The sequence below is a fragment of the Durio zibethinus genome, chromosome 16, assembly GCF_047325235.1.
Source record: "Durio zibethinus cultivar Kanyao isolate XHJ-2024 chromosome 16, ASM4732523v1, whole genome shotgun sequence".
Lineage (NCBI taxonomy): Eukaryota > Viridiplantae > Streptophyta > Magnoliopsida > Malvales > Malvaceae > Durio > Durio zibethinus.
This window is the reverse complement of record NC_143177.1, coordinates 18590236-18662324: the sequence shown is the minus strand read 5'-3', so window position 1 is coordinate 18662324 and position 72089 is coordinate 18590236. Positions and strand designations below refer to the sequence as shown.

The 72089-nt window shown below is 28.9% G+C and overlaps 5 protein-coding genes, 1 long non-coding RNA gene and 1 pseudogene across 8 annotated transcripts; 3 read left to right on the top strand and 4 right to left on the bottom strand.

Annotated features, from left to right (window-relative positions):
- Positions 1-16343: 16343 nt before the first annotated feature.
- Positions 16344-21038, top strand: LOC111293716 (protein ULTRAPETALA 1-like). Of its 2 annotated transcripts, none has more exons than XM_022886600.2 (3): positions 16344-17135; positions 18542-18866; positions 20650-21038. In XM_022886600.2, the coding sequence occupies exons 1-3, from the start codon at positions 16925-16927 to the stop codon at positions 20822-20824; spliced, it is 711 nt and encodes a 236-aa protein (XP_022742335.1). In that variant the 5' UTR covers positions 16344-16924; the 3' UTR covers positions 20825-21038. The 2 variants fall into 2 exon arrangements, with proteins under 2 accessions (XP_022742335.1, XP_022742345.2); XM_022886610.2 differs by lacking the exon at positions 16344-17135 and adding an exon at positions 18001-18190.
- A 452-nt stretch (positions 21039-21490) lies between these two features.
- On the bottom strand, positions 21491-25019 carry LOC111293708 (uncharacterized). The gene is made up of 3 exons (XM_022886588.2): positions 23983-25019; positions 23037-23114; positions 21491-22809 (listed from the first exon to the last, which is right to left on the bottom strand). The coding sequence occupies exons 1-3, from the start codon at positions 24811-24813 to the stop codon at positions 21637-21639; spliced, it is 2082 nt and encodes a 693-aa protein (XP_022742323.1). The 5' UTR covers positions 24814-25019; the 3' UTR covers positions 21491-21636.
- Positions 25020-29924: 4905 nt separating this feature from the next.
- Positions 29925-34432, bottom strand: LOC111298314 (secretory carrier-associated membrane protein 1-like; annotated as a pseudogene).
- Positions 34061-41799, bottom strand: LOC111293692 (protein STRUBBELIG-RECEPTOR FAMILY 3-like). Of its 2 annotated transcripts, XM_089745286.1 has the most exons (14): positions 41639-41799; positions 41002-41067; positions 40855-40926; positions 40687-40759; positions 40530-40601; positions 40396-40461; positions 40173-40238; positions 39365-39759; positions 38833-39251; positions 38137-38408; positions 37103-37241; positions 35566-35702; positions 35318-35474; positions 34061-34550 (listed from the first exon to the last, which is right to left on the bottom strand). In XM_089745286.1, exons 5-14 carry the CDS (start codon positions 40556-40558, stop codon positions 34452-34454), a joined length of 1779 nt encoding a protein of 592 aa, XP_089601412.1. In that variant the 5' UTR covers positions 40559-40601; positions 40687-40759; positions 40855-40926; positions 41002-41067; positions 41639-41799; the 3' UTR covers positions 34061-34451. The 2 variants fall into 2 exon arrangements, with proteins under 2 accessions (XP_089601412.1, XP_089601411.1); XM_089745285.1 differs by lacking the exons at positions 40687-40759; positions 40855-40926; positions 41002-41067; positions 41639-41799 and having other exon boundaries at positions 40530-40616.
- A 3-nt stretch (positions 41800-41802) lies between these two features.
- LOC149514393 (uncharacterized) lies at positions 41803-43179 on the bottom strand. The gene is made up of 3 exons (XR_016328631.1): positions 42839-43179; positions 42245-42438; positions 41803-41916 (listed from the first exon to the last, which is right to left on the bottom strand). It is a non-coding gene; the product is annotated as an uncharacterized LOC149514393 (long non-coding RNA).
- Positions 43180-52252: 9073 nt separating this feature from the next.
- LOC111293686 (lipoyl synthase, mitochondrial) lies at positions 52253-55243 on the top strand. The gene is made up of 4 exons (XM_022886556.2): positions 52253-52739; positions 52816-53027; positions 53361-53740; positions 54757-55243. Exons 1-4 carry the CDS (start codon positions 52309-52311, stop codon positions 54862-54864), a joined length of 1131 nt encoding a protein of 376 aa, XP_022742291.2. The 5' UTR covers positions 52253-52308; the 3' UTR covers positions 54865-55243.
- Positions 55244-56762: 1519 nt separating this feature from the next.
- Positions 56763-58283, top strand: LOC149514392 (uncharacterized). The gene has a single exon (XM_089745007.1). It carries the CDS (start codon positions 57395-57397, stop codon positions 57839-57841), a length of 447 nt encoding a protein of 148 aa, XP_089601133.1. The 5' UTR covers positions 56763-57394; the 3' UTR covers positions 57842-58283.
- The last annotated feature ends 13806 nt before the right edge of the window (positions 58284-72089 follow it).

The following is a 72089-nucleotide window of genomic DNA, read 5'->3' as shown; positions in this document are numbered from 1 at the left end:
AAAGTTGTAATGTGGCAAGTCCAATGCTTGCCATGTGTTATTTTTGTTATTTTTAATTTTCTTTCAAATATTTTTAACAGTTAATATGTTAACATGTAACAAACTTTTTATTTACCATATGGAATTTTTTAAAATAAAAAAATTCAAAAAAATTATATACTTAATTATAATTATAAAAAAAAAAAACATAATAGGAGTTGATATAGAAATGCCCTCAAATTATTTTGTAAAGTGAAAAACAAACACCTAGATAAAAAAAATTTATAAAAATATATTTAACTTATCAAAGAAAAAATCAACCTTCAAAATCTTAAAACTAACATATTAAATTTCAATCACTTATTAAGACAAAAAAAATGTAACTAAAAATAATCAATTGAAAGAATAACTTACATGAAACTCAACTAAAAGATCTTACAAAAAATAATAAAATTTCTTTAAAAAATTATCATATCTAAAATTTAAATATTTTTTAAAAATGTCTTTTAAAAACTAAAAATATATAATTAAAAAACTAAAAATATTAAATTTGATTTTTTTAATAAATAAAAAAAATTAACAACAACCAATTAACACAAACAACCATATATAAAACTCTAGATATAAAATTTTCAAACTCTCTTTTTATTAATCTAAAAAATTTAAAAATTAAAAAAGATAAAACTTTTTAAATTATTTCTATAAAAGTTAAAAAAATCTTCATGCCAAGTAGAGGTAATATTCTAGTAAAGTTTTAAACAACTCCAATTTTGAAAATAAGATTATAAAGTACCTTATTCTAGAAAAAATAAACCATAAATGTTGCAAATGTTTCAAGTTTTTTATTATTATTATTATGTAAATAAATAATAAATATATTTAAAGTTAAAAAATTTCTATTATGCACGTTTACTTTGAACTCAACTTGCATATTTTTTTACCCAATGTAAAAAAACAAAATTCGAATGTCTATTACTTGTCACCATATAAAAAAATTCAAGGATCAATATACTAAGTAGTACTACTAGTTCTCTGTCTCTGCTTTTTCTTCATAGAGAAAAAGTGAAAAACAATTTGATAATATAAGATAGTCAAATGGCATCAATGTTATTGGTATCATGCCCATTTTGAAGAAAATCAATATATTTAAATTTATGTACTATTTCACTTTTTGTATTGATCCAAATCGATTCTTTTTTTCATCGACCATTTAGATTATATTGGTTGGTACAAGATTATGTTTTTTTTTTTTTTAGTTTTTTAAATCTTTTCACTTATTTTAATCCTTTAATTAATTTCTAATGCTTTCTCCCATTATCAATTTTATTTTTTATAATTTCATCTAAAAATAATATATGTTCATTAAATTAGGTTATTGAATAATAATTTATTATATTTTCTAATATTTTTATATTATTTCATTTATTTGAGATTTTAAATTTTAAATTTTTATGTTTTAAAAACCTATATTTATATATAATTTTATAAATATGATGAAGGTGTATTTGTGTATGTACATATATTTTATAAATAGAATCCATAAACTCACTGTACGTCAAAACAGGTCAATATCAATGCATCAATACCAAAAGAAAAATGGTACATTCACTAGTACGATACTGAACACTTTGACTTGTGTTGTACATACCTCTGAATCTCTCATCATGATGCATCTTGTTAAGTAGGTGAGATGTATAGGGTGGATTTTTATTTTTTCATTTTGGTTAAACAAGAATGAGTGGTTTAGGTTCTATAATCATCAAAATATGTCTACTAACAAAACAAGACAAATGTCCCAATTATAAATGCTTGAATTGATCAAAGATTCAAAGGACTAGGCATCGAGGCTTTAGCTTTTTTATAAGGAGAAGATATTAAAATTTTAAAATTAAGTTTCACGTGAATTTAATTATTTAATTAAATTATAATTTATTAATTGATTATTTAATTAATTATATGAATAAAATATTTAATTATAAATATAAATTCAAAAAAAAATTTAAAGAGCTACCTTTTGCTTTTAAAAGTTTTTTATGATTAAAATCTTCCAAATGTCGGCTGCCTCTTAAGTATTAAAATCTTTATTAAAAGAAGTGTAAAAAAAAATTATACGAAAATATGAGCACCAATTACACAATAATTTTATATATTATATATATATTTTTTGTTTTTTTTAATTTGAAGTTGTTAAAAATTTAATTCTAATTATTGAAATTAATACGTTAATACCTTACTAATAGATTACATTGGTTATTAATGTATACATTTTTTATATTTTATGAAGATAATTTGTGGGGATGATTTTTATTTTTTTCTATCATTTTCTTATCTATGTCTTAATATAAAAAATGTTCTCCGATTATCTTTTAAATGGCCACTTCAACAATGTCTTAAAAAAATTGAAGGTTAAATTTAAGGAAAAAATTAATTTACAATTGTCTCTTGTTTCTTTTGTTTAAGGGTTGGAAAACCTTTAGACTCTCTTTCTCTCCTTCTTTTTTTGAGGCACCTCTCTCCATTTTGTCATCTTCATCGTTCTTTTATTAGCGGCATTGTCATTGCCTGTTCTATAGTCATGGCTATCATTTGCCAACATTAGCCTTCCCATGATTTTTCTTTATCAATCTTTGCTTAGAAAACACATTTTAAAAACCTAGAGAATAATACTAAAAAATAACATTGAAATTGATTGTTTTTGTTGAAGTCTTCAAATATGCTAAAAGAGGGAAGGAGTTTGAAGGAAGGAGCCGAAGAGGTAAGATTGAAACACTCGGTAGGTGCAAAGTACCAGAGATTTTATCAAAGTTAAAACCAAGGTGAAAGACTACTGTTTGAGAGAGACAATCTTGATAATCAATAGGTTGTGTTCATAGTGCATTAATAAGGAGATGTGGGATTAGTTCATGCATGAATCTGACCTACCATTTATTTCTCATGAATTGTTAATATTATTGTTTTTATGTTGTCATTGAATTTTCTAGGTATCAATTTTGTGTTTGAATTGTTTTTTTATGTCATGCATGGTTTTTTTTGCTAAGTTTTGCTTTTTTTATTTGGGTTAATAATTATGGATTGTGAATTGATGGAAGCTAGTAGTTTTATATTTGATAGGTTTTTTTTTTAGCCCTAGGGTAATGAGATAGGCGAATAGGACAATTCTTCTAAAAAAACCTTAATAGCTAGAGTAAGATTCTAACCTCAATTTTGACTTTCTTTCTTTTTTTTCCAAGCCCAAGGTAAAATCAATTTGTAGGAATAATTATTTACTTACTATTAAAAAAAAGAAAAGAAAAATTCAAAATTAGTGTATTTATGGAATTCATTGTGTAAATGTAGGATTATTATAAGATATTGTAAGTGGATTATAATGCTATGGAATATGTTATTCTCTCAAATTATATCCAACTTGCACTAGTTACTTTTTTCTTTTTCTAAAAGTTAATTTGAGTTTTCTTTTTAAATTTTTTTAACTAAATAATATGAATTGGTTTTTGGCATCCAAATAAGTAAATAAACAATGGGAATAGCACCACTTCAAGATTTTAAGAGATAAATAAGGCCTACTAGGGCAATCATCTTACTCTTTTTCCTCTTCTTTTGGGTTTATGTGTTTGCTTGCTTTTAAGTAAGGTTATTATATTAGTTTTTCTCTTCGTTTCATTTTCATATCTGGCTTTTCATTTTGGTTTGCCAATTTCACCATTGTATATTTTTCATTGATTTTTTTTAAAGGGAAACCATTTCAATTATCCTTTATAGTTTCCATAATCTGCATATTATTTTTTGCTTGAAAGATTCTATCAACATGTACCTTTTTTATAGTTGATATGTTCATTATGATGGATTTTCTATGAGCCAACAGTTGTACAGGTAGTGAGTTTAAAATTAATAAGGTCCATATTCATGAAGTTAAACTCAACTGTAAGGAATTATTATCTATTTTTTACTATTTTCATAATATCAAATTAGGTTGGAATGACATGATTAAAAAGGGTGAATCTGTGGTTCGCTAATCTGCTAGAAAAGATGGACAAGGTTAAGTGTAAACCTTCTATTGCTTTACTAACAAGATCAACCCCATTGAAGCAATTACATCTTATTCGTAAAGTATGTATATAATCTAGTGCCTTTACATGGTATATAACCATTTTGAGTTTCACCAACCTTTTTAAGTTATAATATCTCCAAACTGAAAATATCTCATTTGCCATTGGAACCCATAGTTTAATAGTAGAAAAAGTGGAGTTTTCTTTTTTATGTATTGCTGTGGTAGATGAGCAGCATTATTTTGGCGTGATCCAGAGAGAAAAGTTTAACAGTAGGGTTGTCCACTTTTATTTGGCTAGAAATGATAAATCCTATGCAAATATTTGAGGAGATATATATGTCAATGGTGAATTTTATTAAATGTGAAATCTTCAGATAGTGTTTCAATCATCAATAAATTGAATAATAATAGTTTGGATAGTTAATCTTATGATTCTTTCCTCATCATCTCTTCTCACTGAAGTGTTCACATTATACATTATCCATGTGTGTCTCTCGGTCACATAAGTTTTAAGTTAACTTCTTGCTATAATAAAACTGAAAAGTTAATTATGCCTTTTAAATGATTAAAAATTTGCATAAAAAAGCTCTGATGATAAAGTTTCAATTGTTTGAGGTTATGTTTTATTTTATTGTGTTGTTATCCAAATTGTATGTGGGTCTATGAGTTTTTAAGTGCATGGTTGTAATATCTTTTTTAAGAGAAAAAAATATATCACAAGACAAATCTTTATTGTCAGTAGTTAAGATTGGTAAATGAGAAAATATTGAAAAAAACATTGGTATTTGATAAAAAAAAAAAAAAATCACTGAAACATAGCAATATAAGTTTTGCCTTTGGGTTAATAAATATGCCCTTTTTTGCTTTGTTAATGGTGAAGTATCCTATTCACCTATGAATTTGTATGTTTCATTGCATTGTTAACATTCTCATGAATTTTTTTTGGCCCAATTTTCATGAAATGTAATTTACACAGCAAATGTAGCTTTATGTCTGTGATTAATATTGTTTTCAATTAACATCTTAGTTAGGCTTTCTCAAATGTCACTTTTAACCTTGAATATTTAACATATTTTTCAATATATCTATTCTTTTAGTCCATTCTTGAATTATGATAGACACCTGCAAGTTAAATACCAATTGATATTAGAATGCTGACAATTACCATTTAATTATAAAGAAACATTTCTCTACCCCTATAGCCCTTGCCCCAAACATAAATGAAAAAAAAGGAATTTTTTTTATTTTAGAATCTAATTAATGATATATGTTAACCCTTAAGTTCTATTTGACATCAAGGTATCATTTCATCCTTATGTTCTTTACAGAAGTTATTCTTTTTATTATGTGCAAATGTTGTTATGATGAGTAAATAGAGAAACTTAACGTTATAGCTATATTATACTTCAACAAGCTCAAGAATACAAGTGGTTAACACAAATGTTTCCTCAGAACAGGACCTCTTTATGGCTCATCATGTTCTTGTCATGTTAACTACTTATATCCCAAAAACCCTTGCTCTTGCTTTGTATGATGATATGTCTTTGACACATGTATGTGCAATTTGCTATATTTTCAACTGCTTGAATTCTTTGTAGTTGTATTTCATATTTAAAGAAATTGAATCCTTGATTTAATGCTCTGTATTGAAGAAAGTTTGTTAATTTTTTTATTTAAATTTCTATCATGATTCTGCTCAATTTTTTTAATATATCTTTTAGATTACCAAAATGTATTCAACAAAATGAAAAAAAAAAAAAAAGTATAATACATGGATTGAGCTAGGAACGAAAGGATTATCTAAGTTTACACCACTTAAAACTCAAGAAACAATTGAGAAAATTTAAAAGAAAATCCAAAATGATATATTAAGGTTCTTTACCCTATCAAACTTAACTCACCTATCCTTAAGGATAGTTTGACAACTTAATGGTGCATTTTAGGGACTTATTTATAGTTATGTTGTTCATTGCTTGCTAAAGATTTTTGTTGGGTTTCTGTAACTATAAATTTTTTTCTTCTTGCTTTACAGGCATTTAGGCTAACTGAAACACAAAGAAAGAAGATAGAGCTAACTTTCACGATCAAGCCTATTGTTCATGTGACAAAAAAGAAAGAGATTTTGATATAAAATGACAAGCAAATTTACTTCAATAAAAATCTTTCTTTTTTATGTGAGTATTTGACAAAGATGATAGAAGAATAAATGGGTTTAAATTGTTTTTTCGTTATAAGCAAATTTGCTTCAATAAAAAAATTTTTTTTATGTGAGTATTTGACAAAGATGATAGAAGAATAAATGGGTTTAATATTGTTTTTTTTATATATAAGTATGTAATATTCAATGATTTGATAATAGGCCCATCTCATGGGTACCAAAAATCTAACTATTATTGTCAATCTTTGAACTACCTTCCTTTTTAATGGTTTAGAGAGGCTTGGTATTGTTTCTATTTCACTCTTTTAAATTTTTATTTTCATTTTTTATTTTTCTTAATTGTTTGATTTTCTTTAATTGGTAGATTAGAAAATAAAAAACAATATTGAGACTATTTCACTTTTTTATATATAAGAATTCATTTTCAGTTTTCAATTGCTTTAGTTATCAATTTTTATGTTGCAACAGTGTTTCATTTTCATTTTGGTGATGTTTTACTCTTTTTTTGCTATTTGGGTTTTTGTTGTTTTTATTTTAATTTTTAATTTGATTTTGATTGGTTGTTTTTTTATTATGCAAATGGTTTCATTTCATGACATCAAATGCGAAATTTTGCAAAAAATTATTTAAATTCCTTAATTTTCATATTGAATGTCGCCACTTTCTTTTACATTGAGTGTATGTGTATGTGTCTGTTTGTGATGATAATTTGATTATTTCATCGTAGGCATGTTAGTTTATATTTTGAGTTCAAAATAATAAAATGAATTAATCATTTTGTTTTTTTTTTTACTAAAAAGCAAATTTATAGATATATCAGTTACAAATTTTTGGTTAATGAAATTGATTGAGTTGTATCAACTTGAATTGAATATTTGTTTTCATTTCCTTTTGTTTTTATTTTTTTAAACCCCAACCAATAATGAAATAGCCAAATTTGAAACTAAAAGCTTAAATGTCCTAGTAAATTGGTTAGTTTAGTTTGACCCTTATTGTATCCTTTATTTTTGTCCTTTTTTGTGTTTAAATCTATTCTTTTGATGGAATATTAATGTTCATTCTTTCATTAGTGACTTAACTTTAAAATATAAGAACATTTGCATAAGCATAAAAAGAATACAATGCCATTATTTGCACATATTTTATGAACCACTTTTACCCAATTTCATCATTATAAAAAATTAAAGATTAATTTATCTTTAGGCACTTCCACTTTTTAGCCTGTTATAAAATAAGTAAGGTTATACTTATATTAAGAGTAGAGATAATAGTGATTGGCTAGAAATTTCTTTTTGTTGCTTGATACATAATATTTATTATCATTGTAGGTCTACATTATGCATGACATGAAGCTTTTCTTGTTCTTTTAACGCCACTTTCCTATGAAAGTGCTACCAATTTTTTTTCTTAAAAGCTCACTTTTCTTCATCAGTTCTTGAATACATTTGAATTATATTTACCAATTTACTATGCATTCATTTTCCTAAGAATCACTAAATGTTTAAACTACTTAATTATTTCACTTTTTTTAATTTTTTATGTAATTTTTTACATTACTTTTCTTTTAAAGCTTTTTGTATTAACTTTATTGAATTAAAAATTATTAATTAATTTATGTTAGATTTTGTAGCTATGATGATTTGATATATACTAGTGTTGGGAGCCCAACTTCGCTCAGTTTGTTATAATAATTTTTGATATTTTATTGAATTGATATTTATTTGAATAATAATTTGAATAAATTTGACATAAAAATTTTATTTTTTTATATTTCAAATATAATTTTAAAAATAAAAATTATCTTATAATTAAACACATATTTTCCCTGAGCTTGTCATTAACCCTATTTCCTTTTTAAGCTTGTCAGCTCCACCAAACAAAATTGGTTATTGGAACAAATAATTGGTCAATCAAAATAAAATAACATACAAACTTTGCAACAAATTCTAATCATTCTAAAAAGCTTATTTACTTTTTAAAAAAATTCATAGTTGAAATTTGATTCTTGATATGATAATTTGCAATTTTTGCTTCACGCCTACATATTTCTAAAGCACAGCATGCATCCCCTGAAATAGTTGTTACTTGAAATATGCATATGATATATTTTAACATCAAATGGATTGTAGTACAGCCTAATAAAAATGTAAGAATAAATCAATTTTTTTAGATAAAAATAAAGAATTAAACCTAACTTTCACATAAAAACAATAACTTATATAGCAAACATTCTAAATTAATACACAAAGACTAACTTAAGCTTGGATACAAACTTCAAATAAGCCAAAACAACTGTCAAAAGTAAATACTGAGCTAAGACAATAAAAAACCTATAATATTAAACATCCCAAATTAATCATAAGAAAAAACAACTTTGAGCTTGCATAACAAAACCTAAAAATCAAAAAGTTAAAATAATAATAATAATAATGCAGCTAAAATAATAACCCAAGTTAAACTTCTAAAAAAAACATAACTTTGAGCTTTAATAACAAATAGTCAAGATCTAGGAATGAAAAAATAAGACAAACTAATAATTAAATTACAGTAACAATTATCCAGATATCAAAACAAAAAAAAAATCATAAAAGGGTTTAAAAAACATATATTTAAACTTCAATACTAACTATTCAAAAGCCAAAAAAAAAAAATGGTGATTGATAAAAAAAAAATAGGTACCAGAAAAGGACATGAGGTTAAGTTGCTAAGGCTTAGGGATACAACTATCATGAACTTTCATGATGATGCTGCCACTTTTTCCTAAGATCCATATAAGATTATAAAATTAGCGACAAAGTTTAGATATTAAAGACCTTGTCTCCTTCACTGTTTTACTCTCTAAATAAGCTTGTGAAACACTCTCCATCTTTTAAGCTCTCGTTTATTGCTACTACTATAGGTATAACCATTGCAAAAGCAAAAGGCTTTCTTCATATTAACCAAAAAAGAAAAAGAAAGTTTTGCATGTCTTGTAGGATAGAATTTAGAAATAGACTAGTCTTTACAGTATATTATTAAAATTATATATCTTAAGCTTTTTTATATATAGACACACATATATACATATTGCACCTTACTTCACTTAGGTAAACAATTTTTTTGCATATTGCACCACAAGCAATATAATGGTTCTAGAACCTATTGTGCACCTAGCACCCTTGATAACACTGAAACCAAGTACCTTATTTAAAAGAAAAAAAAAAGTGAAAAATATGTTTGGCATGATAGCCATTTATTTTCTATTTGGTTAGGACTGTTATATCACAAACTTAATTTACTATATTTAATCTCACATCACAAACAAGTAAATATACATAAAAGGTCAACTAAAAGTATATATCCATCATCATATGACTTTTTATGATATACGAAAAATGCTTAAGACTTACCACCACATTATTCTGAGAGAAAATTAGACCATATGCTTCATTTGGTTTCATGGCATAGTGAATTCACTTAAGAAAACCATTTTATAATCTATCATTCAAGTAATCCCATTCAAAAGAAATCCATAAGCCAATAAGATGGCCAAACTCATTGAAAACCCTGACAAACCAGTCTAATGAATGTAGAGTCACTTAAATTCTTTACCATATCAACCTTTAAAAGCCCATCCAACCTAAAAGTCTCAAAACCTTTTTCATACTCAGCTCCAATTGCCTAAAGGGAAAAATAAACATGAACAAACAATCAAAATTTATCACAACACATACATACCAAAAAAAGACCATATTAAAATTGTTCATCTCTCTAAATTCACATAATTTACCAAGAAAAACAAATTATTTCTAAACAAATTAGAAAAAAAAACACATAAATCACAAACTCAAATATCAAAACTACAACTTTTAAAGAAATTGCCACATCAATTCATCAAAAAAAAAGAAAAAATATTCCTTGAAAAAACCCCCAAAAAATAGAAGAAAAAGGCTAGCATGAAAACTAAAATATATTATAGGCAAACTATCCCCTTTGCCATGAGAAATTTCAATAAAAAGATTCAAATATCAAAATTTCCTTTTTTTTACAAATAACAAAAAAGAAAAAAAATTCCCATAAAATATACTAACAAATAAAAGAGAAAATAATACCTCTTGCATGAAAAGCTTGCTAGGTTTAGCTGGGAAGCCATTAAAAAAATCGTTTTCATCAAAGCTAGTTGAGTTTTTATTGGTTTAACTGGGAAGTAGCTCACAATCTCTCTCTCTCTCTCTCTTCTCTATTCACTTAGACTTTCTTTATCTCTCTCTCTTATTTGTCCAAAAGCCAAGTGCTAGTTTTGAAGCAACGAATACTTGCATGAAATTCATGTAGTAGTTCATGCCTTGACCATATGTGAAAACCTACTTTAAAAAAAAAAACACCTGTCAACTTTAGGATCCTTAAAGGATTTTTTTTATATAGGGTAGTATAAATTACTTATTCTAACAATGGTTAACTTGAAATCTAATTGTCTTTGATGGTTTCTTATTTTCGAATTTAACAATTATTTAAAAAACAAGATCTTGTATAAAATCAAGGTGGGTTCTTTCCTTTTTTATGTTGTTTTGCCTTCTAATTATTTGGTATTTTTAGATTTGTAGGATTATTATTTTTTAGATTATTTCAACATATATAATTAGCATTTTTTGGTTCCTCTAATTTATCTATTTACTAACATATAGATTTTTGTTGTTATTAATAACAAATGGCATATATGTTCTTGGTTCAACACTATAAACTCAACAAAGCTTACAGATTTTTAATTTAAAAATTATAAAGTTTATATTTTTTGTCTATTTGAAATTTGTTATGTATCTACTCAAAAAATTGTAAATATTTGTACTTTATTGATATAATTTTTACTCTTTTTTTTTTCAACTATCCTAATGTCAAACTCATGAAATAATTTAAAACTTTTACTTTAATTTGATATGGTTTTCTTTACTCTTATCTTTCATTTCAATAACTAACAATTTTATTAATATAACTAAAACTAACCTGTAACATCATGTGGGCCTTCCCTCTAGTGTGTTTATATATATATATATATATATATATATATATATATGTATGTATATATATGTATATATATGTATATATATGTATGTCAATGTAATAGTATATTAGAATTATAAATCAAATCTTATAAGATTAAATCTTAGCTAACACTTAATTTTAAGCAAATGTAAATCCAAAAATAATTTTCAATATCACTTTTGAAATCACATGAGAAACATCTAATGCTACTCAAATTTTAAGAGCTAGGTTTGCAATTTAGACCTTCTTAATGCAATTTACTTGAGGTATGTGAATTTACTTTCTCTTTTATTATTCTTTTGGAATGGATGGGCAACAAATTGCTTTTCTTTTTGGCCCTCCGTTGCAGCACCAGGGGCATTGTACTACAACGAATTAAAATCAAAGCAAATCTGAAGATAAAAGCATGATGCCGATGATTCTTCAAACATTACCAAAAAGTTGAGAATACCGTACCATACGTTCAGATTCGCATAAAATCTTTCGACTTTGAGCAGAGTTATCAGAGCTTTTGCAGCCTGTGCCTTAACACAGTACAGTTCTTAAGTGTCCACCATTTTGTGCACACAATACTAAACTAGTCATAATCTTTTTTATATCCAACTGATCCATCCATTTGATTGATTTCATCTGGTTCTTGACTTTTCTTTGATCCCTTCGGGTTCCACCCAAAAAAAAAGAAGGAAGAAAAGTGAAAAGCCACCAGAATTCCAACTTTTGCCAACGAAGCACCCTCAAAACCCTAGCTGTGTTCTACAGGGTACAGATTTTTTTTTCTATTTTTTGGTCTGCCTAGTGACCAAACGACAATAAGATGTACCAATTATGTGAATATTCAAAGTGAGCTACTTATTGTCATATTGGTAACAAAAGAAGATCTACAAAAATTTTGGGTTTTGGACTATTAGGCCACTCTGCTTGAAATGATTAGGAAGAGGAGCCAGCTTGCTGGTATTTCATGATGTACTTGTGGTTCACTTACAACTTGAGATTTTTAATTTTTTTTGTTCTTTAATTTTGAGTGCAGATAAATGAAATTTTATATCCGTTAAATTTAAGATGTTTTGTAAAGTATTTTGTTTTTTTTTTTTTTTTTGGAGAGAAGATTTTTGTTATATCGATGTGCACAAAAGAATTTGATTTATCTCATGGTATCAGTGCGTGTATTGTCACTGATTATTGTTTCCTCTATTGAAATACCTTGTCTATGTTGCGATGTTTAAGCGATATGATAAGTCTGGTACATATACTCTGTGAAGTTCATGTTATGTGATAGGTTGGATATCTATACACGTAAAAGAAAGTGTTAGAATAGAGATAAATGAAATCTTACATATGTTAGCAAAATATTTTGGATACATAAATATAATAAAGTAATTTTCACTTATAAACAAGTAATTTTAACGTTAATAACCATCTTCAAATTTAACATTAACAATATTAATGTAATCCTTGGCAATCCGTCAGCAGGTTGGCATCATTTGGAGTCCTCACCCCTTGATGGGAGCTGCTTCAGGCGCCTTCAACGCCTTCAACGCCTTCAACGCCTTCAATATTCCAGCTTCTCATTGGATTCTTTGAAAAAGGAAGCTCACTGTAAAACACAGCTTATGAGTTGGTGGCGACCAAACATTTGCCAAAGTACCAATGAATGTCAAAGAATATGGCACTAGAGAACTAGTGTGTGGGTATTTCAAAATGATAGGCCAACTTTCGAAGATAAACTTGAAGTGGTCCTCCAGTGTCAGAATCCAACGTCAAGCCAAAGCTAGCTAGCTCCTGCAACGTAAGCAAGCAATTGCTGTAGCTGGGTCGACCACCGGGCACCCGCGACATCTCTCCATGTGCCAAAAGTGATTCACTTAATTTGCTAAAGCTTTGAATTTTCTTTCCTTTCTTTTTTTTTTTCCCAATGGCGCCGATTTCGTATGGCATGGTTGTTCTAAAATATAATAAAAAAAGTTAGCAATCATTGTAATCAGCAAGTCAGCAACATGATGTATTAAATTTGTAAAGTGATACGAACCTAATTTAAATGTCTGCATCATTTTAGACGCACCAATAATTGTATGCTGCACTTCTTGGGATAATAATTGTTTGACTGGGCAAAACCTTTCATTCAAAGTGTCGGGGAGTCTCTTCCTTTGTGACAAGATTTGGCATTTTTTTAGTACAAAAGAAATAGAAAATAAAAAAAAAAGAGATTATAGGAATAAAAATTCAAATTTCATATTTATTAATAATTAATTTTTAAAAATAATTATATGAATTAATATAGTTAAATTTTAAATTTAATTTTAGATCACTTTGATATATATATATATATATCTAACAATTCATTAATGGAATCGCGACAAGTGTATCACGAATGCTAGAAGATGAGACAATTGAGTCATGTCTCCTACTTTCATTTGAGATTATGATGGCATATCAATCTTATCGAGACCGCCGCATTAGCCATGCTACTACCAAAGATTTGTTTGGAAGCGGCATTACCAGACGGTCTAAGTTATGCAGCACTGGTTCAATGGATGCAGACTGTTTAAGCTTAATCCTTTATTTTCATAAATCGAATTTGACAATTACATTTTTCTGTGCAGTTATTTGTAATCAACCTAACTTTTTGACATGAAATGAACTTATATACAAGAACAGAAGCAGGAAGTCTGTACAGAATATCTGCCCCCTGCAAGGCCACAAGTTATTATGTGGAGATCATTTCAAGTGCCGCAAATTATGCACAGAAAGACACAACTTCTACCAACAGAAGATCTTATTAGATTTCAAAGCGGAAATATGGAATCAAAATCATTACTAAAGCTAAAGCAGATCCCGACTGACATGCCAATTACTAGAGGAATATAAGGCTAAATGCAGAATATGCACAAGCTGTAGATTCTTCTTAGTTTAACTGATCAATTCAAGGCATATTTCAAGCTATTAATGGATAAATGGGAGCCACGCCAAAAATTAAGGTGACAGCAGACAGTTGAAATGCTGTCATTCGGTGAAGAGCAGAGTTTCTTTCCGGACATGATCATTGGAAAAAGCACATCTCTGAATGTTGTGTAAAATGAAGTATGATGACTGCACAGCACAGTCGGTCCAAAATCGTAACTGAGCAATGTACCCTTTTGTTTGACTCAGAAAAGCACAACAAGCAGATAAAATCTGACGGATTGTTGTCAGGCCACAGCTGCATTTATAGCCAAATGGAAAATTACTACTTACCAGTACTGTATTATAGGCTCCATATTCGTAAAACTCAAGCAAAAGAAGAAATGATTTTCCATTGAAATATTTAATGATTCTACTTCTGCTTTCATCAGGAGTATAAGATTATCTTCCAGTACTGCTGGCAATGCAAACAAGTTACAAACTAGCATGAAGACGATTTCATGCGCGCTAGAGATCGTAACGATCATTCAGTTGATGGATGTTTAATACTCCTAGTAATACAATAAAGAATAGTCGACATGCCTACTTTGGTACTTCCCACTAACAGTAGTCAGAGCCATATGCTATAGCTTAGACATTTTATTATGTTAAACTAATTAAGAAAGAGTAGCAGTACCCAATTTGATCCTGTTATTTTTCCTCTCCTTGGAGACGTGGAATAATATCCATAAATGTTGGGCTGTTTTTGTTAGTTGTCATGGGAAATATGTAGTTTTTCATACGGTGGCTCCAAGGCTATCATTTGGAATATTTCCCAACCACAACTACATTGAAAATCAAAATACATTTATGTCGACCCTTCAAGCAAGAGACTGGTAACAAAATTTTAATCAAGTACAGTGTGATGATCATTTGATTATTGTCTATTGTCAGATCAAACAAAAATAATTGTTGTCTGTCGTCCTAACATATAAGCCCTACTTTAACATAAAGCAGTAGCTTTTGAGTGTAGCCTCGAAGGTTTTCAATAATATCCTCCACATATATTAAAAGCCTGCCTTTCTTCATCAACTAATAAACAAATTCGATTGTTCTGATAGATTTAAAGGAATCAGTGCATATATCAATCTGTATAACTTTTAAGCTTTCTGCGATCCGCACAATGCCAATAACATTGTTACAAAAAATAGATATATAGAAAATTATGGGTAAAGCCTGATGGCTTAAAAGATAAAAGCAAGATGATTTTTTTTTTTTTTTTTTTTTTTTTTTTTACATAAGAGATCGTAATGATCATAAAGCAAGATGATGTCTCTTTTACTACCTGTAGTCTTAGTAGGTGTCTGAACTTACTATATTATCTTATGTCAATAAAGAAAATTTTAAATGCAATATATATTATAAGGGAATATTATATTATTTTATTATAAGAAATTACCTGTTATTATATAAATATTATATATTATTAATCACAAGTTAGCATTATAAAATAATAATGATTACTAAATTATAATTAATTTTTTTGAAAATAAAAATAAAATAATAAAATATATTGATTTTTTAATTAAAAATTTATTTTTAATCGAAGGATAAAATAATAATTTTATTATTCATTAATGACAGAGAATGATTTAATTAATAATTATTTTTTATTAATATTAATCTTTATAATAAATTATAATTAATTTAATAAAAAATAAAATAATCTTTTAATTTTATTCCAACTAGATTTCTTAAACAAACTAAACATAGTTCCTATTATATTCCATTCAAATGAATCAAATATCGTAAAAACTTCCTTATTCTATTTTCCTTCTTTTCTAATCTCAAATATAATTAAATATTTGAACTAAAACTCGGATCCGCTGACAATATTTATGTGGCGACCACATTTTTCCCTTGTTAATTGAATCTAGTTCTGTTTACGGAATATAAATACAAAATGGAAGGATATATGCAGCAAAGGGTCAAAGGAAAAAATACCCTTGAATTCCTGTTTAGAAACAATACCTAAGTTGGAGTTTTCCACAGGAGCTGTACTTTGAGTTGTGGATATACAGTTGTTGTTGCTACACTACTAGACTGGTTAATAACTAATAAGTTTAGAAGTGTGATGCAGTGCAGAAATTCACAGTGAAATTGTAAAAGTTCTATCAATGAGAAATAGTGCTTCACCCACCTAAACAGGGAAAGGACTATAAACCAAGCATTGCATTTGCATTGGAGAAAAAAACACAAGAAAGGCAACTAAATATTTAATCCCTCCCCAACAGTAATTTCAATAAACCTCGTCTACTTCCCATGGGAGGGATTTTCCCATAAACCAAAAGGCCCTGAAGCCAAAGCCAAAGCCAAAGCCAAAGCCTCGCTCTCTCTCATGTCATGTCATGCAAGTAGCACCTAAGCTTTTAACACCTCTCACTCCCCTTCACCCCCACGACATTTGTTTCTCTCCGCCAGCTCATTTACATCCCCAAAAAACACACACCTCCAACACCGACCCCCCTCTATCTCTCATCTCTCCCGACGTATTCTCCACCAGATCTCCGGGAGTGACCCCCATAGAATGCTTGCTTTTTCAACCCTCTCTCCGGTTTAGACCTCTTATAAAGTCTCCTCAGGCAACCACCATCTCTTTTCAACTTTACCCATATTCTTCTTTTTTTCTTGTTGATTCGATTTTTCTCTTCCTTGAGGTTTCTGTTTTTTCTTTCTTTTAGAAAACCTAGTAAGGCATAGAGAGGGAGTGTGTGTGTGTGTGTGTGTGTGAGTTTTTTTTTTTCTGTGTCTGTGAGCGTCTGGGGGGTTTTGTTAGACAGAAAATGGAGAATGGGGTAGACAGAGAAAGTGGGTCGATGATATTTAGCGAAGACGAGTTGAGGGAGGTAAGTGGATTGAAGAAAGGAGGAGATTTTATAGAAGTGACATGTGGGTGTACCAGCCATAGATATGGTGATGCTGTTGGCAAGCTTAGGGTTTTCTCCAATGGTGACCTTGAAATCACTTGTGAATGCACCCCTGGTTGCAATGAAGGTCTCTCTCTTTTCAACCCTTTTTTCTTTCTTTCTCCATCCTTTTTCTTTTCCTTTGATGCTGTATGGGTTTTGATTTTTGTGAACGTTTAATGCGTGCTTTATTCAAGTTATGGTGCATTAGACGTTGGTGGGTGTCGCTTTCTCTTATTTAATCGAGTTTTGGATAGAGTGAGAAGTGGATGGTGGGGAAGCTTGAGTCCTTTCGTTTTGGTTTCTTTTTCACACAGTTTATGTGTATGTTGTTTTGTCTCTGTGATTTGGCTTTCCTTGGTTGTAACACAACAAGCCGATGCTCATACATTTTTTGGGACACTCCATGAGTGACCTTGTTGTTTGAAGATCTTATCTCTGAGTTTGCATCTTCAGAATAACACCTGCATTGTCTTTTACTTAAGGTCTTCGATTCAGTCTTTTCAGAATCTGGTTTTTCAAAGCTTCAGTTTTGTCTTGTCGCTGGACAGAGTAAAATTTTTGGAAGAAACATTTTTAGCCATATGGGTTCCGTGCATGTTTTAGTTTTTCCTGTTCTGATGGTATGTCATTGTAAAGTGTGGTTGAGCATATTTAAACTTGGTGCTAATAAGGACGGCAATGTTTCCTGGGGATGAACGTCTAATTTTATTCGTTCTTTTTGTGTGCATGTGTTTGTCCTTACATAATGCTGCCGTGTGAAAGTAGTACGAATATGGCTTGGAGTTTCGGTTCAAACAGTACTTCTACTAGCAAGTGTTCAATTATTTCAAGACTTTAGCACATACATACGAAGCATTGCGTCAAATTTTATTTATCATTGAAACAGTGTTATTGAGGAAATCAAGTTTGGTAAAATGAAAGCTTTAATTATTTGTCAACTTTTGCAGTTTGATCAATGATTAATGTTACAAATATCTCCCATCTAAAGGATGCTCAGTTAGGAGTAGATTGCATAACTATATATTGTTGGCATGGGAAGGAATCTTTGGCCCGTATGTAAGCTGTGTTTTGTTAATAAGAAAGAAAGAATACCCATGTCAAATGAAAAGAAAAAATGGTCATACACTTCAAACCTTGAAGGTAAACCTTCATCTCATGGATCCACCTCCACTTTGAGTTCAAAGTCAGATGATTATTTTCTTTATACCATTGGTCATTTTGGGGCTTTTGAAAGGAACACGGTGAGTTTGGTAGCGCAATTACACAGTCAAGGTCTATACAACTAAATCTGACTAAAACGGTCTTAAACTTTCTTTACTGTTAGCCTTTACTGTTTAATACGGCCTTCCGATGTCAGGTGCATATGATATCCTCTTTTCCCCCTAATTCTTATTGTTCTAGCTCCATTCCACTTTCCTAACAAATGTTGAAGGTTTCTTTTTTATTCATTTTTCTTTTTCTAAATGTGTGAATGATAATTTCAATGTCTAGACAAGTTGACTCCCGCTGCGTTTGAGAAGCATTCTGGAAGAGAGACAGCTAGAAAGTGGAAAAATAATGTTTGGGTGATGGTTAATGGGGAGAAGGTTTCATTATCAAAGACTGCATTGCTGAAATACTACAACCAAGCATCTAAAAATGCCAATGGTACTCACAGATCCCATAATGGAAGAGTTTGTCATCGTGATGAGTTTGTTTGCTGTAGCAGCTGTAACAAGGAGAGAAGATTTCGATTGCGGACAAAAGAGGAATGTCGGATTCACCATGATGCTTTAGCAGATGTAAACTGGAAATGTTCTGATCTTCCTTATGACAGGTTTGTCATCTCATTATTGGTTATGCTGTTGTTTGATAAATTGGGTTTGTCAGGTGCAAGCCTATTGCTATTGCATATTGAGGTATTAATCATTCTAGAACATGCTTTTTGACTCAATTCTTTTTTTTTTCCCTAAAAAATCCAATTGATAAAAATTAAAATGTAATTTGTAGATAATGCATGTAGTAACTTGACACTTGATCCCCAATTTGATATAAATTGAAGTATAACTTTTCTAATTCTAAAATATTCTTCCATGATCTGGCTTTTGTTGCTTCTCTATCATGAAACCATCTCGTGGGCTGTAGCTCCATATATGGCTACAGGAAAATAATGAGCAATTCTTTCTTTTCGTGTTAACTCCTTTTCAACTGTTCTTTTCTGAACTTATTTCTTGTGTGTCTGTATCATTTGGCCCTTTTATATGGAGTTATTTCTTCTGCTTAATATGCAGTTAAGTGAGTTAAAAATGGATAGTGTCTTTTACAGCTCATCAACACCCATGTGGTCACAGCTTCTGAAAATTTTTAGTATTCTTGGCTAATGTAATAACCACCAAAATTTCACATGATTTTCACTTAAAATCTGTTGACTGAATGTTGAGAAACATAACAAGTAATTTTGGGTGAAGACTGAAGAACCTAGTACTGCACATGAAGTATAGTTTTTATCCAACTGCTGTTCCTGATTTTTCACTTTTTAGGCAATTTGACAACTATGCTTCATTAGATCCCATGGCTTTGTGTAAAGATGGACGCCATAATGAGAAGTATCAAATCTTACTGTTTCATCTATTGGAACACGTTAATGGCATTCCTATGTGCTTGTATTTGAATCACTAGATAACGTTACAAGAAATGAATTGAGCTTGATTGAGTGTCCTTCAGATCGGAGGAAATTTTCAGTCAAAACACTTTAACTATTTGGGGTGTTACTCCATTATGGGAAATGGTGACAGGTTATTTTCCAAAGGTCATGGAAGATGCGTTGTGAGATAGATAGTTCTTTCTCAAAGAAGGGTTCTAGATTCCTATTTGACATATTAAGCAGTTCCATTCTTGTCCTGATATGCCTGATTTGTTTTCATTGGTAGCATCTTTAAAAAGCCGCCAGGTACTCTAACTTGGATGTCTTACATAAATTTTTGGCACCAAGAGATGTTTTACTTTCCTCTGAAACAAGAAGCCATAGTTCTCTAAGAGCAAGCTATGTTTTCCTTATGTGCTATTACCATACTTGCTTCCATGTCTGTTTGATTGTTGGTGTTTTGCTAAACCTATGCATTAACTTTCAGCACTTTTTGTGTCGGAAATGTTTTTAGTTGGCAAGTTCTTTAAAATTATAATCCATGAGAACATTCAGTTTTAGCTCTAAATTGGCTGACAAAGCTGAAATGTTCTGGCCTTGTTTTGAGCTGTGTTCTTGAATGCCACCATCTTTTCTTTTTTGAATTGAGTGGGGAGGGGGCACAGAGTTCTGACAATATAGATAGTTTTCCATTTTAAATCCAGGATGCTCAGATTTGAATAATTGCTATCGTTAGTAATGGTATGAGAGTAAAAGCTTAGAGAGATTTTTCTTCATATTGTTAGGATTTGATATGAACATGTTTAAGGTTTTGAACAGAAATTTAAGCCCAACTAATTCTTTCTAGTGTTTACAAGTGATGCTATGCAGAATTTGCTTACTTGCAAGTGTAGAATACTCTCGTCATCTGCTACATGTTGTGGCAAGTTGACAATATACTCTTTAGCTCATAACTAACATGTTTTCTGCATTTCAGAATAACATGTGATGATGATGAAGAGCGAGCAAGTCGTAGGGTGTACAGGGGCTGCACCCGTTCTCCAACATGCAAGGGTTGTACTTCCTGTGTGTGCTTTGGGTGTGAAATATGTCGGTTCTCTGACTGCAGTTGCCAAACTTGCATCGACTTCACTAGAAACGCCAAAGCTTGACTCTCTTCAGTGCTTTCCTTTTAGGGTTGGTTCTTTATTTGTTGCTTTAGTTGAGCCCATCCCCACGGAAGAAGCCTTCAAAGACATTATCTTTCATGTTACTCTTTAAATTTTCAGTCCCTGAGTTCATCATAAATGGAGCTCATTGACTGGTTTAAAAACTTCAAATTAATTAAATTTGATCTCCACGTTGATGTTTGGGTCCTTATAACTATTTAAATTTGTTTATTCATTTATGTTATAATTGACAGATACCACATTTCTCAATCTCAACGCCAGACTGTAACCTGACTTTTCGGAGTTTTATTTGCTGGATTTCCCCTATATATATATATATATATATATATATATATTTAACAAACCCCCAAGGAAGAGCAGCAACGCATGGCTCTTCCATGGCCGCATCCTATAGCTGCACCCGCCTGGTTCTTAGAAGACTACAAGATTAGCGGCGAGCCAATGAAAGGCCTTCAAACAATAACCATAGTAGGCCCAGTATCACTCCTATGAATTTAGCATCCGACTTTAATTGCCTTTCTTCTTTTTAATATATAGATTTTTTTTTTTCTTAAATGGGGTGGAGAAGGGAACCTTATGGATTCTTGCTTTGGTACATTCCTTCTTGTCCTGAAACTTGAAAGAGCCTACCGATTAAATCATCAGAAAAATGCAATGCCCATCACCCTATATATCATATATTGCCTCAATTGAAAAAAAATATTCAACAATAAATTACGCGCCAAAAGCATAGTTTACATAAATCAACTATGACACGCCCACGTCTCCACTCAATCTCCACTAACGACAACTCTTTAGGATTGTTGATGACCTCTTCCACCAGTAAAACGACCAGAACCGCGACCTCTACGATATGACGTTTTCCCACGACTTGATGATGCACCTATGTTAAAATTCTGGGATGTATCGAAGTTACCTTGAATACTTTTAGGTTGCAAATTACAATTCCCATCTGCCGTTGTTCCATTTGACAAGATACCTTGTAATGCACTAAGGAACTGTTGCCCCTGCATGCCCACCCCAAATGTGGTTTGGCTACAGCCATTTTGACCTGCAATCCCCAACCAAGGTGCACAGGCTGGTCCAGCAAATAAATTTGACTGACTACCAGGTAAGACCACACTAGGAAAAGTACTCAAACAAGGATCAAACTGCTGCAGCTGGTATGGCATCATGGTTGGCATACGCATTGCTGGGGTTGGCAAAGGAATAGGCTGTTGATAATTCTGTGAGAGCAATGGCATACCTTCTACAGAAAACATGTTGGGAAAAATAGCATTTTGTGGCTGCTGGCGGGGCACCCCATTAGTCCAAACTCCATTTGAAGGTGTAATAAAACCAGAAGACTGTGGCATGATTGAAAATGGTGGAACAAAGCCAGATCCACCAACAAAATTTTGTTCTAGTACAGATGATGAACAATTATTATCCAAAGGTGCTGAAACCGTAGAGAAATTATGTTGATTCTGATTAGGCGGAAGATGACCCACTGCTGTTGATGTTTGCTGAGCTGAGCTCCTATCATTTTTCCAAGCCCCATTCCTACTTTTAACTTTCTTTTTATTGCCTTTTCGGTTTTCCACTCCTTGGTCATTCATGCCTCTCTTTGTCCATTTTTGCATCCTCTTGTACTCAGCCTCCTTTTCATCATCTGAAAACTCAGCATCATCTGACAACTCCTCATCATTTTCACCAGATGCATCATACCCTTTCTTGTGAAGGTTCTTGTCATTGAGAACATGATTAGCAAATTCAGGGACAAAAGAGATCGAAGTACCTTCATTGATCCCTGCAGGTATTTCACTCTCCGAATTATATCGTACTACATAGTAGGGGTTTTTTACAGGTCCAAAGATTTCATCCACCAATCCCAGTGGTGATCTGCCTATGGTTATCCAGAGAATAGAACCTTCATTAAGAGGGCTGTGCTGGTCTCTTCCTTCAACAACAACTTTGGTACCAATCGTCTGTAATAGTGCAAGGAACATCATTAGACTCCCATAGCTAGTATTTTTACAAAGGAACATCATTAGACTGACCTTTTAAGTCAATATAGACTAGATAAAAAATCACCAAGCTTATAAAAAAAATACCAAGCTCCGAAAACAGGGGTATAAGAGTGTTTAACAAAATTTGAGCAAAACTTTAAGGCTTGGCCTTTGAATTTGTAATAGAGGTTCGAACTTGAGCTTACCGATAAAACAACTCCAACAGGCAGCATCTGTTGATGGGGTTGCAATGTAACATTCAGTGGTGGAACCAGAGGGAGTACCTGCCAAATTTACCAGCATTTATTCAAAACTACTATTCAACAGCAACAACTCCAGCATTAAACCAAACCAATAATAACTTCAGAAATAACTATTTTAGTCATGTAGTTCAGCACTACGGAGATCATGCAAGAGAAGTCTACGTATAGACTTCAATTGTCAACAAGCAAGGATTAGAGAGTGATGCTGAAATGCCTGATCTCTGTCAAGCAAGAATCAGAATGCAATAAATTCAATGGTTATAAGGGAAAATTATTTTATCGAGTCTTGATGAGTTAAAAATATAGAGCCAAAGTCAACCACATAAGGCCCCAGTGGCAAACAAAGTCAAATGTAAGATTACCACATGAAATATATGAATGCAATGAGTTGCTAAGTGCTAGCTATGATAAATTTGAAGTGAAATGACATGGTTTTATTATGTTGAACTTAATCAGCTTCCTTACCAGTGCAAATAAATAAATAAATAACTTTAAGCCAAAGAATGCCAAAAGATCTTGGAACAATGAAGCCAGCTCAATCATAAATAAAAAAATAAATAAATGAATAAATAAATATATATATATATATATATATATTAAAAGAAAATGAGACTACAGAATAATTTATCTCCTGCTCCAACAAACAACAGCAACAAACGGATGGTTTGCAGTTAACAAACATAAAATAGAACATACATGGAAGAAAATGCAGCCAGCAAAACACATTCAACAGAATAAGACTAAATTAAACAAGAATTGGAGAACATCGAGGTTAACATGTTGATGAGATGCTAAACCTACAAATTTTCTTTCCAGAAACATTAGAGAATATAGTATAAGCATAAAAAGTAATTGTATAAAAAAAAATCATCAAGCCACAATTTGTTACCTCAAGTTCATTTTTTGATCTGATAGGGCCTTTCATAGCACCAGCACCATCATCCTCGTCATCTACCTCATCAAATTCAATATCAAAGCCATTGAGGATTTCCTCTGTTTCCTCCTCCCCCTCTTCTTTTTCTTCTTCATCATCATCAAGATTATCAGTTCCACCAACGGCCATCTCTCCGTCAATACCTCCTATCTCACCTTCTTCAAGCTCACCTGCAGCATCCACCTCTCTTTTGATTTCCGCCTTCACTTTTACTTTAATCTCCTTCTCATCATCATCATCATCGTCATCATCATCGCTTCTACCACAAGAAGATGATGACGAAGATGAACTTTCAGTCTCAGACGCCTCTGAACTACTACGCCCACTGTCTAGTCCACCAACCAAACTAACCTTCCCCATCTCTTCCTCAATAGATGAACTCAACTTCCCTTCTGGTTTTGACTCCTCTTCTTCCACCTTCACTGTACAGCCTGACTCGCCTCCAACCAGCTCAGATCCACAAACAATTGGCTTGAATACATCAAAATCTGGCTCAGACCCATTAACGGTAGGGTCACCAAAATGGGTTTTCTCAAAGTTATCTTCTTTACCAATCTCCATATGCTTCCCAATATCCCCAAATTCACTCTCTTCTAAACCAACCCTATCTAAATTTGGGTTATCTCCAAACCACTCCTTTATAGAATCAAAATCAAGAAAAGAATCCGCAGCGGATAAATCGTTGAGTTTAGGGTCAAGAAGGTCAATAGGATCTTTGAAAATTTTGAGTTTTGAAACTAGATTGGGATCTTCTTCAATGGAAGGTTCAGGGAAAAATCCTACCATCTCCGGAGATAAAGAAACTTAGGGTTTTGGAGAATGAAGAAACAGAAAAAGGGGTAAAATCTCGTAGCTGTGCAGAATCAGAATGGGGCTTTGTTCGGGGGAGGGTTCTCTTAAACCCTAGCTAGCAAGCGGTCGAGTGTGATTAGGGTTTTGGGAAAGTCCAAGAGACAGTAGAGGTAGAGAATGTTTAGGAGACTGTTTGATTGCCTAAACGACATGTCGTTTTAATTTTGTTCATTATAAATGGAAAATGAAGGGGATTGTTTTCTTTAAAAAATAAAAAGGAAAATAGTGGGGCGAATTTTTATATTTCTATATTTATTATTTTTAGGGGAAAGAGGATTCTGTGAAGCATTGCTTTTTTCTTCTTTTTTTTTAATTTAAATAAATAAAGAAATATATATATATATATATGCACATACACATTCACATAATCAAGTCAAGCCACCACGAACTAGACTTGAGCGCCAATAAATATTGTTGAAGGCTATAAGGGTTGGCTCGAGAAAAAGACTTTTAGTATTTGATTTTTTTAATTTGGTTTGGAGAACGTGATTTTAAAAGTTTTTAAAATTTTTAACCGTGTCAAAAAATAAAAAAAATAAAAATTTCTTCTTTTGTTTGTTTTAGATATTTTAGATTTTTAAAAAAAATTGATTTTCAGTTACCATCATTTAATTATAATTTTAGATTATATAGACAAAACTTTTTATCCTAAAGACATAATAATTTTTTATAAAATATTATAAAAATAATTTTTTCTTAATATGTTTTAAACATATATCACATTTTTTAAATAAAAAATGTGATTTTTATTAAAAATATATTATGAAAAAAATTATATATTTTTTTATATTTTGCTTGATATATTACGAAAATTTTATTTTCAAATTTTCATAGTTTCAAGACTATGTTTTTAAATAAAAAACTTAGTTATTGTTAACAAACACTATGTTTTTATGTAAAAAATAATAATGTTTTTATATTTTAAACAATGACATAGGGCTATTGAAATCTTTAAAAAAAGATATGATTAAAAGTACAATTTTTGTTAAAAATATGATAAAATTATTTTTTGTTAGAATATTTTGTGTTTGTTGCAATCCACATTTACTTGAAGAAAACATGGTTTCCTTAGAAAATGGTGAATTTTTCTTGTTTTGAAGTTCGATGATTATCAAAAACCCAAGGGCTATATTAAAGAAAGTGAGTTGAGAGTTTTATAAGATGATCAGAGTGGTTCAACAACTTATACGCAACCATGTATTGATTTAAATTGGCATCTTAGAGTTTTAATTGATTAATGTCATGCAATTTGTTTAGCCATGGTTGACATATTGAGCTCACATGCTATAGGTGTTCCATATAAGATAGATATGATTGCCTTGTCTTTTATTCGCAAGGACTACTAGAAGAGCATGGAATCAACATTCTTTTCCTATCAAAGGTTGAAAATCAAGGAATGGTTACTAAATTTGAAGAAATTCTATCAAATCTAGATGCATTTATGGTTGCAAGAGGTAATTTGGGAATGAAAATCCCAATTGAAAATATAATTTTGGCACAAAAATTGATGTTATGTAAGGCCAATATATAAGGATAGCCTACAGTAAGTGCAACACAAATGTTGGAGTCTCTTACAAAGAAATTCAAGGATTTACAAAGAAAAAATGTTGATAATTACAAATTATACAAACTATGTAACTTGTCTTGCATTGCATGTTCATTTACTTTGTCTATGTTTATAAGAAAGTTTCACGGTGGGGATACTCTTGAAAATCCATTATACAGATGAATATGATAACAGCATGGAAGGATGTATTGCAAAAAAAGGATAGTTACAACATTTGAGAGGATGTAACAACATTGTATTCTCAGTTGATTTTAGAAATTTTTTTACAAATTGTAAGAATATCAAGTATAAACATATGGGAGCCTAGGAACCCCAAACCAATGCTTGGATTTTTGGAATCATGGAAAAGGTAACAATGCCAAATTTATCAAGAATAGTTACCTCATGGAACCCATGTAAATAAGCTATTCCAATCCATGTTTGGGTGCATCCATGGCAAATGATATTGGGACAAAATCTTGAAAACTTGTATCAAACCATATGTATGAAGTTGAGTAATGTTCTTTATGCTTGGCCCTAGTGGTCCATTTACTTATGCTATACTATTACCTTGGAAAACTATTTTTGATTCAGAGGATAAACTTATGTGTCAATAAATAGTTTCAAAGTTTCACATAAACCCTACAGATGATGAAAGAGACCAATGGGTTAATGAATGTCATAAAAAATTTAGAGAGAAATCCAATTGACTATATAGCTTCTCAAGTTGAATAATGGCAAGAAGCTATCGTTAATTTTAATGGGATGATGGATGATGGTAATGAAAAAGCTTCTAACATGCATCATGAGGATGGTGGGAATGAAAATGGAGTTTATGATCATCTACAAAAAGCACATGACACATGAAATGAGCATGGTAGTTTGCGAGACCACATGAAATTAGAGAATACATATTTTGAACCTTGAGGACAAGGTTGCACCAGAAAAGGGAAACAATTATACGAACCTAGATCAGGGATATAGGGCTTACCAGAGGCCAAGGCTCCAAAGCAGAGATTTTAACTGTGGTTATTGTCGCATTTTCGATAGTGTTACGTTATTGCGATTACAAATATAACAAAAATTATTGTAATTATTGCGGTCATGAATTTTTTAAAATTTTATACAACTTACTATAAAATATAATAATTATAATAATAAAAACTCTTATTTATTATTTTTAAAATAATTTGTAATATTTCATGTCTTTTGTTAACTTGATAAAAAAATTATTTACAATATTTTTAAGATTATAATAAAGTAATATAAAGTTAATAATAAATTTTCCTTGATCATTAACACATTTTGAACATCTAACATGAAATTATAAAAAATAATAATATTTGTTCAACCACAATTCAAAGTTTCCCCCTTATAAATTTCTCCTAGATTAATTACCTCTAAAAACAATAAAAATTTTCAATCCATTTTCCAAAATCAAAATTTTCCACTAAAACAATAAAATCTTAACCCCTTCCCTAGGCCTAACAAGACCTTCACCCAATTCCCAACCCACCTAGTCACCCATAATCCACACACACACTCCATAGACATTTCGCTTTTACTTTTCTCCCATCTTCCCTTTGCCTATCAGCCCTTCAATCTACTATTCCTCTCTTTTTTCTTCTCAACTCTCTATTTCTCTTTTCTTTGTATGGCTCTCTCAACATGTCTCAAACTCAAATGCATAAACCTCCAACACAAGCAAAAAGCTCTTATCTTCCTTTCATTTTATCCTTTCCTAACCATTAGTTTAACCCCCAAGCTTAAGAATCAGCAACCAGCAAGCTAAGTAGCTCGCCACCCCCTACCCCTAGCAGTAGAACCATGGAATATGGATGGCCAAACAAATACTCAAAAACGAAATGTTTAAAAGAAACAAAATCAACAAAAAAGGTAATTTTATGCACTTTCAAAATTCAAATCAATAAATTGAGTTATGCTAGTTGATGTTGATGATTGGGGCTAAAATTCTAAATTTGGTTATGTGAACTAAGTTATTTTTTTCTGTTTTTGGGTTTCTTTGAGTTCAATTTTGAACAAACGAAATCAAAATGTTTCCTACCATTATTTTACAAAAAGCAAAGCAGTGAGAATAACGGGAATAATAAGTTGATATTTTCACTATTCTCCGTTATTCTATTTTGCAACAATCGATCGTGGGCGTTATGGTTGAGATTGAAATTTTCTCTATTTTTTCTTCAATATCGATAACAGTAAGTGGTGCAACCACAAAATAATGGTCATTATACCATTCTGTCTTTGCTATTTAAAACCCTGCTCCAAACATAGCAGAAAAACCTTGCTTGGATCAAAAAAATTTGTAATGATATGAAAGTCAAAATGCTTAAGAAGTTACAAATAAGAATGACCTTAAATAACTAAAAACCAATAGCCAAATGGTTGTCAAAAAAGTCGTCACATGTACTAGCTGGCAACATGCTATTTAGCACATCTATTTAATGAAAACAAATAAGAAAAAAAGTTCTATGATCAACTTTTTTTTCTGCTCTTTTTTTTTTGCCATTTGTACCCTTCCTTCTCTATTCTTTTCTTGCAAACTCTATCATGAAGCATTGGGATTTTTTTATTTGATGCAAAGGAATCATAGGTCGAGCTCGGATGGATTTACGTTTTGGACAATGTTGATAGCTTATGGGAATTTATGGAGGTTGAAGCAAGGGAAGCAAGTTCAAACTAAGGTCATTACATCTGGACTTTATGGAAATGTGGTTGTTGAGAGATTTTTCAATGGTCAAGATTTTTTAGTTTTAAGTAGTCAACCTCAAATTATTTTCAGGTTTAGAGTTTCCTGTGAGTTTTTGGAGTTCGTGCCTGCCCCAGTCATAATTAAGCAAAGCTAGCCCGCCACCTGAAAGAGGTGGAAAAGAAAAATTAATGCTAGTAATCCATACCAAAAATGTATATATTTTTAAAATCAAGCTATAGTCTAATCCAACTCATCTAATGTGCCCGCACTCTAATAGAAGCCTTGCTCACAACAACTTTCTTTTTTATTATAATTTTATAATTGTCTATATAATAAAAATGTTCACTTTATATAAAAGTTTATGAATCTCATATTTTAAATTGAGATTGAATAATTTTAATGCATTGATTGTTCATTTATATTCTCCAAAAGTATGTTTTTGATATTTTTGAAAAGTACTATGCATGAGATAGGTTTTCTACTAGTGTTTTACTACATTAAATTACTAGTTCAATAAAGACAAAATCAATAGAATAAATAATTAACCATTCACATAAGCTTAAATCGGGTAGATTTATGGTATTGCTCTATTTAATCTCTTGTTATGAAGCAGTTAGAAATTAGTACTTCATATGCCTTGTCATGGACAATTTGAGTTTGCTTTTCAGTTATATTTAGGTCTACGAATCGAACTATTAAAGATTTTCTCTTTGTATATGTCATGGTACAAAAGATCTTGCAAACATTATTTTTCATTGAATTTTACAAGAAAAAAAAAGAAAAGAAAGAAAGAAACTCCATGAAAAACTTTTTATTTTGTGTAATAAAACCTACAATTCTATAAATCCTATATACAGGTGTTAACAGTTCAATTTAGAAAGAAAAAAAAACTAAATGTTGTGTAAATTCATCATATCGAGAAAATGAGATGAAGTATACAAATCATTCTATGTAAAAAAAAAGACAAAACACTTAACAATGGGCAAAACAATGTTGAGGTTAGCCTGGTAAAAAAAATTGCCTTCCTAAATCCTAACCACAAATTTGATTGTCAATGTCAATGTATCCATCTTATCTGATTTCTCAAGATTCTTCATTCAGCAAAAATGTTCAAAGAACACATCAATAAAATGAATAGGCAAGAAAGCTACCAATGGCATAGGAAGAACAAGTAATAGTAACTTAGAAATCCAAGTCCACCTATAAATACCATCTTTTGCAAAAAGCTTCATCATATGGTTCTTGAATCATACTACTGCTATCATGGTTCTTGTTGTAGCCTCATGCTTCATCTCAGTGGCTTTACCATTACCACGAAAATACATGTAAACTTACGACAAATTCAAAAGAGAAAACAGAGAGGCTTAGAAAAAACCAAAGTGGAGCAAAGCAGTTTCGCTGAAAAAAGGTAATGAATGAGGGATTACTAAACCTAAATAACCCAGACACCAAGTAATGCTTCGACACAAAAAAATCTAAAACCAATCAAGTAAAATATTTGCAAGTCAAAATGAAGCATGAACAATGTCAAGCCTTTTCAGAGATGCAATGATTGGTAAACCAGAAACATGCAAATAGAATAGGAATATTTTAGTATAATTTTAGAAAAAGATATACACTTTCATAAAATCATGATCGAAAACAGTATTGATACTACAAATACATAGTTAAAAATAAACTATGACATCATAATGGCTTGAGACTTACTCCCACCAAAACATGATTGCCCAAAAGATCTATGGCAAGCAAAATACCCCTATACAAATAATTACACCATAAAGAAGTCAGTCATAGATTACTATAGATAAACATTAATGTTATTCCTACATGAATGATAAAAACATATTTTCCAGCAAAACAATTAAAAGATGGTAAAAATTGTTGTTGCTCACAATACGAGTACCCATCATGACGGACTTGCTTCCCCTTTATATTGTGTAAAAGAGTAAAAGTGTAGAATATAAAATATGGCTGACCATTCGGGAAGAAATAATTCAAACCAAACCATGAAAATCTTAAGTTTTAAAAGACAACAGATCAACTATTTCTCAAAATTGTTACCTTCTCTTTAGACTAAGAATAAACCTTTTTTGTCCATAAAAAAAGAATTTTTTTTTTTGAAAAATTTCGCAACAAGCAAACTTTCATTGGAAAGAAAGAGGTCAAACAAACTTACGCAAGAGATTTTCCCTTGAAAATAACTGGAGAAGCAACTGCAGCAAATGCAATACGAGGTAAAAGAGTCAGAAATGAGGAGTTTTCCAACATATCTTTAATTAATATAGAACAATTACAGTGAGAAAACAAAAAGCTTACCAAGTAAAACATGAAAAACTATCCAAACTTCAATGCACTATCAATCCTGTAAAGGGAACAGAAACATAATTATATAAGAAAGGATTTAAAAGCTGGATAAAACAATATATATATATATATACACATATTGAAACATACATAGATATGAAATATATATATATATATATTATACACATATATAAAGTAAATCTAAGTGCATAACTACAATGGAATTTCCAAATATCCTTGTAGTTTTTCTTTTTCAACTCATAGCTACATTATTGAAACTAAGTTTCAATAGTACATGGTTGATATATAGGGTATCCTAATATCATCTCTTACATCACCATCTAGAAGCAGTATGTTTCACGATCATTGGATCTAAACTTCTATTTGTTCACAACATAGAAGTCAAGATAGTAGAAATAATCACAGAAAAGTACTAAAATCTTTATAACTAATAGATACAGTTTTAATAAATCATAAACCAAATGAAGAATAACACAAACGTAGTAACTCATGGCGTAAAAAAAAGGGTGTTACCACAACACATAGCCCTTAGGGACCCCAGATATGAAATATATAATGGCAAGAAACCAAATTGTTGGACCTGAAACAAAATATAAATTCATAATACGATGAAAGATACCAAAATAGTCACTAAATAATGATTAAGGACTATACTTAGTAACTCTTAAAAACCACTTTCTTCTTCGATTCAGGCAGTAGTAACAGCTAATATATTCCATGAAAGACATAGAACCAAACCTGTCCATGTCCAAATAAAGTTAAAGACTTAGAAGTCAAAATAGACCACCATAACAAATTTACATTTAGACATTTTTCAAGACACAAATAGGAAATGAAATTACAACCAACAGGATCTACTTTATTTTAACTAAAGACTTACGTATGACTTATATTTTAGAGATAGAGAGAGAGATAAATAGAGCAGAGAAAAATATACTAAAGCAATAAGACAATCCAAAACTAAACCCAAGCACTGCCACGCTTAAACTATTGAAACTTATTTCAAAAGTACCAAAAAACCTTTAATCTTAACTCACCTAACAATGTTGACAAAGCAACATACTTCATCTTTGGTAGGTGGATTGGTATTTCATTTGCAATATCATGATAGATAATAGGAAAATATGGAGGCCAATTTTTCTCCTCTATTACTATTCCAGTTACCAAGACGAAGGTAAGAACATACATAAAAATCAGATTGGTAATGCACAAGCTCATCAAGTCATCAACAATAACCAAAAAGAAAAACCTACATCGTGCGATTGCATCATCCTTCCTGTTCAATCCTACATTATATAAATATAACACTCAGTTACTATGAGGATAATTTATTCTAAAAGTAAAAGGAATTGCAAAAACACCCTACAGATAATGCTGGTTACATATGACTTCCAAATTCACATTTAAGGATTGACTCATTGCAGCATTTAGGCTTTGCTTTGTAGGAATGATGAAAGGGGTAAGGATGAAAAGCTTGTTAATCCAATTTCATAACCACTTTCTTACTTCGTAGTTTAACCATTGGATTAACAAATTTTTCATACTTACTCTTTTTCATCCTTCCTAACAAACAAAACCTTAGAATCTTCACAATGAAAAAGAAAATAATTTAGAACATAAGATATTTTATAGGAATTTACAAAGAAATAAATAAATTAAACAAAAATATGAGTCTGAAACGGGGATTAAAGAAAAAGGTTTTAACTTTTAGTGGCAAGGAACCAATAATTAAATTAATTCAGAAATGTGTAAAACTGGAACTGCAATACCAAAGGAGTAACCTAACACTATTGATATCAAAAACTTCAAATAATTAATTAGAAGCACCAGATTTATATTTCATCAACCAGCCTTGGTCAAATACAGACAAGCAACAAGAAATAACATGGTCTCATTTTTTCAGTTCAGTCTCTTTTACTTGAAGTACCTTTGTCTTCGCTTGTCAATCTTACATTTGATGAGACGAAAACGATGAAAAAAGCCTTTTGCTTAAAGAGAATGTTTAATGCCATGCAGAGTAACAACTTTTTATTAAAAAAATGAGTTAAAAAAGTTTAGCGGACCGCAGCCAGGGTTTAAATAAGATTTCGTAATGGGCTTGATTGAACTCCTTTCTACTCAAATTTTGAGCCTACTAATAGTAACTTTTCATTAAAAAAAAAAATTTGATGTTGTCTCTATTTATTTATTTTTATTTATTTGAAGTTTGAAACTGAATTTATATTTGATACATTATTAATATATAAATTTATATTATCAATAAATTAGATAATATTATTTTATTAATGAAGTAATAACACCTCATTAATAAATAATTTTTTAAAAAAAATATTAATTTTTATATATTTATTTAAAAATTAATATTTAATCATTGATAAAATCACATCATTTGATTCATTAAAAATATATAAAATCTATACACTGACATTGTATCAAATATAAACTCTTTATATATATATTTTTTAGCCAATTGAAATTTATATTCAATAACCGAATTTTAAAACAAATAAATAAATAATAGTAACAATGAATATGTTCACATGTTGTACACATTAATTGCCGGATCTAATCAAGAAAGAAAATTTGTTAAAACAAAATCATTATGAATAATTATTAACAAATAATAATATTACGAAACAAATTATTAGCATATTTATGCAATAACAAAGACATTGTTACATCAATTCAAGAATCCTTTGTCGCTTAATAAAAAAGAAAATTGTTACATGATTCAATGAACAATAGAATGATTATAAAGTAAAAGACCTGAAAATTCACTATTCATGGTATCACCAATGAGGTTCCTTGTTGATGGCCTTCAAAACTCCTCTTGCGTAAGAGGTTTGGATGAAAATTGGGTTGTGCTAATAGGAGCATTTGCCAGCAGCCTCTTCGCAATGGATGTATTTGCTCAGATCAACATCTGATGCAGCAAATCTCAGTGACTTCCATTCATAAACTGACATCACCATGTTTATTGCCTACTATAAGTCAGTCTCTGTTTGATTCATTTCTGGGACGCTCCCTTCGTACAATGTCCAATAAATCTTGAACAACTTCAGACATTGGTGGCCTGAATTCTGGTTCAGACTGCAAAATGAAGTTGAGGTTAGACAAGCCATTGTACTTTAATATGGGGACAGAGATAGAGAGCAACATCCCTAATTACATATGTTCTCATTTCAATAAATCATTACCATTAATATGAAATATAGCATTAACAAAGGTGAGTAATTATGACACCCTTTATTAAACTTTCCTGCAATTAAAATCATGAATGTAAATCAAAACCATTTACAAGTACTAATGGTACTTTCAGCTACTTTTTACTGTATCTGGAAGAAACAACAGGAAATATGGTGTTTCTCCTTTATCTTCTGCCTCTTTGGTTTCTCAATTCATTGAAGTTGTTCAACTGGAAATTACCAGCCACAGCAATTTCTCAAAGACTATCTCTAGCTCCTCTTTTCAGATACAGTGGGGGAATCAAGTTCTTCACTAAAACTTTTTTTTTTTTGTGTTAGCTATTTCTTGCTAAACTCAGCTTAGTGTTTTTGTAGCATGAGACATCTCTGCTTCTTTGGGATAAATAAATTATACAAAAACACAGATAAATAAATTCCTAAGCTCATCCCCACTATAATCTATATTCATGCCATTATAGACTATATTCTATAGTAACACGTTTCAATGGAATTTGCTCTGCATTTCAGAAGCTTATTGCATGTCTACCTTCTGTGTGGTTACACTAGGTTCTGGTACCAATTTTACATCCTAGATAGAATGCTTATATAGCAAATAGTTACATGTGTATGCATGCAAATATAGAGCATATAAAAAATTAACCATATTCTCACCTGAACACACCGAGAAATGATATCAACAAAGCGTGACAACAACTTAGCAGGGTATTCTCCATTGAGAGAAGGGTCAACCATCCTAGATAATGCTTCAATATCATGGAGCTGAGGGATTGCCCATCTTACTAGAAATTGCTCCCCTCTACTCCTTGTCCTACACAACATTCTCAACAAAATATAAATTAATCAGATTATCAAAGTGGACACACACAATCATAAACTGCAATTAGGTTTCACCTCTTTACCTGTCATAAGATTTCCTGCCGGTTAAGAGCTCCAACATAAATACTCCAAAGCTGTAAACATCACTCTGGGAAGTATAAATTCCAGACTCAAATTCTGGAGCTCCATAACCGTAAATTGGTTGTTGTTGTCCTGACAACTGAAAGTAGAGCAGCTTCAGAATTGCTAGCTGAATGACTAAGAAAGATTTATGTAGCTGCCCCAATAAAATGATATTATAATGGCAGAGTATGAAATTCAACAATAAGCATATAGTTTCTATATTTTCCTAACGTCAAGAAAAAAGAAAATGTCTTGAACATTTTCCCTCCATGACCGATCACAAACATTTCCTAGCCAAAAATACCACCATTTCTGCCAAAAAACATAAGAAAAGTAATTATGCCTAGGAGTGAACATGCTTATTATTATGCTAACAATAATGGTAACACTATTATTGACAATATGACATAAAGCTTGTTTGTCTATCTCAATCTTTTTAAATAAACAAAGGCCACCTATTGATTTCAGAGGCACATATATTACCAGCAAGAACATGATTCAGTTCTTGGCTGCAAACACATCAACAACATAGCTTGCAGGATAACATCAGCATATCTACAAATTTCCTAAAAGATTAGTTTGGGGGGATTGCTGCAGCTGCTACTCAAACCAGGTTCAGGTAAACAAGAAATTAGAGGAAAGGTGAGCCACTCGCTTTTTTATGCCTATACTAGAGGCATATGAACAGGTCAGTTTCCTCTCCCAGAAATAGAATTATCTGGGACTTCCCCTGAATAATTATTATACCAAAGAAAGGGCCAAAATATCCCTAGTGTTAGTACAATGCTGGCACCAGGGTGCCAGAAAATTGAAACTTCAATTTTTCTCTTTATACTAAAAGTAACAGGGCTAGATGAATAGTCAATTAAGCAAATAAAAGAAGAAAATATATATATATATAAGAGGCTAAAATTACAAAAAAAATGCTCTTAAATTTTATCACTTTACTTAGATAAGCTCCTATGTTTTTATTGCACCAAAAATAAGCCCTTGACCTTTATTTTTAACCCAAATAAGTCCTTCAACTTTAATTAGTATCCCAATAAGCCTTTAACCTTTAGTTTATACCTAAATAAGCCTTTAATATAAATCAATCTTTTATTTGAAATAAGGCCTTATTAGGATACAAATCAAAGAAGAAGGATTTATTTAGATATAATAAAAAACAGTTCAAGGGCTTGTTTAGTATTTTAGATTATCAAGCTTGATGTCAGACATTCACCATCACGGCTGATTCCATTTAATATTCCCACTCGTCAATTATTTTGCTCAAAACTTATATTTCCTAGAAAAATGTTATTTTGTTTAACTTTTTTCATTTTATGGTATTCTTTTAACTTATTAATTGCACAACAGTCCCTTCTCAAAATGCATACAACCCAGTCTTAACAAAAATATGAAATTTGTGTACAACCCAGTTGAAGTTCCAAGCTTTACCACTGTCCTATGTTCAAAGAGGCAATAATAACTATAAGGTGATTACAAGCTTAAACCTACCCGACTTACAGAACCCGATGCTATTAATGGAGCCAAACCACAATCAGAGACACGCACTTGAAGATCAACATCAAGGAGAACATTGGCTGACTTGAAATTTGTGTGTACAGCAGGTGGCTGGCAGACGTCATGCAGATACCTTCTCGCAAAAACAAGAAAATCAGGATTGAAATGGTGTGCACTTAAACAACAAACTTAAGGAAAGGGTCACAGAAAAATAAATTCCCACCCCCCTCCCCAACAAAAGAAAAGGAAACTGTGTGTGCAGCGTGCGTGTTGAGGGGGAAGAAACCATGAATATATCAGTTTAGTTTACTCTTTATATACTGCAATCATGTCAATCTGCAGATAGAAGAACAGCCCAACTATCTTACTATTGCATGGCACAAATAAGTATATAAATTACTAGACTCTCACTAATTTACTTTTAGTTATTTTTTCCAGTCCAGCATAAAGCTACTTGGAACTGGCGGAAAAGACAAGAAGGTTCAGCACAAAACCTCCCACCTGCTGTTAGTCATTGCCTCCTTTTGACCTGTTCATAATTATCTTAATTTTACTCCAACTATTACAACAACAACAACAAACTAAGCCTTATATCCCATAACTCTGGGTCAGCTGTTTGAAAGGCCAAAAAGAGAATCATGTTAGGTCATAGTTTTGAATCTTCTTGCGCCACTCATTTCTATCAAAAACAACTTTTTCATTTACTTCCATAACTCTCATATCATTTCTTATTACTTGCATCCACGTCTTTCGTGGTCAATCTCTTACTCCAACTATTAACTTAGATTTATTGTTTTTATAAACTTAAGCAGTGAGCTTCTAACCAGATTCAATTTCATAATTTAACAACTTGTTGATAACATCATGCTCAAGCATTTGCAAGATGTAACTGATGACACTCCTTCCACTTAAAGAAAGATTCCAACCATAGCAGCTCAGCCAAATGAATATAAAGCAGAACCTACTTAAGAATATAGAAGAATCAATGCAAAATACAGCAAGCTCATGTCAATGGTAAGTTGACTTACTCTAAGGCTCTAGCAGCTCTAAGTGCCATTAGAATACGGGCATTCCAAGAAAGCTTCTTTCTAAATTCATCATCTGAGTGCAGCACATCCTGCAGTGATCCATTACTGCAATACTCATAGATCAAAAGCTTTTGACCATGCTCCGCACAGTAACCCATCAGCCTGACAATGTTCACATGCCGAATACGATCAATATTTTCTACCAGTTCAATGAATTCATCATCCTTCTGTTGGCTGGCCACTCTCTTGTCCAGTTTCTTGACTGCAAGTAGCTACAAATGCATCCAACATGATCATGCATCAGAATATGAAGCTGCTCCATATATACCATCTGCAATGTCTACTTAATATGCTATGGCACCATACAAACAAGTTCAACTTTGTGCGTATATGCAGATATGTGGACAATGTGATAAAGCAAGGCAAGGAGGGAGACAGTAAAAGTTGGCATTATAAATTTTATAACTGACAAACAATTGGTTATTTATGATCACTGAGTTTTGCATTTCCAGCTCAGAGTAACTCAATATTTCAGTTAGGTCTAGCATTAATCTTTTTTCCAATGGCAAGCCTATGAAGCAATGAAAGACATGGGAATGGGTATGATATGTAGCAGACACTTTGAAAACATTATTAAAGCAAAAGAAAGACCCTGCTTCTAACGAAATCAAATCTATTTAAAATAAACAATTATACCTTCCCATCTGGAAGTTCTGCCCTATAGACACTCCCTAGCATGCCACCTCCGATAAGATTTTCTTGAGAAAAGCTGTTCGTATATTGTTGAAGGGCAGCAATGGTGAAAGACTTTGCAAATGTAGATGGCTTCGGAGTTTTGACAGAAGGCCTTGAAGTAGTTACTTCTTCAGACACAATTGGTTTCACAATGACCTTCTCAGAAAGCAGTGGAGGGGGTGGAGGAGGGGGTGGTGGTGGGGGATCCATCAACATCATATCAAAGCTACACATGTCTATCTCATGGTCAAATCGCTTTGGTTTAGTGCCCATTCTTTCCACATTTCTTTCTTTCTCATTCTGCAGCTTTGCAATTGCCTCCACTCTTCCCCTCTCTGTTTGATTACCTCCCACCGGTCTTGTACCTGTCTCTTTTCGGCCTGTTCGCAAAATTTAAAAAAAAAAAACACTATTGCTTAAATGATTAAAACATGACAATAATAGCAAAAATTCTACATCTAAATGGTATTGGAGTAAATGCATAGTCAATTGCCTTTCTCTATTTGACTGGTTGTGGTAGGTAGGGGCCCATCCTCATCGAGGTTCTCTCTGTTGCCTCTATATGCACCTACTTGATGCCTTTTGAAAATTCTGCCAGCTTCTTCCCTTCCTCTTCTACACTTTGGCATAAAAAGAAGAAGTCCTAAAGCCAATATTATAAATAACAAAACACCTGCAACTGATATCCACACCACCCTTTTAGTAGTTAAGAACTTCTTCCTCTCTCCAGAATTAGATCCCTCTGTCGCAGAAGGCCCATTGGCATGTTTCCCAGGTGTTTGATCAGAAGTTGGTGCTTCAGATTGTGGCGGTGGATGTGGTGGTGCTAATGGTGATGCAGGAGCAGGCAAAGGAGCAACAGTGGAATTAAACAGGTTTCCATCTTTTCTGTGGAGAGAATTTCAATATAAGCAAACAAAAATGGAACAGAAAGAAATGCATTATACAATAAGTATATTTAGATTATATCTATGGGAAGAAAATGGAAAGTGGAGCAAGAGCCATCCTCAAAACAAGATTATGTTTAGTTAGTGTGCCATAACAAATTGGTCTCCATAGGGTGCATAAATTCATCATACAGATTTTAACCAATTCTTGCAAAATAATTGGTCTTCATGGTATTTCTCAATGATAAACCATATAAGTTCCCCAAATTTGGGAAGCTGACAAACATCTCTAATATCTGTATCTATGGCATCGGATGTGCGTCTAACAAGCATGACCTTTACTGATGCGTGCTTGCTTAAAATTGGTGAATGAAAGATTAATCTCTTCAAATGTAATGATTGCACAGTGCTCACCTGAAGCTTGGGATGCTCAGCATCTTCTCAGGTATGGGTCCAGAGAAAAGGTTATTTTCTATGTTCCTGTTCAAAACAGGATGAAAAAGGTAAAGAAATTATTAGCCAAGAGTCCTCCTAGAAACTTCTGAAAACCATTATAATGTTGTTATTGAAATGTAAAACAATTATAGAAACAAATATTCAGTCTAAAAGATGCAAATGGCATAGCAGAGAAGAGTACAAATCTCTTAAGGGAAGATCTTGTAAAACATCCAGTGTCCCAGACAGGTGATTGACCTGCAAACGTCTGCAAAGAGAGACAGTCAGCTTTATTGTCCATGCAGATAAAATTGACATTCAGAGAGGAGAACTAACAGAGTGGTCAGCCAAGACAAATCTCCCATTGATGGAGGCAGTTGCCCACTCAGATTGTTATTGGACAAATCCCTATAAAGAAACAATTCACTCCAACTATGAATAAACTATAAAAAGAACCAGGAAATTAAAAATTAAATTGAAACTTTGGACCTACAGATTGATCAAGCCAGAAAGGGCTTGAAAGACATCTGGGATCTCTCCACTCAAAACGATTGTTATTCAGTGACCTAACAGCACAAAATAACAAAAGTTGGGAATATGTTCTGTTTTGAAGTAAGGACATCTAGGCGTCATCTTAAACACCAGAAAAGCAAAAACTTACATGTCTGTCAAAAAAGTCAAAGAAGATAGTGAATCTGGAATGCTTCCAATGAACTGATTGGCTGCAAGAAAACTGACAAAATTAAAGAGTATTATGAAGTTGCTAAGGAGATGAAAATATATGAATTCATGCAAGGATAAAACATACAAGTTTTGCATTGTAACAGGCAAATTGGATGGAATATTGCCCCCGATCTGGTTATTGCTTAGATCTCTGAAACAGAACAAATTACAAAAAAATTAATGACACTGTCCATCTTACATGTCAGAGAGAATTAGTAACATCTAATATTTCAGAAAATGTGATAGTACCACTGTAATATGGAGCAGAGACCTCACACCTACCGCTTATTTTCTATGCATATCTAGAGCACATTATTCACTCACTTAGCAGCTGATAATATGATTGCTCAATGCATTAATAATTGCATGTATCAAACGTGATACATTTATTTAAACCACTTTAGTAAATTCATCAATAAGAGATCTTATGTTTGAGGAAATCAATTTAGCATTTAACAAATTTTAAAATCAATACATTTTAACTTCCTCAAATTCCTTGAAATCAATCCCAAACCTAAATGCAGAATAAGTGCCAGCCAAGTGCATCGTGTTATCTTTTTCCATTATACCCTAGTATGAAGACCATTGTAAAAGGATACAAACAACAGTGAATAAAGAGTTAGTTTCTTTCTCAAGTGCAGCCAGGGGAAGTCACTTCACTCAAGCCAATAATATAATATCAGAGAAGAGAGAAGAGAGAAGAGAGAAAAAATGCCACTTACATTGCCTTGATAGAAGCAAACATTCCTAAGTTGTCACCCAGTTGTCCAACCAAATTTGCACCATTTAGAACTCCGTAAAACCAAACAATCATATTAGAGATGTAAACATTCGCAATGTTGCAGAACATTTATTACCCTAGAGAGTCAAAGAAGGGGCCTCTCACATGCTCATTATGTCTGAACCGTTACATTGTACGCCTTGTCTTGCTTCAGCACAGGGGTCTCCACCAGAAGCAACCCATCCGGGGAGTAAGGGAGTACCCAATGCAGTATATAAGCTATTAATGGCAGCAACTAATTGGATCAGAGCAATGCAGGCAGTTAGATACAAAGCTCCACTTGATAACTAGAAAGCATCATAAGAATTGGGATGAAGCAAAAACACACATTAAAGCATCAAAAAATGCAAAAGCGACTCTACCACAGATATGAAATTAAAACTTCTTCCATATTCAGCTATTTGACTTATCCAAACCGACAGCTTTAGACAGTGATGCACTCATGTTCCACATATTTCATTTTCTTCGGCTTTCCCACATTTTCTCCGTAACCAAACAGATTAAACTGAAAGAAAATTAAAAAAAAAAGTTTCAAGATTAGCTTTACCATCGCCAGGATTGGTGAGTCCAAACGAAATCCTGGCTGCACAGATTAGCAAAAACCCCACAAAGATCTTCAAATTCTTCCACTCTATGCCAGATCTCTTACTACCCATTGATCTCTAAACTCAACTTAAAAAATCCTCCAATATTCCAAATGTCTCCTTCACACAATTACTCACATAACAACAAACTCCCAATCTGAAAAACGAAGCAAACCAAACACACAAAAAACAAAGTCAGTGATCTAAACTCAAACATGTAAAGACCAAAACCAGTTACAAGTGTATGTAGATAAGTACACGTATATAAGTATATTTCAATCTTTAAAAAATAAAAAGCAGAGAACAAGAAATCACTGGGAAATTGAAGAGGCCGAAAGTTCTGGAGAAATGCTGAAGGCAATTGAAGTGAATGAGGCCAATAAGAAGAGAAAAGTGTTCAAAGAACTTTCACAAAAGTTGTAGAGATTTTTTTTATTTTAATGCTTTTAACTAAAAATAAATAACTATTGAAGGAAAAAAAAAAACTTAGTTGCCAAGATTCCATGAATTTGTGAACGGGAAGCAGAAAAAGAAGATAAAATATAAAATAAAAATACCTGAGTAAAGGAGAAAAGGTACAGAGCAAAATGTGGGAAAAGGTGACGCAAAGGTACTCTTCTCTCTAGCTATGAATCTCTTTTTTCTTTTTTCTACTTTTATTTCTTTCACTTTTTTTTATCTTTTTAAATGTGAAAAAAAAAATATTAAACAAAAGCAGTGTTTTTTTTTTTGTCGGTGTTGTGACAAATTGTCTGTGTGCCTATATCATCTGCTTCTTCTCTAGTCTCTTGGTTAACGTTAAAACAACCAAAAACGATTCGAAAACACGCGCTTTGAGAACGCGTGATTGGTAGAAACATCTTTTTGTTAAAGAAAAAGGAGTTTTAGGCAGCCGGGTGTGCGCCATGTTTACGAGGGTCTCGGATTTTTTTTTTTTTTTTCTGACTGATTTATTTTCCTGCGCCAATGGAGAATCCATGTTTTTCAGTGAACCCAACTCGAGGCCTATCCGGTAAATATATATATATATTTTAGTCTTATTTAAAATTGTGTTTGAATGTGGGTTAGGATTCGAACGACATCAAAGGCTGATGCTGGTGGCGGGTACAAGAGAGTGGCATCTACGCGCATTGAAGGTAATTGAGAAAGTGTTGGGGAAGAAGATAATAAAATCCCTTACGGTAATTTACTAACTGCAAATTTTTAAATATAAGGACCAGCGGCCAGTTTGTTTTTTTATGAAGTTCACGTGATTTGCTACAAAAATGACATAGATGAATTTGATGAAATTTTTTATTAAAATTAATTAATAAAATTTTAAATGGATAGATTGGAAAAATGCTGCTAGACAGATAAGTATGTAAAATTTTTAAAAAAATTAATAAAATTTAATATATTTTTTAAATAAATATTATCATTAAAAGTTTTAGTAAAACTTTTATTATTGAATTAAAAATGATTAAATTTAAATTATAAATTATAATTTTATATTTTTTATATTTTTTATATATTTTTTATTTTTTCATTAAATTTTATCAATTCATCTAATTTTATATTAAAATTTATATTAAATTATTTTTAATAAAAAAATTCTTGATTTTTATCTAAAAAATTTTATTTAAATTTTATGTCATTATCAAACAGTTTTTTATGGTTTCTTTTTAAGCTCATTAAATCTACAAAATCAAAATGAACTTTATGGCTCGCTAAAGGATATAAAAAATCCTTGAATTATAATTAAAAAATTATCTAATTATTTATTTTTTTATTGTAATCAATCAATCCTTCAATATTTATTTACTTTCAATTAAAGTCTTATTTGGACAAAAAAATTTAATATCATTAATTTTTATCAATTAAAATAAAATTTCATAAGATATCAATAAAATAAATGAAAATTTGTTATATAACACAATTAATATCTATGAAAAGTAAATAAAATAAACTTTTTTTTCTTCTACTCTCTCATTAAAATATTTTAAGGGTTTAATTAATTATAATTCGGTGATTGATTAATTCAATTTTATCACTTAATTAGATTTTCTTCAATTAAAAATTTAATTAAATTGAAATAAAAAATTGAAGATTTGATTAATCATAATAAAATATCAAAAACTTAAATGATATTTATTAAAAAAGTTTTTTTTTACCCTTTCGTCATTTATGGTTGTTTGTACATTTGTTTCCCTTCCCCTAAATGAAACGAAGATTTCTGGTTTCCATTCTTGTTTTTTTTAAACATAAAGCTTCTTTCCTTTTTGTTTTAATTTCATTACTTGTTTTATTTGCATATTTAAACCTTAATTAGAAACATAAAACTTCACTAATTAAACAAACTACCATTACAAGAAATAATTATTAGTAGTTAAAATGTATACTTAATAACAAAGTTTGAAATGCAAATGATTAGGTAAGGTTGCATTTGAGTGAAAGCCACGGTCGCAAATGTACACGCATGTGTGCGTGCATAACAATAAATAATACTAATACAAGTTCATTCAACTTTGAAATTATGAAAATTTTTCTTACAAGTATTAATTACAAATGTTATTTTTTATTTGTCAAAAAAAAAAAAAAAGACAATAAATTGGGCAATGAACAAAGACAATAATTGAATGTAATGTAATTGAAATTTTTGAGATGATTTGAATTTTCTTCTTAAAAAAATTAATTATGATGATTTTGTAATTAACAACAAAATAAAGAAAACATGATTGTTGTTATAAAAAACATTTTTCTAGTATTTTTATCTAATTTTGACAATTATTATATTAAAAGACACTATTTTTTAGTAAAAAATATTAAATTTTAAAATTTTAAAAAATTATAAATATAAAGATTTGAAGCTCAAGCTTACTAAATATCATTTTTAAGAAAAATTGTGTGAATTAATTGAATTAAACTTTAAATTTAGACTCATTTAATTTTTAATGTTAAAAAAGTCAAAGATTGATCACTAAGCAAATCATACAAGTCTTGGCTTAAGGCACTCATCATAATAACCAAAAAAAAAAAAAACTCGTAATTACAAGCAATTGACAAAATTATTTGGAAGATTAAATCAAAATTTTTTTATGATATTCATTAGATTATAAAATGAACTCTCTAAACATGAACTAATTGTTGTAACTAAAAATCATTTAGTTTGGAAAATTATGATTCTCTTTGTAATAAATTAGTTCAATACCAATATGCGTAGAGCTAAGAAAGAAAAGGGAGGCCTGTAAAATTAATTTGTGATGGGTTAATATCATAAATGGTTTTTAAATTATAATATAATATTTAATATAATATTTAAATTTAAAAAATTTTAATATAATATTTAAATTAAAAATATATTAATTAATATAATATTTATTTTTAATATGATTAATTTTAAATAATAACATACGATAAATAAGTAATCTTCTAACTACCAATAAATTTATATTTTAAATATTTTTTAAAATTTTTTAAAATTTAAATATTATATTAAATATTTTATTATAATTATTAATTCATTTGTGATTTACAAGATAAAAATACCACGGTAAAAAAAAAACACTTTTGAAAAAGCAATAATTTCTTTTCTTTTGCCTGTTTCAAGGGACAAAAGGAAGTTGATAAAAAATCAAAATTTGGTAAGCTTTTTATATCACGGGTCGATACTTAAATTTTGAATTTGTACGATTTCAAAATTTGGACATTCATTCATTTGACATTTTAGATTAATTTGATTGTTACGATTCATATTTTTATGAGGTATTATTTGTTTTGATTCTTCTGATCTCATGATTTTATCTTACAAATTTTTAAAAATAATATCTAGCAAACTTAAAATTCAAATAATAACATTTATTATTATTATTATTATTATTATTATTATTATTAGTAGACTAGAGGCTACCTTGTACTACAAAAATAATGTGCATTTTAAAATTATAAGTGGGTACATTTTGTCAATTAGTTTCATGGCTCATAGGAAAGATAACATTTGCACCTAATCAACAATCGATATAATTGAAAGGAAGAAAATTATGGATGGAATTGACATGTCGTTTGTCAAAAATTTGTCAACTAAGTTAGGTTTGATCAAATTTAATTCGTGTAATTCTAGTCACACTAGTCATATTTGACCATATCAAACAATAGTTAAAAGAATAGACCTGTAAATTTGAAGAAAAGGAAGGAGGATATAATGTTCAAGAGCAATCAGAAAAAGACGGACATGGATAGTAACATTATAACTGAGTTTAGACATTAATAGGGGAAGTTATGTCACTCTCGTCGTCTCATTTGGGATATTTATCGTTTATAAGTAGTTTTTTGTTCTTTCTTAATGTCTTCTCAGGGTGGTGACCCCCAAAGGACCAACATAGAAGCAAGGGGATACGATGCGAGTGGAGACCCACCAAAGTTGATGCTGGACAACGGGCCACCCTAATTCATCCTGTCGTGCCACTTTGGCTATAAGACGGTATCAATTTGCAAAGGTCACAAGACACCCTCTAATTGTAGTAAGAGATTTGATGATTTACGTAAAGCAAGCCTTCCACGCAACTATTTTTCTTCTAGCTACGGCTCCTTTGATTGGAGTAAATGAGTAGCATATTTTCAAAGTTCTCAAGTGGGTTCCCAAGTGGGGTACATGAAAATCTTACATTACTATAAGAAGATAAATGCCATTCCTATTTCCTACCCAACCCTCCAAATTGAATGCTTGGATTCCTTCCTGCCAAACACTTACGAGTTTCATATCTGTTTGGGTAAAACAATAGAAGGAACCGAAAGGTCGAAGGTCATTTATGGCAGTAAATGAGCTCTTTTGACTGCAATTGCAAGGTCATGGTCAATCAAACCATTCAAATGTGGTTTAATTAGGTAAATTAAATGTTTTTTTTTTTGTTAAAAAAGTAGTTAAAACCATTTGAGTAGTAAAAGTTTTATATCTCATTATCTTTGTAAGATCACTTTACATCAATTTAAATAAATTATTAAATGAAATTTAATAATTTTAAATTCTCTAAAGGTATTTTTTTTTCAAATTTAAATATATATTATAACGACATTGTTTAATGCCCAAAATATCAATGTTCAATTACTAAATAAATAATATAATATTTTTTTGTATGAGCCTTAATTTAGAGGAAACAAATTTGATAAAAATATTTCTGGAAACGATAAACTTTTAAATTTTCAAAACTTTTTGAGATTGTTTTAATAAACCTAAAAAATTTAGGAACTAGCTGCTATGTGCATCCGTCCCCCGTAGTATGGCAATTGATATTTTGGATTTTATCATCTTCTTGTGCTAGTTGTCTTTTTAAGGGCTACTTCTCTAGTACGTAACTTAGCAATGTTGGAATGAAAAGTTGGAACCAGTCACTTGTGGGTAGATTTATATATTTATATATATATTTATATGAAGTTGTTAGAATTTGATTTTTAATAATTGAAGTTATTGGAATTAAAAATTTATTATTCTATTAACAGGTTATAAGTGTATTGATTAATTTTTATAGTTTTCTTTGTAATGTAATTACAATTTGATTTTAATGAATTTTTTATTTCTATCAAAAATATTTATATCATTTTAATGAATTTTTTTTGTATCATTTTATATCCCTCGATCATTTTATTTTCAATTCAATTATGAACAATAAATTTGATTTTTTACCACAGATACACCAACAGTTAAAATCATAACGATTTTAATTGATTTAAAATTTTATATAACTAATCTATTAAAAAAATTACATAACTAATACTCACATAATCTAACTCTCCACATGGAGACTTTTTTTTCTTTTTGTCAAAGAGTTATATAATAACTTGATTTTATAATAATACTGCAATGGTCTTGAACTCGAAACAAAATCAATGATCATAACTGAATTATTACTCCAAAGGAATCGTAAATGAATAAATATATATATATATATATATATATATTGTGAGAGAGAGAGAGAGGGAATGCAGGCAGGAGGAGCACACTTAGATGTGGAATGGCTAGGGGCATGGGCAATCTAGCGTGTGGGATGGATGATTCAGATTCAGCTACCTGTTGAAGGGTGCATCATAATGCACTCACTACCCTCAGCTAACCCTTCATCATTTGTCCCTTTCACTTCTTATTTCCCCATCCAACTTAAACTCGGTTTGATTCACAGAAAATAATTTTTAAAAAATAATTTTTGAAAAATATTTATATTTTTTTAATTGAAAAATATTTTTTGTTATTTGAATAAATTAATGAAAAATATTTTTTATTGTTTAGCTATTTTTTGAAAAATTTATTTTTTTCAAATAATATTAATATAACTATTAAAATATTTAAAATTAGATTATAACTCGTACAATATACGAAATAATTTTATTTATTTAATATGAATATTATTTTCCTTTTAAATTTATATTTAAATCTTTAAAATTAATAGCATATATAAAATTTATATATATTGACTTGTAATTAAAAAATAAGTTTTTGGAAAATAGTAAAAAAAATTATATCTTTCCTTTAGATATTTTGGTTTACAATAATATTTATACAATTGTAAAATTATATTAAATAAAAATAAATTATACCTTTCTTTAAAAAATAAAAATATATATTATTGAATGATAAATTAAATAATAAAAGAAGTATTAACATACTTTCACTTTAATAATTTTGACTAAATTATTATACAAAATATGAACAATGTTACAAAATATGAGAAAAAAGAAAAAATAAATTTAAAAAATATTATTTTTCATAAGAATGAAATGTTAATAACAATAAAATGTATATGGGATAAAAGTTATAAAAAAAACAAATTGTAATAGTAATAGAATATATCTTGGAAAAGTTACTCAAAAAATAAAAAAATTGATGTATAATACATTACATTTGTAATATTAAATTTATAGAAGAATTCTTTAATGGCAATTAGAATTAAATAGATAATTTTTTAATTAATTTTTTAAAATTTAAAATGGATATTTCATATTTTTAATTTTAGAAAATATATCTCTAAATTGATTTGATTTTCAATTATAATTTGAATAAATTTAAAATTATCTAATTTGTAATTAAAAGAAAATATCTTATTTTTAAAAAAATTATCCTATGTGTCATTTAAGAAAGTTGTTCTCATAGGCGCCCATGTGACAAATTTATGTATGTATATTATTATATAATATATATTTATATATATTAGATTACATTTGTAGTCTTAAATTTGTAGAAAATTTTTTTAATGGTAATTAGGATTAAATAAATAATTTTTAAATTAAATTTTTAAAATTTAAAATGGATATAATAAGTGATAAATATAATATTAAATTTTTTTGTATTTATTTGAAGTATAAATTTGATAATTAGAATTCAAATAGATATAATCATTTTGATAATCTTATTATTTAAAGATTTAAGATGAAAATTTTTTGAATTTTCAAAATCTTACATAAAATTACTTGAATTTTTAATATTTTATATAATTTTTTTAAAAAGATAATTTTTTAAATCAAGATAAAAAGATTGTTGAAAGATTTAGATAAACTTAATCTTTATAATTTTTAAACATGTTTGAAAGATTTTGATAATTAAATAATTTTTTAAATAAGGTTAATTGGTAAACAACTAAAATTATTTATTAAAAAATAAAATCCATATTTTATATTTTTAATTTTAGAAAATATATTTCTAAATTGATTTGATTTTCAATTATAATTTGAATAAATTTAAAATTATCTAATTTGTAATTAAAAGAAAATATCTTATTCTTTTAAAAATTTGTCTTATGTGTCATTTAAGAAAATTATTCACATAGACTTCTATGTGACAAACTTATTTATATATGTTGCTATATAATATATATATATTAGATTATTTATTATTAAAATATATTGAATTTATATATTAGTAAAATTATGAATATTAAAAAATAATTATATTTTAATAAAAATATTTAATATTAAAATATTATGTTAATATAAAAACACTTAAAATAAAACTATTTATTATTCTTTATATTATTTATTAATATATTAATATATTATTATAATATTTAATAATTTAAATTAATAATATTTATTACTATATTATTTATTAATATATGATTTATTAATATAATATTGTTTATTAATATATTATAATATTATTTATTAATAGTATATTATTTATTTGTATAATATTATTTATTAATATAATATTATTTATAAATAAAATTATGCTTAAAAGTATTGATAAATAGCTCTATTCATAGATAGTTTTTTCGAAAAATATCTTTCCTTTTTCAAATTTATAGGATAATTTAAAAAAATAATTTTATTTTTCATTAATCAAAAAATTATTTTTTATTGATTTGTAATTTTTCATCAAACAAACACATAAAAATACAAAAATTATTTTTCATGAAACAAATGAAACTTTGGATTCATTTCCATGTCATCATATGCTTTTAAATAAGGGTTTCGTATCTTGCATAGTTTACTACCTTCCATTTAATTATAATAAAATCTCAATTAAATTCAAATTATTTCTAATATGCGTCGGTTGACCATTTGCTGAGATTTTGAGATATTTTTTTATAAAATTTTAAGTATAAATTATAATTATAATTAAATATTATATTTATATATGAATAATTAAATTAACTAATTAGAACATAATCAGATAAATTTAACACAAAATTAAATTTAATTTATGCACAATAAAACCTAAATTTAAGATTTTGAAATTTTAGGATCTCATTCTTATTTATAAGCTACGGTTGAGTTTGAGGATTAAGACTGAAGCAAGTGGTAAAAAAAGGAAAACTTACTTATATCGCATGAATGATTCATGATTTACGATTTACGATTATACCATGGTAAGTGTTTTAAGAGGAATAAAAAGGATGCTTTAATCATAATTCAACTAAGAAAGGAAAGGTTTTGGATAAATAAATACCAGCGTTATACACTTTAATAAATCAATTATGTAATGAAAGAATAAAAGTCATATGATAAATGATATTAAAAAAAAAAAAAAACCTACTCTAAAACTATCCAACTCCAAACCAAAGTGCCGATAGTTAAATAAGGTGGGCTAATTGTAAACCGCGTCAAGAACTTCAAGGGTGGACAGAATGAATTGTCGTGATAAAAATGTCACGAGATTAAATTAAAAAAATATCAAACCAAATGCTTCAAAAAAATTTAAACAAAAAAAAAAAAAGTGATCCAATCTTATATCATATAAACGTTTTGATTTTATAAGAAAGGATAATAATAACGCCACCATTTCATATGCATACTCTTAACACTGCCATTGGATGGACATGTTCCTATTTCATATCATAATTCATTTCATTCATCGGAAAGAAAAAAAAAAAGGTATAAGAATGGTCGTACTTATAGGATAAACAGATATCAAGACAAAAAAACATGAAGTAAGCCATTTCACAAGTAAACACTCCCTTTTTTCTATTTATTATCTAATTTTTAAAAATATCTTAAAATTATGTTTTTTTAACATCTATTTTTTTTAATATTTTAAACCTATTTTTTAATATATTTTTTACTTTTTATATTAAAAATTATAAAACTTTAATTTTATAAAAAAATTTAAAATTTAATATTAAATACATTAAATTAATTTTTTTTTTTAAAAATTTCGTAAAAATCAATAACATTCAAATTATTTGGAACAGAAGGAGCACTAATTATATTTCCATTTTTGCATAATCATTCAATTCTATCTTGTATAATTTTCAATTTTGCAACATTCTTGACGAGGTAGGTACCTTTCTTTTGATTGCAAGACAACTACGGAAGATTTTCAATCCTTTCCCCGAACATAAGGAGCCTTCTAAAAGCTCAAAAACAGCACAGTCCAGTCTAGAGGAGTGGGCAGCCCATTCTATTATGTAGAGGCCCAAGTATCCCGAAAGATGCTGACCAATGATCAGCACCGTTACCAAACCACCAATTACCTCATCTCTCATCTCTCCTCGCCCACCTTTTATCTCGTCCGCGGACAACAACAACACAGAGAGAGAGAGAGAGAGAGAGAGAGAGAGAAGAAATGATGCAATACCGCTTTACCACCCTAGCTCGCACCATCTCATCTGCCACAAAGTCAAGACTCATCTCATCCACGATCGACTCACCTATCACCAAACCCGATTTCCCTCCCACCCTAGCCGGCCTCCGGGCCCGCCTAGCTGTGGAATCGCCCACCATCTCCGATTTCGTCGATCTCCAAAAAGATAGCCAGTATTCCGTGGAAGTCGGGACGAAGAAAAAACCACTCCCTAAACCCAAATGGATGAGAGAATCCATTCCAGGCGGTGAAAAATACGTTCAGATTAAAAACAAGTTAAGGGAATTAAAACTCCACACCGTCTGCGAAGAAGCTCGATGCCCCAATCTTGGCGAGTGTTGGTCCGGTGGTGAGACTGGGACCGCAACTGCCACTATCATGATCCTGGGTGATACTTGTACTCGCGGTTGCAGGTATTTTTTTTAACCAAGTAAAAAATAAATTTGTAATTAGGAAATATTTAAATTCAAAATTTTCGGTCGTTTTCAGGTTTTGCAATGTGAAGACATCGCGGACGCCGCCTCCTCCGGATCCCAATGAACCAGGGAATGTTGCGGACGCAATTGCGTCGTGGGGTTTGGATTACGTGGTGATTACGAGCGTGGACCGGGATGATTTAGCTGATCAAGGGAGTGGGCATTTTGCGGAAACGGTTCAGAAGTTGAAAGCTTTGAAGCCTAATATGCTTATAGAAGCCTTGGGTATCAATTACCTTTTAAACTTGTATATAATTGTTAACTTATTGGCATGCCCGGTGACATTGAATTGAAGTTTGAAGCTTTTCTCCTTTTAGATAATAAGTAAAGGCCTTATAGAAGTTTCCCATAAAAAAAGGGTCTTATAGAAATTAAATGCTTTTATAGTGTTGGCATTTATGATTGGTACAGATTCATTTTCACGCTAGAGTTGGCATGAATAAAATTCAATGAGGGGCTGTTCTTGCTCATTTGCATTTTTAGAATTTCTCATTGAGTTTGAGTTCCTACGATGGAATTTGTAGCTAATGTTGCATGCACTATTTGTCAATTGTGTAGTTCCTGATTTTCGGGGAGATGCTGGTTGCATAGAGAAAGTTGCAAAATCTGGACTTGATGTTTTTGCTCATAATATTGAGACTGTTGAAGAGCTTCAAAGAGTTGTACGTGATCACCGTGCTAATTTTAAGCAATCTTTGGATGTTCTAAGGAAGGCCAAAGACTATGCTCCTGCTGGAACACTTACCAAGACTTCGATAATGTTAGGATGTGGGGAAACACCTGATCAAGTTGTGAAAACAATGGAGAAGGTGAGAGCGGCCGGTGTTGATGTGATGACATTTGGTCAGTATATGAGACCATCAAAGCGCCACATGCCTGTATCAGAATATATTACACCTGAGGCTTTTGAGAAATATCAAACACTTGGCATGGAAATGGTATACAGTGATATTTTTCTAAAACTTATAGTTTTACTAGTTAACTATACCCGTATTTGCTCAGATTAGTTGAATGTCTAACAAATTCATCTATCTGGTTTCTTTAAACACATCTTTTTAGTTTGCCATTGGCTAACTTGACTGTAATTGCTTGTTGAGAAAAGCCACTCTTCCTTAAGCAGATCTTGTTAAGCTGCTTTGCCCATCGTCCTTAAGTACTTCCGCAGAAAGATCTAAAATCAAGAAATGAATATGTTAAAATTGATGACAATATAATTGCCAAGTTAGCCTTGTCAACTGCATTTCTCAACTCTTTTTCCTTTCTCCCTTTAAAACACCTTAGCTATCCATGATTGGACCTCACAGTTAATCAGTTCTAATGATCGGCACTATGGGTACTCTTATGCATCCAAGGCTGCTCGATAGCTTTCCAATGGTAGTTGAAAAATGTTTGCTGCTTGGAGTATATGTGATTAAGCGTAGTAGGCAGTACTATTACTTCATTTATTCTCAGTCAGCTCTCAGTGATTTTGTGGCTTTTAGTTCTATGTCTCTGTGCAAGCTAAGTTTTTGCTTCCTTCTATATTTTTGTTCAAGATAGATTCAGTGTAAGCCAAATGGTTGATGTATTGCCATTTCTTGCTCAAAGAAACCCATTGTTTACTACTTTGGTTCCTTGACCTTTTATCTTGCAATAAGACCTAAAGTTTGGCATTTTATTTGTTTCAACACCATTATGCTATATCAATGGCATTTAGTAATATGTTACTGTTGAAATATCATGTTAATATCATATGAATGTACAGAATATCATGTTAATAACTTCCCATTGCACTAGTCATTTTTTGGGGCTACTATTGCATTTGCATCAATCATTTAGATCATTGCTTGGAGTGGTAATGCATTTTAAAGAGTGAATCATCATCATAGTTGAAGCAAGAATTATTTCCTCACCTTCATCCAACTGTAAATCTGCTTGAATTTTTCTTATTAAATTTCTCCTTTGGATGGATCAGGGATTTCGGTATGTAGCATCTGGTCCCATGGTCAGGTCATCATACAAGGCAGGAGAATTCTACATCAAATCTATGATAGAATCTGATCGGGCTGCTTCTTCTTCATAGTTTCTTTTCGGGTGATTGTTTTTCTTTTACAGTATACCTATTTTCTTCCGGATGGTATCATTGACATGCATCAGATACGGTTTGGGTAGTGAAATGACTGCCCATGCCACTTAATGTGCCTTAGCAAATGTCAAGGGAATTTAGTTGGAAGAAAATGAAAAGGATGAATTGCTTGGAGTTGGCCAAGATTTTGGTAGACTGACGTTGCAATATCTGTTTACTAAATTTGTTGTAATTATCAGCTGCAGTTTTATTACTTCCCAATCAAGGTTTTATTTGTATAAGCATGCTTTTTAGCACGGAGATACTGACGTGCCAGAAGACAATATTTTGATCAATCATTTTACCCAGAGTTCAATTCACCACGACCCTTCTCCAAGCAATTTTGGTGAAACCCTTTTTAACTTTAGTTCGATAATAATTGACAGTGAAGGTGCGCCAAACAATCACATAGATTGAATGTTGCTGATCGACCTGTTACAAGACCTGGCATGGGCCTCAATCAACCCTTGACGGTAGGATGCAGCTGTCCGCGTGCTACGTATCTTAACCAATTAAAACCAAATAGTTCATGTGGGGCTGGTGTTTGGGTTTTCCAAGACAGTTAACGATTTGGTTTCAATGGACAGAAAGAAAAATGAAGCAGTCAGGATGTTTTGTTCCTAAAAATGTTGATATTGGGTTCTATAGAAGAAGCACCCGTGTTTTGCTTCTTGCTTGCGTCAAGAGAGAAGGGGCAGCATGCTAACTTCGAGAAAAGAATATTTGCTTAAACCATTTATCTGAGATGAATTTTGGCTCCACAAGGAGCCTTGCAGGTGGCCGTGTCTTTAAACTCTTAACAAACGGGCTTTAGTCAACCGTGGATGCATGCTATTGCAAGCATCCAAACTTCACAATATGAAGCAAAGTTTCAAGTGTCTTTCCGTACTGCCCAGCCTAATAATCCCATTCAATATAAAGTAGCATAAACTGTTTCCTCTTTTCACGCATCCCCTTCACATAATTATCATCAGGGTTGGCAGTACAATTTGAGTTCGACGGTTTCGATCCAATCCCATCCGATTTGGGTCGATTTTTTTTTTAAATCAGATTTAAGATTAGGTCGAATATTATTAAAAAAATTAAGATCAAATTAGATTCAATAAATCCAATTCAATCGACCCGATATTATATTAAAAATTATTTTTTAATTTTTTAATTATATATAATTATATATTTATATTTTTTAAAAAATAATATTTTATTAATTTTAGATCAGATCGAATAAGATACAAAATTATATAATATCGAGTTGTATTGAGTTCAGATATAAATTAATAAAAATTTTTTTAGCCGGATCGAATTTAGAGCAAGCAAAAATTCATTTTAATCCGTCCCGTTGTCAACCCTAATAATCACTTTCGATCTATCTCCTTTTATTACCCCTTCGGAAGTTCTGTATACCAACCCCAATGGACAAATAGTATAACTTTCTTTTTTTTTGTTTTTATATTATAGTAGGATGAAATGAATTAAAGAATACTAATAATATTCGTAAGTCATTCGAGTTTTACTCGAATAAAATTTAAATTTTATTTAATTATTATTAAGTTAAACTCGAATTTGAGTAGTTTGATTTATTTATTAAGTTAAGTTTAAATATTTTTATATTTGACTTGAGTAATTGAAGAGCTTAATTAAATTTTTATATTTAAATATATTTTTATTATTTTAATTAACAAAATATCTTGAATTCAAATTTAAATTCGAGTATAAATAATTAAATTTTTATTTAACATAAAAATTAAATTTATTTTTATATATTAATCAAATTTAATTAAATAAATTCAAATAATTTGATTTTTATCTTAAATTAAATTTAAACTTAAAATAAATTCAATCAAACTCAAATTTTATTTCAAATTTTGAATTTAAGATGAATTTAAAATTAAAATTAAATTTAAACTTAATATTATTTCTATTCGAACTAAATTACACCTTAGTGACAAGCATAAATCACCCACCACGATTGCTTGCCTATTAGCCAATAGACGTCCAGGATATCCTTGGCTTTGGTTAGGACTCAGGCCAGTCATTTTGTCCTGTTGCTATAGCTGTACACAATTTCCTCTTTCAAATTTCTATCTCTACTTGTAGTCTAGCAGCCAGTAGTACTAAACAAAAAGCTTGCGTATGACTTTTCATAGCCGTTTAATTTTCAAACAAAAATCAAAATCCCTCCTTACGTAGCTTCTGTCATAATTTCATTCCTTCACCCCTGCAACAATCAGCATTCTCACGTTTTAACACCAAGATACAATCTCACAAATCTCCACGTCCTCCTGAACAAGAGGAAGAAGTAACCGTGAAAAAAGAAGTATTGGTGCTTTCAGAAACATCCACACTCCACAAGAAACAACAAGAAAAAGTTATTCAAACTCCTCTTACCCCACCACCCAAAACCCAAACAGAAGTTTCCGGTCCAATTAAGAAACAGCAATAAGAGCAAGAAACCTCCGATCTCTCTCAACTTTCAGAGATTTACAGCATGGCGGAAACCATCTCATCGACAACTACAAGGGCAAAAGGCCTGAAAGAAGCAATGAGCAAAAAGAACAGCGATGTCAAACACAAGTCCCCAGCAAAGGTAATGAAAAAGCGTCCAAGCAATGGAGATCCTGCAAGCGTTCAAGCCAGAAGAATGGATCCATCACCTGATAAGAGGGCCCGCGGTCGAGGAAGGGGAGTAGTTGAGGTGAAAACTGTGCCGCGTAATGTGGGGTCCAGGTCCAGGTCAGCGGGAACCGGAAGAGCCGGTGGACTGGGTAAGGGTGCCGTCGGGAAGAGTCCTACGATGGTGACCAAAAAAACGGATAGCAAGCTAGTTGGTACCGCAACAGTGAAGGGCCAGAGTGAGAGACAGAAAGATGAAATGGCGACGTGTTGGAACAGCAGCAGGGCACTGAGTCATTTGAGAATCCTCTTGTCTCCTTAGAGTGCTTCATCTTTTTATGAAAAAAAGACCAAAAATTAAAATTAAAAAACTATATTTCTTATTTGTAGAAATTGTTTGTTGATACATGCTTTGTCCGGAGCAAAATTATGTGATTTTGAAATGTAACGGGGCTTGTAAATACTGATCAGTTAAAATTTTCCCCATCTTGGTAAGAATTTTCATTTCTGTTGGAAGCTATAATCTTGAGATGGTGACTTTTAATCCAGGGATACATGCAAGTGAAACGGTCCTCAAAATCTAGTATCATCTTTTTTGCTACTCTTTTACGGGAATGAGGGGAGGTCAGAGACTGCTTCTTCTTTCTCGGTGGGCTTGTCTCGTTAACTGTTTTTTTTTTGGACTTCGAGTAACTAGTAATATTAGTAGATGAAAGAGTTTTTTTTACTAATAGAATTAGTACAGGAAAGTTGATTTACGAAATTTTCTTGTGATACCCAATTTCGTTCACGGTGTAAGATTTTGACTTTGATGCCATTGTTAAAAATGAGTTATTTTTGTAAAGAAAAAATTGTTTTATTAAAAAGTAAAAAATCGTAACAATTTGAAATATATAATTGTTTAAATGGACATGATTATTTTAATTTGTTTGATAAATAGATTTATTTTTAATTTTCATAATATTAATAAATTAATATTATTTTATTCTAAATAAACTTTTATGAATGAAAATAATTTTTTTATGACAAAACAAAATATCATAACTATTTGAAATTAATAATTATTCAAATAGGTATAATAACTATTTAAACTTGCTTGGTAAATCGATTTATTTTTTTAAATCTTATTAAGTTTTGGAATATTAATAAAATAATATTATTTTATTTTGAATATACTTGTATGAATAAAAATAATTGGTTTATGAGAAAACAAAAGGTCATAATTATTTGAATGTGTTCAAAAAATAGATTTATTTTTTAAATTATTACATATTAATTTTTTGAAATATTAATAAATTATATATTATTTTATTTGCAATAAATTTGTATGAATAGAAGAAATTTTTTTATGACAAAACAAAATGTCATAACGATTTGAAATAAAAAATTATTCAAATAGTCATAACTATTCGAATTTATTTAGTAAATAGATTCATTTTTTAAATATCTTCCTCATTAATTTTTAGAATATTAATAAATTAGTATTATTTTATTTTGAATAAGCCTATATGAACTGATACAAATGTTTTTTTGATGAAACAACAGGTCATAATGATTTGATATAGATAATTATTCAAATAGTTATGACTATTTAAATTTGTTCAGTAAACATATTTATTTTTAAAATCTTGTACTTATTAATTGTCGAAATATTAATAAATTAATATTATTTTAATCCAAATAAGCTTCTATGAACAAAAACAATTGTTTTATGATAAAAATAAAAAGTCATAACGATTTGAAATAAATCATTGATCAAAATAATCATAACTATTTGAATTTATTCGGTAAATAGAGTTGTTTTTTAAATCTTTTACTTATTAATTATTTGAATATTAATAAATTTGTATTATTTTAATTGAAATAAGCTTGTACAAATAGAAAAACTTTTTTTATGACAAAACAAAATATTATAGCAATTTGAAAAGGCAATCACTCAAATAGTCATAACTATTTAAACTTGTTTGATAAACAGATTCAATTTTTAAATCTCTTACTTATTAATTTTTGAAATATTAATAAATTAAATTTATGTTATTCCAAATAAGCTTGTTGGAATAAAACAATTGTTTTGTGATAAAACAAAAGGTCATAATGATTTGAAATAGATAATTGTTCAAATAGTCAAAACTATTTACATTAGTAAAGCCAATAGATTCATTTTCTAAATTTGTTATTTATTAATTTTTAAAATATTAATAAATTAGCATTACTTTATTCCGAATAAGACTATATCAATAGAAAAAAATTATTTTATGACAAAACAAATGGTCATCATGATTTGAAACAAATAATTGTTCAAATTATTATAAATAATTAAACTGGTTTGGTAAATAGATTTATTTTTTTAAATCTCTTATTAATTTTTAAAATATTAATAAATTAATATTATTTTATTTTGAACAAACTTATATGAACAAAAACATTTGTTTTACGACAAACAAAAGGTCATAAGGATTTGAAATAGATAATTATTCATATAGCCTTAACTATTTGAATTGATTTGGCAAACAAATTTATTTTTTAAATATCTTAGTTATTAATTTTCTTAATATTATTAGATTAGTATTATTTTATTTCGAATAAGCTTGTATAAATATAAATAATTATTTTATGACAAAATAAAAGGTCATAAGGATTTGAAATATATAATTGTTCAAATAGTCATAACTATTTGAACTAGTTTAGTAAACAGATTTATTTTTTAAATCTCCTACTTATTAATTTTTGAAATATTAATAAATTAGTATTATATTTTGAATAGGCTTATATGATGAAAAACAATTGTATTATGGCAAAATAAATGTTTATAAAGATTTGAAATAGATAACTGTTAAATTTGTCATAATTATTTAAACTAATTCGATAAATTGATTTATTTTTTAAATCTCCAACTTCTCAATTTTTGAAATATTAATAAAGTAATATTATTTTATTTTGGATAAGCTTTTATGAACTGAAACAATTGTTTTACTATAAAACAAAAGGTTATAACATTTTAAATAGATAATTGTTCAAATAATCATAACTTTTTGAATTTGTTCAGTAAACATATTTATTTGTTTAAATTTCTTGCTTATTAATTTTCTGAATGTTAATAAAATAGTATTATTTTATTTTGAATATGCATGTATGAATTGAAACAATTATTTTATGACTAAACAAAAGGTCAAAAAGATTTGAAATAGATAATTGTTCTAATAATCTTAACTATTTGAACTGGTTCGGTAAACATATTTATTTTTTAAATCTTTCACATATTAATTTTAGAATATTATTAGTTTAACAATATTATACTTCAAATAAGCTTGTATGAATAGAAACAATTGTTTCTTTACAAAACAAAGATCATAACAATTTGAGATAGATAATTGTTTAAATAATCTTAATTATTTGAATTGGTCTGGTAAACAGATTTAGTTTTTAAATCTCCAACTTCTTAATTTTTGAAATATTAATAAAGTAATATTTTTTTATTTTGAATAAGCTTTTATGAACTAAAATAATTGTTTTATTATAAAACAAAATGTTATAACATTTCAAATAGATAATTGTTCAAATAGTCATAACTGTTTGAATTTATTCAGTAAACGGATTTATTTGTTTAAATTTCTTGCTTATTAATTTTTTGAATGTTAATAAAATAGTATTATTTTATTTCAAATAAGCATGTATGAATTGAAACAATTATTTATCACTAAGCGAAATGTCTGAACAATTTGAAATAGATAATTATTCTAATAGTCTTAACTATTTAAACTGGTTCGGTAAACACATTTATTTTTTAAATCTCTTATTAATTTTAGAATATTATTAGTTTAGCAATATTTTACTCCAAATAAGCTTGTATGAACATAAACAATTGTTTTATGAAAAAATAAAGATCATAACAATTTGAGATAGATAATTGTTCAAATAGTTATAACTATTTGAACCGGTTCGATAAATAGATTTAGTTTTTAAATCTTTTGCTTATTAATTTTTGAAATATTAGTAATGTAGTATTATTTTATTTTGGATAAGTTTTTATGAATTGAAACAATTATTTTGTGACAAAACAAAAGATCATAACAACTTTAAATAGATAATTATTCAAATAGTCAAATCTATTTGAACTTGTTTGGTAAATAGATTTTATTTTATTAAATCTTTTTCTTATTAATTTTTTGAATGTTAATAAATTAGTATTAATTTATTCTAAATAAGCATGTATGAACTAAAACAATTATTTTATGACTAAACAAAAGGTCAAAATGATTTGAAATAGATAATTGTCCTAATAGTCTTAATCATTTAAATTGATTCGTTAAACAATTTATTTTTTAAATTTCTTACTTATTAATTTTTGAAATATTATTAAATTATTATTATTTTAATCCGAATAAGCTTGTATAAATAAAATAATTATTTTATGACAAAACAAAGGGTCATAATGATTTGAAATAGATTATCATTCATATAGTCTTAGCTACTTAAGTCGGTTCGATAATTAGATTTATTTTTTAATTTTCTTGGTTATTAAGTTTCGAAATATTATTAAATTAGTATTATTTTATTACGAATAAAATAGTATGAATGGAACCAATTGTTTCATGACAAAATAAAATGTTATAACAATTTGAAATCAATAATTATTCAAATAGTCAAAACTACTTGAAATGGTTTGGAAAACAAATTTACTTTTTAAATCCCTTACTGATTAATTTTTTAAATATTAATAAATTAATATTGTTTTATTTTGAACAAACTTATATTAACAAAAATAATTTTTTTATGACAAAACAAAAAGTAATAACAATTTGAAATAGATAATTGTTTAAATAGGTATAATTATTTCCAAAGGTTCAGTAAATAGAAATATTTTCTAAATCTCTTGCTTATAAATTTTTGAAATATTAATAAATTAGTTTTATTCTATTTGAATAAGCTTGTATGAGCTGAAATAATTATTTTATAACAAAATAAAATGTCGTAACAAATACAAATATATAATTTTTCATATAGTCTTAACTATTTGAATTGGTTCAACAAATGAATTTTTTTTAAATCTTTTAGTTATTAATTTTTAGAATATTACTAAATTAGTATTATTTTATTCTAAATAAGCTTGTATGAACAAAAACAATTGTTTTATGATAGAACAAAATGTTATAATAATTTGAAATAGATAATTGTTCAAACAGTCATAATTATTTGAACTTGTTTGATAAGCATATTTATTTTTTAAATCTCTTATTAATTACTGAAATATTAATAAAATAGAATTATTTTATTCCAAATAAGCTTGTAAGTTGATAAACAATTGTTTTATAACAAAACAAAAAGTAATAACGATTTGAAATAGGTAGTTGTTCAAATGGCCATAATCATTTGAACTGATTTTGTAAACTAATTTATTTTTTAAATCTCTTGCTTATTAACTTTTGAAATATTAATAAAGTAGCATTATTGTATTTTGGATAAGCTTTTATGAACTAAAATAATTGTTTTATGACAAAATAAAAGGTTATAATGATTTTAAATAGATAATTGTTTAAATAGTCATAACTATTTGAACTTGTTCGGTAAACAAATTTATTTTTTCAAATCTCTTGCTTATTAATTTTTTTAATGTTAATAAATTAGTATTATTTTATTCCGAATAAACTTGTATGAATTGAAACAATTATTATATAACTAAACAAAAGGTCAGAACGAATTGAAATAGATAAATATTCTAATAGCCTTAACTATGTGAACTTATTTCGCAAACACATTTATCTTTTAAATCTCTTATTAATTTTTGAAATATTATTAAATTAGTATTATTTTTATCAAAATAAGCTTGTATGATCAGAAACAATTGTTTTATAAGAAAAAAATATCATAACTATTTGAGATTGATATTTGTTCAAATAGTAACTATTTGAACTAGTTTGAAAACAACATTAGTTTTAAATCTCTTGCTTAGTAATTTTTGAAATATTAGTAAAGTAGTATTATTTTATTTTGGATAAGTTTTTATGAACTAAAACAATTGTTTTATGACAAAATAAAATGTCATAATGACTTTAAATAGAAAATTGTTCAAATAGTTGAATCTATTTGAACTTGTTTGATAAACAAATTTATTTTTTTAAATCTCTTACTCATTAATTTTTCAAATGTTATTAAATTAGTATTATTTTCTTTTACATAAGCTTGTATGAACTGAAATAATTATTTTATCACTAAACAAAAGGTCAAAATAATTTGAAATAGATAATTGTTCTAATAGTCTTAACTATTTGAACTGGTTTGACAAACACATTTATTTTTTTAATTTCTTATTTATTAATTTTTGAAATATTATTAAATTAGTATTATTTTAATCTGAATAAGCTTATATGAAAAGAAACAGTTGTTTTATGACAAAATAAAGATCATAACAATTTGAGATAAACAATTGTTCAAATAGTCATAACAATTTGAACTATTTTCATAAATAGATTTAGTTTTAAATCTCTTATTAACTTTCAATATATTAGTAGATCAATATTATTTTATTTTGAATAATTTTGTATGAATAGATTGTTTTATGACAAAACAAAAGGTCATAATGATTTCAAATAGTCAATTGTTCAAATGGATATGACTATTTATACTTTTTTAATAAATAGATTTATTTTTTAAATCTCCTATCTATTAATTTTCATAATATTAATAAATTAATATTATTTTATTATGAATAAACTTATATGAATAGAAACAATTGTTTTATAATAAAACAAAAGATCATAACTATTTAAAATAAATAATTGTTCAAGCAATCATAACTATTTGAACTTGCTTTGCAAACAAATTTATTTTTTTAACTTTTTTACTTATCAATTTTTGGAATATTAATAATCTAGTAGTATTTTATTTCAAATACGCTTGTATGAATAGAAACAATTAGTTTTGTAACAAAACAAAAGGTTATAACTATTTGAAATAGATAATTGTTCAAATAGTCATAACTATTTGAATGTGTTCAAAGAATCGATTTCTTTTTTAAATTTTTATTTATTAATTTTTGAAATATTAATAAATTTATATTATTTTATTCAAAATAAGCTTGTATGAACAAAAACAATTGTTTTATGACAAAACAAAAGGTCATAACGATTTGAAATAGATAATTGTTTAAATAGTCATAACTATTTGAACTTGTTCAGAAAATATCTTCATTTTTTAAATCTCTTACTCATTATTTTTTGGAATATTAATAAATTAGTATTATTTTATTATGAATAAGCCTATATGAATTGATATAATAGTTTTATGATGAAACACAAGGTCACAACGATTTTAAATAGATAGTTACTTAAATAGTTATGACTATTTAAACTTATTCGGTAAACATTTATTTTTAAAATCTTTTACTTATTAATTGTCGAAATATTAAAAAATTAATATTATTTTAATTCAAATAAAGCTTGTATGGAGAAAATTAATTGTTTTATGGAGAAAAATAATTGTTTTATGACAAAACAAAATGACATAACAGTTTGAAATAAATAATTGTTCAAATAGTTATAACTATTTGAACTTATTCGATAAATAAATTTATTTTTTAAATTTTTTACTTATTAATTGTCTAAATATTAAAAAATGTGTATAATTTTATTTGAAATAAGCTTGTATGAATAGAAAAAATTGTTTTATGACAAAACAAAAGATTATAGTGATTTGACATAGATAATTGTTCAAATAGTCATAACTATTTGAACTTATTCAGTAAATAGATTCATTTTTAAATCTCTTATTGATTTTAAGAATATTAATAAATTAGATTTATGTCATTTTGAATAAGCTTTTACGCATAGAAACAATTGCTTTGTGAAAAAACAAAAGCTCATAATGATTTGAAATAGATAATTATTCAAACAATCATAACTATTTGCATTGGTCAAGCCAACAGATTTATTTTTTAAATTCGTTACTTATTAATTTTTAAAATATTAATAAATTAGCATTACTTTATTTCGATTAAGACTATATGAATAGAAACAATTGTTTTATGACAAAACAAATGGCCATAATGATTTGAAATAAAAATTGTTCCAATAGTTATAACTAATTGAACTAGTTTAGTAAACGGATTTATTTTTCAAATATCTTATTTCTTAATTTTCAAAATATGGATAAATTAATATTATTTTATTCTAAACAAACTTATATGAATAAAAACATTTGTTGTATGACAAAAGAAAATGTCGTAATGATTTGAAATTGATAATTGTTCAAATAGTCATAATTATTTGAACCAATTCGACAAACAAAATTAATTTTTAAATCTCTTATTAATTTTGAAATATTAATAAATTTGTTTTTTTATTCTAAATAAGTTACTAAGAACTGAAAAAATTGTTTGATGACAAAATAAAAGGTTATAACGACTTGAAATAAATAATTGTTTATATAGCCTTAACTATTTGAACTGGTTCGACAAATAAATTTTGTTAACCTTGAAGTGATCCTTATTTTGAAATGACAAAATATTAAGCTAAATAAGCTTGATCAAGATTTTGAAAAAGATTTATTTAGTACATGTTCTTAAGTTTTATATTTTGGTACTAAATAAATAATATGATTTTCAAAGTTTAAACAAACCTTTCTTTATGTTTTTTTATTTCTTAAACCAAAAGTATCTATAAACATTTTTTATTTAATCTTAAATGAAAGTAAAATTGTTGTTGTGAAAGTGAACTTATTCATTTTGGACTTAATACAATTTTGATAATATTGTTTTGAGAAATAGATTAACTTAAGAAAGTTGTTTTACAAGAACAAAGTTTTCCAACATTGAATTTGTTTTATTTTTTTGTATTAATTCACAAAGCTTTAATATTTGAATTTTATATAGTTGGAAAGCTCTTTGAGTCTGCTTTCTAATAGATTAAACAAAATCAAAATTCAAATTTTCTAAGAAAAGATTTTAAATTTATACTAGACACTTTGCAGTTGTAAAAAAACTACACAAATGGTAGATTTAAAAATTTACTATAATTCGTATACAATGAATTATGTGATATATTTCTTATAAAAAACCCATTAAGTCTAGTTTCTATATATTTAAATAGTTTTTGATTTCAATTTGTATAACTCAAGATATGATCAAATTACTAAATATAGTGCAAAATATAAGGCAACCATCCAGCTTTGATAAGATCAATCCCCTCAGGGAAGGGATTAATTGATTTTTCTTACAAAAGTAATTTTTGTGTTAAAAAGGCAAAAAGGGATTGATCACCCTATGTAGGAGATTGATCATGCCCTTGAACCAATCGATCCTCTACATAAAGGGAACGATTCGATCTTATTTTCCAAGTGTGAAATGGGTAACAAAATGTGAACTAATTGATCCCCTTATGGAAGGGATCAATCGAGTCATGCCTAGGATATGCATAACGGCTAGTTTCTCAAGCTTTCAATGGCTATTTTCTTCTCCCAAGCATCCCCAATGGCTAGCTCTTCAATTTCTCTATATATTGTCCATTCCAACACACCAAGGAGGTTGATGAATCAAGAGAGCAAGATCAAACAAGCCATATATTCATTCTCTCAAAGAAATCAAGAGTTTTAGAGCTTTAAAGTCTATATTTTTGTATTTCTTGTATCCGATTCATTGTTGTTGATTCATTCATTAAATTTTTTTCTACTTCATTAGTCAAACACTTAGCATTTGAGAGGTATTCTAAGTTTACATTTTTATTAAGTGTCTTTGTAATCAAGAGGTGAGGCATCCTCTTGAATTTATGAGATTAAGAGGTTTCTACTTAGCCTAAAAAGTAGAGAGTGTAAGGTTTCTATCTTAAGCCTTGGAGAGAAAAAAATAGGGTTGTAGTTTCAATTCAAGATTAGTGGATTGAAGCCTTAGTATGGATAACCAAGAAAAAAGACATAGGTGTATTGTGGAAAATAACTGAACCTCTATAAATCCTTTTGTTTGATTTCTCTATCCCTATCTTTTTATTTTGATTATAGTTTATATTTACTTATAGTTCATCAATTCATTGTTATTTGCATCATATTTTGATATTGGTTTTAATTGCCATTCAATTATTTTAAAATCATTGTTTGAGAAGAATTTGGAGAGATCCGATTCATCTCTCATCTTGGATCAACATCTCACCTAAAAAGCTAATGATTGGTATCAAAACTTTGATATCTTTTTATAGGTTTAACCACCTTGTGTAAAGATCCTATGGCTCAATTTAGGTTTCAAAATAGTAAGAAAATCCTCAAAGCTCTCATGTTTGATAAATATGAATTTTGTAAATGAAGAATGAAGATGAAGGTGTTCATAATGGCCCATTATTTTAAAGTTTGAAATGTGATAAGAAGGTGTTCATAATGGCCCATGATTTTAAAGTTTGAAATATGATAAGAAAGGGCTTGGAATTCCTTTAAATGATGTAAACTATATGAGACAAGTGATGGATGACGCAAAGGTCAAGTGCTTACTCTGTGGAGCTCTTGACTCCTATAATTTCAACTTGATCTCAAAATGCTAAACTTCAAATGATTAAATGCAATTTTTGTAATTTTCATGGTCATACTATACATACTTGTCCTATTAGAATAAAAGTCTCATTTAGAATTAGATAAGTATGGGTTTCTAAAGGAACAAGAGACTTGATCACTAACTCTCAATGACCCAAAGCAATTTGGGTACTAAAAATCAAATGAGATTGTCTCTTGTAGGTGTGCTAGAGCAAAGGAGCTACAATGTGAGATTGAAGATTGAAAACTCTAGACACACAATGGAGATGGGTAACCTTTAAATTTTTAGTTTAAGTGAATATAAAATTGGTTGCCTATTCTTGTTTAACATTGAGTGCTTAATGGATATTGGTATATGCTTTGTTGATATATCTTGAATATACCAATTTTATTTGATATATGTGAGTTTGAATTAAGTATGCATTTATTTTTTTTAAATGTATGATTTTAATATATTCCTCATGCTTGTAAATATTGTGTTTAATATTTATTTGCTTGAGATACATTTTTAGGAGATTTCATGAATGCTCTAAGGAATTTGTGGGATTACATGTGAATGCTTTTAATATTGAGATTGCATGAATGATCTTGATATTTTGATATTATTTGTGAAATTGACATTCTTGAGAACTTGTGATTATGCATGATTGTGTATATGAATGTTGGATATTGATGATATCATGCATGCTTTGTGAAATTATTATTGGTGCTTCATGTGATTAATTGTGTGCTAAATTGTTTTTATATTTATGCATAAACTTGGGGGGAACACTCAAAGGTTAATGATTTTGAGACTTTATATTTTGCTTTGAAAATAATTTTTTCTAGAGTCAAGCCTTAAAATATGAAATTTTGTTTTAGCAAGTTTTTAATTGTAAAGTGAATTTGAATATCTTGAATTCAATAATTTAAACTTGCTCAAATAAAGAAAACTTGAGAACTTGCATTGGTTTTAATTTTTCATAGTGTTACATGCAAGTTTCAAAGGATTTATAGCTTAAAAGATCAAATCTTGTTTTTGAACATTTATGGGCATAAAAACCATTTGAACTTTTTCAAAGTGTGATATAAAACTTTTCTAAATGATTTGAAGAGCTCAAATGTGTGTTTAAACATATTTGCTTATCTTAATAGCCTTTTTCAAGAAAATATGGGATTAGGAGTTGACTTTTTTATTTCCTTGTTTCTAATGCCAAATGATCACTTGAACAACTTTGTTTTGTCATTTGAAATTTGTTGGAATGGTTCAAGTTGGTTGAAAATGAGCTTGACTAGTTATGAGAATATTAAGGTTTTTTCAAGCAAAGATGAGCTTCAAAATATCAAAAATAAAAATATTGAAAATATTAAGCTTTGAATGATTAATCTTATGGTATTTTGCATAAATATATTTGTTTGAATGATTTTAGAATGATGAAAATGATTTTGTGATTTTTATACATATTGATTTGTGATTGTTAAACATGCCCATATGACCATGACATTTAAAATTGCTCAATTTGTTTATAATGCTTGGATCTTGTGAATTCTTTAAACTTGATTGTGTTATACATAATTGTTTTAACTCTTAATTTGTGATTTTAGAAATTGATGATCATCTTGTGCTTAAATCGTAAATATTGATGTTTGATTGTTCATATTTTGATTTCTCATGAAATATTCTTGAAATATGCTTTAATTCTTTATCCTTATTAATTCAAGATTTATTTCCTCTCTTGTGTTGATGAATTGATGAATTTTATGTGCTTAAAAGATATATATTGATTCTTTGTTCATCTATATTTTTTTTTGTCAAGATATGTGCTGATATGATGATTGGTTCAACTTGACCTTAATACTTATGATTTGAAAGTGCTTAAATTGTTTATTTCTTAATTTGTGAAATACTTTTGTGATATGCTTGCTTTTGTGCTAAATGATTCATTAATTTTGTGAAATATTTTGGAACTTATAATTGTCTTATATTTTGATTTGGGATTAAGTATTAATGAACTAATTATGTTTAATGATATGTGTTGTTAGTTCATCTATTGTTCTTATCAAGTGTGTGCATATATGATAGATATTATTTTTCTTGACTTCACATGGTTGCAATATGACTTAAGTTGATGATTTTCTTATGATGCTTATTTTTAGCTTAAGTCATTGTTGATTATGGCCTATAATCTATGTAGATATATTTATGCTTTTGTGCTAAAATTTTCTTGAATATGTTTTTGATGATAAATATGTCTTCCTTAAGATTTTAGTTTTCATATGGCCTAAAATTTATTTTGACATATTCTTTGGTGATTTCTTGAATATACATGAATATTGAATATGTCTATTTTGAGTTCATGAATGATCTAAAAGGTTTGAATTTTGCACATTACATGAGAACTTTTGCTTTAGTGCCATTCTTGTGCTATTTCATGTTTAAATTGATATATGACCTCTAGCTTAAGTATATATCTCCCTTGCAATTGGCAACTTATGCTTAGTGAATAAATTTTTTTTGCCTATAATGACTTAGAATATGGAATTATTTTCTAACAATTGGTATAATTTTTATCAATTGGTTTTCTTGATGCTATTAATGAACATTTTTTTGTAAAGAATATTTTTTAAGTCTATGCTAAGAGAACTTGAAGTGAGCATGAATGAGCCTACATTATTGAAATTTCAAATGGAACAAGCAAAGCAAGTCATCTTCATTAATCAAGCCCAAGTACATCAAAGACTAGCTCAAATGATGTGGAGTGGAGGATTCAAAGCCTCACTTAATTACAATGAGCAGAACAACATAGCTTGATAAGGGTGGAGGTAATTGTATTAAATCTATGCTATGTACCTATGATTGATAATGTTTAATGCGTGATTTGATAAACGCTTGCTTTGATATGTGCAAAAATGAGATATCATGTTTGAATTTGTGAACACTTTGCACAAATTAATCACCAAGCTATTTGATAGAATTTGTCTTAACTTTGTTAAATGCTTGGATTGATTAATTAATATTCATGCCTAGTTCTTGATTGCTTTGATTAATAGTTTTTATTGCATGAATATTTGTGAATCTTTGGACATGGATATGAGTTGAATATATTGATTTTTTTATCTTTCAATTGCCTTGACTCATGGATTATGAACTTACAATTTTGAAATTTTATATACATGTTCATTGATTGAGATCATTGAGATAGCATGTATCATATTATGTCTAAATGTTTGTATCTCTATTAGTATATTGCTATATGTGATTTGAAATTTTTTGCATATGCTTGTATGATTTTGATTAAAATATATGATTGAATACTTGTATATGTTTAAGTACTTTGCTATGCATTGAAATAATTTGGATTATAATTGAATAATTATGCTTTCATTATTTCTTTGCTATAGCATATGTGCTCATCATGTTTGAAAAATCATGCTTATATAATCTTTGTTAAGACATGATGGTTGAACCTTATTGCTCATTAGTACTTATGACTTATTATATACATATGAGTTTTGGGTTCTTGTTTGGATAGGATAGCTTATGAAAGATTACTATTATCATTTATGTATGTATTGAATGAATCTTTCATATGCTTGAAATATGTGTGCTCTATGAAAGTTGTTCAATAAAATTGCTAACAATTGGCATCAAAATTGTTAAAGATTTTTTGAACTTTCATAAATGCTTATTTATGTGCCTTAAATTGATTAATCCTTATTTTGAAAAGGAAGAGAAATCCTAGAATACAATTTTGCTTGATTTGTTTTGTGATAACAATTGGTATGTTTTGTGATAACATATATTTAACAATTGGTATCCATAACAATTAATAGGAGCTTGTATGCATGTGCTTGAATTTATACTTAATTGCTATTGATGTTTTGGGTTCTAATCACATTTTATGATAAAATGATTTATGAGTAAGTTACATATAATTTATTATCCTTTTGCTCATAAATTTCATGTGGTTAGGTCGAATGAATGATTTTGTTCTATAACATTGTAATTGGATATGCTTTTGTGCTTGAATACATGTATGTGAACTTTATTGTGCATATTATACTTGATTACATGCATTCAAAAT

Bases quoted from the DNA above. Each gene is read 5' to 3' on its own strand.
- LOC111293686 (XM_022886556.2), top strand. From the start codon at position 52,309: ATGATGCAATACCGCTTTACCACCCTAGCTCGCACCATCTCATCTGCC. The intron at 52,740-52,815 runs GTATTTTTTTTA...GGTCGTTTTCAG, and splicing joins ACTTGTACTCGCGGTTGCAG to GTTTTGCAATGTGAAGACAT. The intron at 53,741-54,756 runs GTATACAGTGAT...TGGATGGATCAG, and splicing joins AAACACTTGGCATGGAAATG to GGATTTCGGTATGTAGCATC.
- LOC149514392 (XM_089745007.1), top strand. From the start codon at position 57,395: ATGGCGGAAACCATCTCATCGACAACTACAAGGGCAAAAGGCCTGAAA.
- LOC111293716 (XM_022886600.2), top strand. From the start codon at position 16,925: ATGGAGAATGGGGTAGACAGAGAAAGTGGGTCGATGATATTTAGCGAA. The intron at 17,136-18,541 runs GTCTCTCTCTTT...TTCAATGTCTAG, and splicing joins CACCCCTGGTTGCAATGAAG to ACAAGTTGACTCCCGCTGCG. The intron at 18,867-20,649 runs GTTTGTCATCTC...TCTGCATTTCAG, and splicing joins TCTGATCTTCCTTATGACAG to AATAACATGTGATGATGATG.
- LOC111293692 (XM_089745286.1), bottom strand. From the start codon at position 40,558: ATGGGAGATTTGTCTTGGCTGACCACTCT. The intron at 39,252-39,364 runs GCAATTGACTAT...TTTTGCGAACAG, and splicing joins AACCAGTCAAATAGAGAAAG to GCCGAAAAGAGACAGGTACA. The intron at 37,242-38,136 runs GTAAGTCAACTT...TTTTGCGAGAAG, and splicing joins AGAGCTGCTAGAGCCTTAGA to GTATCTGCATGACGTCTGCC.
- LOC111293708 (XM_022886588.2), bottom strand. From the start codon at position 24,813: ATGGTAGGATTTTTCCCTGAACCTTCCATTGAAGAAGATCCCAATCTA. The intron at 23,115-23,982 runs GTAACAAATTGT...TAAATTTGGCAG, and splicing joins GATCAAAAAATGAACTTGAG to GTACTCCCTCTGGTTCCACC. The intron at 22,810-23,036 runs GTAAGCTCAAGT...GCACTATTACAG, and splicing joins CTGTTGGAGTTGTTTTATCG to ACGATTGGTACCAAAGTTGT.